Raw genomic sequence first — 72,089 nt, forward strand, 5'->3', positions numbered from 1 at the left:
CCCTCCACAACTCTGGCAAACTGAAATCCTAATTTGTGGTACAACATTTCCTCTTCCCCAAATGACCCCGTGGCCACAATCCCTAGGATCTCCACCTGTAGCATACACTTCTGTAAAGAATCTGGGATGCACAATGGCCTTAGACTTAACACTCTGACACCACATCACCACTGTGTACAGAAGCTGCCACTTCCACATGCTCATCCTTAGGTGAATCTTCCCCTGCCTCTCCTACCCACATTAAGTCTCTGCAATTCTTGCCATCATCCTCTTCCACTTAGACTGTGCCAACTCACTCTATCTAGGCTCCCCAGCGTACCATCTAAGGAAACTCCAATGAATCCAAAACTCCTCAGCCAGACCCCTCCTTGCCCTCTCAGCCAAGAAACGAAATGTTTGACACCATCATCGATACAGCGTTTTGTACTACCAGGAGAAAGTGTATGGTATTTTGCCTGTTATCTATATACATGGAGTGACAAAAATCAAGCTTTGTGCCTGTAATTGCAATTGAGTTTCTCATAGCAAAGTTCTCATTGGTCATAGCGTAAGATGGTAATTGGCCGTGCTTGTTATGGAGTTGACATGCTTGTCCATTGACAGAGGTGAGCCCAGAAATATGCCTAGCGCTTTTTCTTCTAGTTGTACAGGGGTCAACAATTCTTCAATGGTAATCTCATGGTACATAGTTAGAGCTTTAGGTATGTTGTAAGGTGTGGAGACCAGCAACAATTATGTGTTTTTCTGGTTCAACCTTAGCCAGCCAGTATTTATCCAGTCTTATATTTTGCAAGGTTTGCATTCCCTAGCTAAGCAAAAATTATGTCAATTTCATCCTCGTTATTTTGGAATGCTGCTCCCAGATTGATCAGGATATTTCTAAAAGTGAGATATACATGACCCTTTTGATGCCGTGCAGGTAATCACTTCTACTAAGGATGCAAAAGTTTCAATTTTTACAGTACAAGTTATATTTTCAAAGAATCAGGTAATCAACTTGACTGCATTCACTGACATTCCAGCTACCCTCCTGTGCACTGGAGCAGGCTGATGTGGTCAAGAGTGTAGAAGGCTGAAGAGAGATGTAGGAGCACAAGGACGAAAGTGTTTTTTGGATCCATTATTTGGAGGAAATGTTCTTTTATGTCTAAGGGTGAAAATTATGTTCCTTATTTGGGCGAAACCCATATGAACAGTCTCCAGCATTTTAGTCTATAACTAGAGTTGTTTAGTTGAAACACTAGACAGAATTTCTATGAGGAACGGTATGTTAGATATTGGAAAAAATTGTGCACACACTCTTTGGTCGAGGGAAAAGATTTTGATGAGTCAAACTTCTTTTGAATGCATATGGGAATAGGTGTACACAGTCGTTTTGTGGACTACCGTTTTTTGAGAGGATATTGAGTTGCACCTGTTCGAGCATTTTGACTAAAAAATATTTCTATTTGTATGTTGGTGGTGTAAGGGTATAGAAGTAAGGCTCCGACACAAGGGTGACATTGTTTTTGCTATGAACTTTATTAACCAGTAAAAGGGTTGGACAAACTGGCCTGCAGCCTGCTCCAAAGGCAATACCGGCTCTCTGTCCGCACAAGAAGAGAGGTCACATCCAAGCCTGCATTGCTGCAGGATCTGACAACTTGGCGAACTCTTTAAAATCTGCAAGGAACTAGCCAATCCTCCTGCAGTCTCTACCTCTCTTGTCCCTTTTCAGGCCCTCTGCACTGCCGTGGCTTCTCATTTCATCTCTAAAACTCAAGAGATCCTGTCCTCTCTCTCTTTCTCTCCCCCTCCTCCCTCTACTCCCTGCTCTGCCTCTGGCCCTTCTTTGGCCACCTCTCCTCCCTCCTTCTCTGTCTTTCCCCTGTTCTCCCCAGATGAGGTTTCTAGACAAGAACAATCTATGAAATTCTCGTCAAAACAGGTTCATGGACCACATTGACTCCCTTGCTCCTGCTCTGGCTAATGTCTGCAACCACTCCTTCACCACTGGAGTATTCCCATCCCCCTTGAAGCACTCCTTTGTGCACCCTCTTCTTAAGAAATCCTCTGCCGCCCTGCCCTGCCCGGCTAACTACGGCCCAATCTCAATCACTCCTTTTATGGGAAAACTCCTGGAAAAGCTGGCCATCTCCCAGCACAATCTCCATACTGAATCTGTTGGTTGTCTTCATGATCATCAGTCTGGCTTCAGTGGTGCCACAAGGATGGAAACAGCTCTCCTGAACATCTGTGAAAACCTGCCCTCCAACCTTGATTCCAACACCCCCAGTGTCCTCATCTTACTTGATCTCTCTTCTGCCTTTGACACGGTCAGCCATGCCATCCTGCTCAACCGTCTACGTGATAACCTGGGTATCAACGGTCAGGCCCTGGCGTGGCTAACTTCTTTCCTCTCTGATGTCCAACTTGGGTCATTCCTCTCCTCTATCTCTATCTCTACCTGTGGTGTTCCCCAGGGGTCTAACCTCTCTCCCTGACTGTTCAACCAAAACCTGGCACTTCTTGCCACCAAATTGCCGCTCTCTGCCCCAACTTCCAGTGCTATGCGGATGACACTCAGCTCATTTTCAGGCGACCTTCAGCCACCTCTTCTCCTTCACTCATCTCTGACTGTCTGTCTGCTATCCAGGAGTGGTGTGTCGCCAATGACCTCTGCCTTAATGCCAGTAAGACTGAGATTCTCCTCATTGGCACACCCTCCTTTCCTGTCAGTCTCTGGCCGACCTCTCTTGGCCCTCTTCCTGCTCCCAACTGTGATGATAAAAACCTCGGGGTCATCTTCAAATCCACACTCTCCTTCTCTCCTCACATCTCTGATGTCTCCAAGAAGTCACACTAACAGCTGCACCTCCTCAGAGGTATTTTTCCTTTCCTCTCCTTCCCTCAGAAGCTCACTGTCTCCAAAACTCTGGTTCACTCTCGGCTGGACTATTGCAACCTAGCCTCTTTCTAAATCTGCCTGCTTCTACTCTCTGCCCTCTGCAACTCATCCAGAACAGGACTCCAAGACTTGTACTTGGCCTCAAGCCCAGGGATCTTATCTCTCCAGGACTGAAAACTACTCTGCACTGGCTGCCTTTGGCTGCGAGGATTAAGTTCAAAACCCTGTGTATTGTCACAAGGCCTTCTGGGGCCTGGGGCCTCAATACCTTCAACTCTCTCTTCCTAAATATCTTCCTTCTCGAGCACTTCGCTCATCCGCCTCCAACTCCCTCAGGGTCAGTCGCTTCTCCAAGCAACGAGTTGGTGGTAGATCTTTTTCTTCGGCAGAGGCCTCCCTCTGGAACAGCCTCTGTGCCTCCCTGAAACTTGAGGAGAACCATTTCCGGTTCCGGAAGCAGCTCAAAATCTTCCTCTTTGCTTTTGCTTTCTCTCCTCCTCTCCCCTGCTGAATTCCTGGCAGAAACTGCGCTAGTTACCGGGCCACCCTCTGATTTCGGGCACAGGTCCCCTCCCCACCAGTTGCACACCTGCACTGCCTCTCTGGCAACACCCGCACTTGGGGACTGTTTTCTGTATCCCTACAGTCCCCTACCAGCACTTAAACTTGATGTTTGTACTTACCCTTGCACTTGCCACCAGCTGGCCATATTTTTTATTATTGTTTTATTTATTCTATGTATCCCATGTACTGCACTGTCCCCTCCCACTTCCCCACCGCACTTTTCACATTCCCCCTTCCCATGCACTTGTGCGATCTGAATGACACCTGGCCTTGTAAGATCGTTGTCTCTGTCTCCCTCAGTTCCCCTCCCTTGCCTCGTCGCGCCTTGAAACACTTGTGTATAGGCACGTTATAAATGCCATATTATATCATAACCTCTCTGTCCCTAAAGCTAAGCTAAGAGGGATTTCCCTGCCTCAAATAAATCTAAAGAAAATTTCAGGATATCAAATACATAGTTAGTCACTTTTGTGCCCATAAAACCCTGCTTCTGACTCAAACACTAATAACTTGCACGTATGTTATATTCACAACTAAAGTGATGATGACAGTTCTTGCCAATAGAAAGTTCCTAATGTCACAAGTTATCAACTAATACAATAAAGAGAGACTCTAGGGAAAGATACAAAGAAGCTTGTTCCTATAAATGAAAACATAATTCAAATATGGACCTTCTCGTATATGTTCACTAGTAATAGAAAAGTAGACATCTTTAATGAAATAAAACCTGTCTTAAATTTAGATAAGTACAAAAATGTATATATATAATAAATATTTAAAACAGAAAACGTCACCACATTGTGACAAATAATTGCATCACCACCACCAAACACGGCATAATCATACAAAGCCTTGCAATATGCCTCTTATCACTCAGTTTGATTATATGAGTCCAAAAATTCACTCTCTATAGATAGATTATATCAAATGCCTGTATAAAAACCGCTCAAATGTTTCATCCCTTCTTGTTAATTAACATGAATGACAAGGAATTCCTCAAGGGAATAATGGTTTGTGTAATAGTTCAAAAGATCTTGATAAAACCTTTAACTGGTGACACCACAACCTGCAGAGAAACAAATATGCATTTAAAATTAGTCAAGTTATGTTACTTCCGACATAAAGTTTGCTTAAGGCAAACATATTCAAAGGATTCATTTACTATCCTCTTTTATTTTTTTATTTTTTTATCTGTTTATTGGCATTGAAGGCAAGTCTCAGAACGCTCACACCAGAGAGAATAAAACTTGATAGGGAAGAAAGGTACAATTTGTTCTGGTAAGGATAACACGTTTAATCTCACATGCAGATGAGAGCAAAAGCAAAGAACTATGCTGCTAAGAACGTTATGCCAAAAAGTCGTACAAGCAGAATCTTATAAGGAAAAACATGATCATAAATGATGCAATACATATAATAAAATCTGGCATGGCTGGTTGGTGTGGCCTATACATAATCCGCCTGCCCCAGAAGAGATGCCAGGCCATTGGTTCCAGCTCAATCCGTCCGTCTTCCGTCACGTGGATGCTGCAGTGATCATCTTCTTCTCACATCGAAGGTCAAAGAACAAATTAATTATACTCCTATTGTTTGACTACTTTATCGCTCATACTGTGCACTTGGCAGGCCTTAAATCGGGCAGTAAGGAAGTTCTGGGGCACTCAACCTTCACACACACATTTCACTCACTCTGGCTCCAAGGTCTCCACCCTCATTTTGAACTATAATTTATCCATCCCAGCACCCCGCAATACAGATCACACGATTGTCGCTTTAATGATCTGCCCTGTCCATCCCCTTTGAACATTTCAGGACTTGGTACTTTGTGGTTGGTGGTCAAAGGGCACCTGGTGCCATGGAATTCGGGGGTATTATGTTTTTGTCACTTATATAGGCTATAACTCGTGGTCCAATACACTACACTTAGAGGTAGAGTGTAGTTAACAAGGAATCACAAGCGAACCCTCAATGAAAGGGGAATGACCCTTTAACTATTAAACAAAAATAAACTTGTGATTACAAGCTTGTTTTTGTATGTGGGGAAGACACTTCATGTAGTGCTCATATTTAAGAGCATTGTTGAAAAAAACATCATTTCAACAGATGGAAAAATACATATTTTAATTTTTAATTCACAATTAATAGAACAATACAGTGGTACAAATCCAAAGTGCTAAAATTCTCATCTGTTACTCATCATCTCAGTACCCATACTGGATTCTAAGTACTATTGTACAAAACACCTTCAATTCAGAATAAGCTCATTCCATAGCTTGATCTTTTAAAGTGGCTTGTGCTATGCAGATTCACACTGGGCATACCAATTTCTCCACTCATCCACTTCTAACACATTCATACCATTCCCATTCCCAATTATTCATTTTCATTCACAAAACATACATAAAACCAAAGGGTTAAAAAGCCCAACATGTTTCTTTCCTAATCGCATCTGCGTTTCATTCCACGGAAATTCATCAGGGGCGAAAGCAATAGTGGTTTTCATACAAAAGACAGGTATAGTACCATGTCAAGTCTCTTAATCGTATAACAACGTCAAATGTTGTATCAAGATTAAGGCATTCAAATCTTCAATCCTGAAGAGATGTAGCAGAGGCTACATAAGAAGCCTTCCCCTTCTAGTTGATGAAATTTTGTGATCTTGGTCATTCGGTTATACACTGCACCGTCAGTAGCCACGTCATAGACGCAGGGTTAATTTCCTCCAGTTGGGTCCTCAATGTTGAAGTAAGTTTTTCTCATACCATGCCTCATTAGATTCTAATGGGAGCTTGTCACAAAATGGTCCGGTGTAAAGGTTCACCAAACGTCATGCGATCCTCGTGAAGAGTTATACTCTAGGTTCTAAATCCAGTTTCATTAGCATATCGTGTCACGAAATAATATCGGATGCGAATTAATGGTGTTCAACAGGTACTTCAGAAAATAGAAAAACGATAACAGACGAGGTGTCTCTATACGTGGTCCCTTGTGGGTATCAGTTTGGTAAGTGTTGGGGTCACAGTGAGTGCCCTTTAGTTAATAGTTAGCACTCTCCCCTGCTCTCTACTGTCGTGAAGGGTTACCGGATGGTTGGAACTGCAGGCGTCTGTTAATCAGCTAGGTAGCCGCCTGCTACTCCATCCAAACACCTGGCTATGACTGTGAGCATGTTAGTTTTTGAGGCTGGCTCCTACAACTCGTGGTTGCCTGGGGATGGGCCAGGTCATGCTTTGGCCAGTGTGAGATAACATGCACACCAGGTGCCGGTCTGTGATCACGGCCTTGTAGGGTACATTCCTCTTGAACAACTTTGCAACACTATTAGAACAAGGAATAGGCATTGTGGTGGTTGGGGGGTGGGCTGTCCTCATGGGAGTTTTGGGCATGGCTGAAGATTTCCCTTATCCATCAATTTGGGCCTAGTGCATGCATCCTGCATTTGCCACGCAGTCCTTCCCTTCTACCTATGGTTACGAATATCTATGTAAAATAGCAATGCTGCTCACGCCCTACACTATACTATGTAGGTTGATTATACTTGATTACATTGACATGGGGTCCTTTTGTACTGGGAGATTTTCCTCTGTTCATCCTCCCTCCCCCCTGGCCTATCATAGTGATTCGAATGCATCTCGCCTCACTCTAAAGCACCTAGGGTTGTGGGGAGGGGCTGCCCCCTTCACAACAGCATGTAAGCATCACCACATTACAGGAGAAATATGAGGCAGTTGTAGTAAAAGATACAGATCAAACAGTAATAAAACAAACAAACAAATCCGGCATCAGTCTGGCAAATATAGTATTAGATTGGTGTCTGGAAAGCAAACCAGGGAACTTCAGGGGGCCACCTCCACCGAGCGGGTGCCAGAGGGACAGGTCAGGACTGCCCGGTGTATAGCAATCCTATCCAGCATATAAATCCTGGGTCAAACCCTAATCTGTGCAGCACCACATAAATCCATTCCCATAGACTGAGTCAAATGCTTTGATAGCATCAAGGGATATGATGGCGCAATTTGCCTCTTTTAGAGACACCCGATCCATAATGTACTGTAATCTGTGAAGGACCATGGAGATGTTCCTCCCGGGGACAAGCCACATCTGGTCCTAAAGGATCAGGAACCCTATGGCCTGGTTAAGGCAGCCAGCCAGCAGCGCCTTAAGTATGTTAAAATCCTGGGATAACATGGACAGGGGTCTGTAAGAGTCACATAACATGGGGTCCTTCCCCGTCTTAAGTACGGGAATCACCATTGATTCCCTTATGATGCACGGCAACTGGGACTGCTCGAACACCTCCTTAAACACCTCGCGCAGGACAGGGGCCAAAGTGTTGCCATACTCCTTATAGATCTCAGAGGGGATGTTAGGCAGAGTTTGTATGTAGTACACTCTGGGAACAATACACACAACTATGACTACAGGTGTATGAAAAACCAACCTTTGGTATAAGTGTGTACCACATAGTTTTTGGTAGCGAGCTGAGCAGCCAGGCTTATCTCAAGAGGAAATATGAACTGTAAGGGTGTTACACAGAGGTCTACAATCACAAATATTCAGATAGACACTTATACTAAAGGTTTCTTGGTAAAAGACTTCTTAATTTATTACAGAGACAGTTAGAAAACATTCACTAAAAGGAGACAATCAATATCACACAAAAACATACTACAGTACTTCACACCATCAGGTACTGAGGCATTTAAACTACTTTGAAGGAGGAGCAAAATGGCATTCAGTGCATTTGAAGTAGGAGCAAAAAGGCATAAAATAATAAAACAAATATTACATTTACTCTTAAACAGTGCAAATAGTTTGAGTTCACCAGAGGAGTTGATTTAATGCAATAGGTTGGCTAAAGTCAATGGGCTAGCGTCTTGTATAGGTAAAAACGGTTCTGGTAGTTAAACGGAAAAGTCTTTGCTGCGGTTCTCAGAAGTAGTTCATATGTTGGGTCACAAGCTGACTAGGCCTTCAAGTTTCCAAAGTTTCACGCACTTTCGCAGTGAGAGGTAAGTTCTCTTGGTCGGGTTTTGACAGTACCTTATTTTGAAGAAAAAGATGCAGCTGAAGACGTCTGTTGCTGACAGTTCCTGCAGATCTCGCTGTTCCTGAGCCTCAGTCGTGGAGACAAGAGGTAGGACATTGGGGGACTCCTGCAATGCACAGGGACTGGTCACAAAGCTGGCAAACTGGCAAATCTTCGATTATGGAAGCTGTAGTCAAGCGCACAAACTGGTGTCCTTCTCCCTGGTTATCCGGTTTCCTGCAGCACTCTGAGGAAAATATAACCAGCTCCGAGAATGGTGTCCAGGTGGCTTACGAGTTGATTGGTCCCACCAACTCAAAGGGAGAAGTCGTCCTTGATGGGCTTCTATGTCGAGATGAACTTGGTGATTTGGACCTGCAGCAGGGCTTAACCGGGCAAACCAACGGTCCAGGAGTTGCAGTAGCCATCCTCTTCCAGCTCGTCTTCAGTTCTTTCATTCCAGTGGTCGACTCTGCCTTTCAAGTCAAGAGACTCACCTTTTATCCAGTTTCCTCCCATTCATTCCAGTCTCGCTGCCACTCACCCAGCAGAGTGGCTGTCCTTGCCGGAAAGTCAGCCAGCCAATCACACCAGAATGTGTAAGTGATTTCAATCTGGCACATACCCAAGTCACGCCCAGCATGTAGTGCGCACAAGAAACCCTTATTTATTTTATCTATAAGTTCAATATTCTGAACAATATACCTCTCATATCATACCCTTCGCCTGAGACCTCCCGCCCTGGTCACAATGAACCAGGAAATCAGGCTGGTTTGCAAAGGTAAATATTTATTTATTTATTTCGAATTTAGATCACAATATATTTTAATAGGTAAACAACAATCACCAATGGGTGACAGAACACTGAATAATGTCTTTAATGCACTAGGAGTCAAATAATGAACACAAAAACAAATGCAGCACGAAAAGAATACTGTTGTGTTGGTTTGGAACAGATAGCACTATGGTTAGAGGTTCCCCCACAACACCCCTCAACCCCCCCAATAAGCAAATTAAATAGATGTGAAGAGAGAGCAGGTATTCAGGAATAACACAAATCAAACAGAATGTTACTCCCACCTTCCCCCTTCAAACACAAGAGAAAAACGGAATTGACTTTTCAACTGTCGGAATAACTCAGAAATTGTCTTTGAAATTGCCTGAGCAAATACACCAAATGTGGTCAAAAATACTTAAATTGTTATAAATTCCTATGGGAGCCACTTTGAACAGATGCAAACAATCCCAAGCAATGATGTAGTCAGAAGAAAACATTTAAAATCTCAAAGTCAAAGTAGGAAATCATTTAAAGCTACTTCACAAGTGTCAAATTTCTCAGAATGTCAAATCGCGGTAACTTTTCATTATGCGATATTCAATTTAACGGGCCAACCACACTTTTTCACACTGAAGTTTAGGCTTCTTTGGATAGCTAAGGTTGTTTGGTACAATTAGAAGTTGAAATTTCGCTTCTATCATAACAACTGAGGGAGTTATAGAAGTTTTAGTAAAAAGTTGTGCTTGAAAAATAGGCGATAGAATGGAAAACAGAAATTCGAATTTAGAAATGACAGATAGGTTTTCTTATACTATATCAAGGACTACAGAAAAGAGAATGACACACAGGAATCAGTCATTCACGGCCGCTCATAACAATTCATGTGTGATACTCTATTTTCCGTATGGTTTTGGGAATTACTTTTCTTAATCAGATCAATAAGAAGTTAGTAAATCTGCATTTAAGAAATACCTCAAAACTATTGACCAAAATTAATTAAGCACAATTCTTGCATCCAAAGTAATTGAAACACTGGTCAAATTAATGCATAGACTCAAAAATGAAGGAATGCTGCTCTGGGCACAGCCAATAACAATACAGTAAATGTTGGTGTAAGTGCACCATTGTTTAATGTGTCCTTTGCAAAAGTCTGAAATCTCGACCTCTTACACATCCTGGGCCCACTTTAGAGTTAAGTAAAAACTAAATCTTGTTCTGAGCACCTCTCTGGATTGCACTCTCTCTGGCTTTTCAACATTGGTGATGATAATGTTCCTATAGTCCATAGCCAGATCTCTATGAAAGACAGCCGACATCACAGGCATACCTGCTTTCCTGACTCAAATATCTCTACCACAAGAAGCCATGCTCATTCTTGGTAAAGGATTGGTCTGCTTTTAATCTTATTTTGGGGACCAAAAACCCCTCTCACCCCTACCACCACTGTAGGACCCATATCATGGGAACTGTCATTAATCTAAGAGACTTTGATATCCTTTATTGGTAATTATGGACATAAAGTTTTGGCAAGCTGTGTCCATCATCTTGACCTCTGGCTCTCTCAAATCACATCGACACGCTTTGTCACTCTTACTCGAGGGGGCTTGTGAGATGATCTCATCAAATGAATCCACCCAGTTACCAAAATCCTGATAAGATTTACGTTGGTTCAGAGCATGAATAATTTTATCTATGATGTAATACCAGTTCACACTTCCATTAGGCTCCTTATTTCTCGGGCATAAACGCACCATTGACTCACTAATCACAGCATCCATGCTTTTGGACGGAGAATGCACTACCTCCATTAAGGCCAAAGACATATGAGCAGAGTTCCCAAGTTGACTAGGACTAGATAATTCATCAAAAAGACCAACAAGATCCTTCTGAACGGTTGCTACTTCCAGCTCCACTAAGTTATTCCCTGGAACATCCACATCCACATCTGCGCCCTTCTCTTTCTTCCCTGAGTCACAACTCTTTTTACGCAGGCGCTGTCTTCTCATGACGCTCCTAGCCATAACCTCCCTCACGCGATTATTGCCCACAGCTATACAAGAAGGCAAGTCTAGCCTTTCAAGCATATTAGCTTGAGAGCCCTTTTGTTTTAACGAGCAGGGCTTCCTTTGTGAGGCAGGCGCTCTAGAAATGGGCATAGCGCCAATAATTGTGAATGTACACCACAACGGCAGACAGCAGCTGCAGGGAGCATCTGTCATAAATCTGAGCACAGCAGACAGAAAATACTAAACAGAACTGGTCTCCCACAGAATGCTCTTTGTTAGTGAGCGATTGCCCCTCCTTCTACACAATATTCCTATTGCCTTATTGCCATTACCAGACTCCTTGGCTAACTCTCCGGTAATGTTTTACGAGGAGTTGTGCAGATTAGCCGTGAGAACACAGTGCTGATGAAACGAAAACTGCAAAAGCACACCACGTGGTGAGCCGAGCCCGGGAAGTGAGTGGAATGAATGCTTCCACATTAGAGGAAGGGACCTGGAGGTGTGATGGCCATGTCTGAATCCTGCTGTCATGCTGCACTACAGCCTCAGACAAATGCAACTGTAGCTGCTTCCGACAGCGTTATGATATGATAGAAGTTTTATTTATATTGCGCTTATATACAAGTGTTTCAGGGAGCGACGAGGCAAGGGAAGGGTACAAGGGAGGAAAAAATAACGATCTTACAAGGCCCAGCGACATTGAGAACATGCAGGTGCATGGAAGATGAAGGGGGAAGTGCAAGGGGCAGGAAAGTATTGGCAAGTGCTCAACATGTGATCAAAACAAAACAAAAAACAGATGCAACCAGCAAGTGTCAAGTGCAATAATAAGGCGCAGACAAAGGATGTCTAATAAGTGCAGGAAGGGGCCTGTAGGGTTGCAGATAGAGACCCAAATTGCAAGGGTTGCCAGTAGGCAGTGCAGGTATGCAGCTGGGTTGGCAGGGATCTGGGCCTGAAATCAGTGGGCAGCCCGGTGCCCGGTGCAGAAAAAGACAGATCAGAACGGGAGAGGAAGAGAGAAGGCAGAACCAAAAAGGAAGGTTTTGCGGTGCTTCTAGGACTGAAGGTGGTTCTCCTTAAGTTTAAGAGAGGCAAGGAGGCTGTTCCAGAGGGAAGCCCCAGCTAAAGAAAGAGATCTACCACCAACTCGTTGCTTGGAGAAGTGACTGACCCCGAGAGAGTTGAAGGCGGAGGAGCGAAGAGCTCGAGTAGGAAGATATTTACAAAGAGAGAGTTGGAGGTATTGAGGCCACAGGCCCCAGAAGGCCTTTTGGACAATGCAGAGGGTCTTGAACATAAAACTCACAGCCACTGGGAGCCAGTACAGAGATCTCAGTGCTGGAGAGATACGATCCCTGGGCTTGAGGCCAAGGACAAGTCTCACAGTCCTGTTCTGGATGAGTTTCAGAGGTCAGAGATTAGAAGCAGGCAGATTTAGAAAGAGGCTGTTGCAGTAGTCTGGTCTCGAGAGAACCAGGGCTCTGGAGACAATGAGCGTCTGGGGGAAGGAGAGGAAAGGAAGAATACCTCTGAGGAGGTGCTGTTAGTAGTGTGACTTCTTAGAGACATCAGAGATGTGAGGAGAAAATGAGAGTGTGGAGTGGAAGAGGGCCCTGAGGTTCTTAGCCTCAATGGTGGGAGCAGGGAGAGGGCCAAGGGAGGCTGGCCAGAGAGAGAGAGACAGGAAAGGAAGGTGCAGAGGTGCAGAAGAGGAGGATTTATGTCTTACTGGCATTTAGGCAGAGGGCGTTGGTGACACACCACTCCTGGATTGCAGACAGGCAGTCAGAGATGAGAGAGGGAGACGAGGGGGCAGAGGCAGGCTGGAAAAGGAGCTGAGTGTCATCCGCATAGCACTGAAAATTGGAGCAGAAAGCGGAATGCGGTGGGCAAGGGGTGCAAGGGATTGGTTGAAGAGCCAGGGAGAGAGGTTAGACCGCTGGGGAAAACCACAAGTGGAGAGTGAGATAGAGGAAAGGAAGGACCCGATTTGGACCTGGGAGGGTCGGTTGGAGAGGAAGGAGGTCAGCCAGGTTTCGTCCTGATCAGTGATACCCAGGTTATCACGGAGGCGGTTGAACAGGATGGCATGGTTGACCATGTCAAAGGCAGAAGAGAGATCAAGTAGGATGAATACAGGGGAGATTAGAATCGAGGTTGGAGAGCAGGTTTCCAGGGATGTTCAGGAGAGCAGTTTCCAAGCTTCTGGCTGCTCTGAAGCCAGATTGATGGGCATGGAGACAACCAACAGAATCAGTGTGAGGATTAAGCTGAGAGATGACCAGCTTTTCAAGGTGTTTGCCCAGGAAAGGAGTGATAGAGATCAGGATATAGTTGGCCGGGCAGCAGGGATCGGCTGTGGGTTTCTTGAGAAGAGGGTGCACAAGAGAGTGCTTCAGTGGGGAAGGTAGGCTCCAGAGGTGAAGAAGGGGTTACAAAAGTCAGCATGAGCAGGAGCGAGGGTGTCAATATGGCCCTTGATGGTTTTGGACGAACAGGGAAGAACCTGTTTTGACAAGACTTTCATAGATCAGACTTATCTGGAAATCGGGTCAGCGGAGAACAGAGGAAAGGAAGAGGAAGAGGGAGGAGAGGCAGCTACAGGGTGGCCGGTGGTAGTGGAGTTGAGAATCATCATTACAACAAGCTTCATGCCCGGTGATGGAACAAACATGGCATGAATGTTCTCCTTCCGCAGTTGATGGTTGGAATGACAAAGGATTCTGGCCTTTTCACACAATCCAACTGCCTTCTTTACCCCACCCAATCTGGATTCAGACCCCTCTGAGGAACAGAATTTTCTCTTGTGTACATTTGTGATGATTTAAAAAGAACAGCAGACTCAGAAGACTGTGATGCACTTATCCTCCTTCATCTATCTGCTGCCTTTAACACCATTGACCACGGCATACTCACAGGCAGACTCCAGCCCCTAGGCATTAGGAACTCTACTCAAAGGTGGATCTAAGGTGGATCTCCTCCTTCATTTCTGGTACTGCTTGCAAATCATGCTCCTTCGCCCTTTCTCCCCCATTCCCAAAGCGGTTTCCCAGAGAGCCTCCATGTTCCTACTCCTCTTCAATCTCTACCTTAATCCCCTACCAGCACTTATCCGCTCTTATAGCATTTTAGCAGGTGAAGTTGTAACTATGCACCCAGATAATTTTCAAGATCCCCAAATCGCTGGCCTCACCCCGCCCCTACCTCACCTTGTGCCTTGCAGAAATTGACCTCTAGATGACGGCCAACCATTCCCTCCACAACTCTGGCAAACTGAAATCCTAATTTGTGGTACAACATTTCCTCTTCCCCAAATGACCCCGTGGCCACAATCCCTAGGATCTCTACCTGTGGCATACACTTCTGTAAAGAATCTGGGATGCACAATGGCCTTAGACTTAACACTCTGTCACCACATCACCACTGTGTACGGAACCTGCCACTTCCACATGCTCATCCTTAGGTGAATCTTCCCCTGCCTCTCCTACCCACATTAAGTCTCTGCAATTCTTGCCATCATCCTCTTCCATTTAGACTGTGCCAACTCACTCTATCTAGGCTCCCCAGCGTACCAGCTCAGGAAACTCCAATGAATCCAAAACTCCTCAGCCAGACCCCTCCTTGCCCTCTCAGCCAAGAAACGAAATGTTTGACACCATCATCGATACAGCGTTTTGTACTACCTGGAGAAAGTGTATGGTATTTTGCCTGTTATCTATATACATGGAGTGACAAAAATCAAGCTTTGTGCCTGTAATAGCAATTGAGTTTCTCATAGCAAAGTTCTCATTGGTCATAGCGTAAGATGGTAATTGGCCGTGCTTGTTATGGAGTTGACATGCTTGTCCATTGAAAGAGGTGAGCCCAGAAATATGCCTAGCGCTTTTTCTTCTAGTTGTACAGGGGTCAACAATTCTTCAATGGTAATCTCATGGTACATAGTTTAGGTATGGTGTAAGGTGTGGAGACCAGCAACAATTATGTGTTTTTCTGGTTCAACCTTAGCCAGTCAGTATTTATCCAGTCTTATATTTTGCAAGGTTTGCATTCCCTAGCTAAGCAAAAATGATGTCAATTTCATCCTCGTTATTTTGGAATGCTGCTCCCAGATTGATCAGGATATTTCTAAAAGTGAGATATACATGACCCTTTTGATGCCGTGCAGGTAATCACTTCTACTAAGGATGCAAAAAATTCAATTTTTACAGTACAAGTTATATTTTCAAAGAATCAGGTAATCAACTTGACTGCATTCACTGACATTCCAGCCACCCTCCTGTGCACTGGAGCAGGCTGACGTGGTCAAAGGTGTCGAAGGCTGAAGAGAGATGTAGGAGCACAAGGACGAAAGTGTTTTTTGGATCCATTATTTGGAGGAAATGTTCTTTTATGTGTAAGGGTGAAAATGATGTTCCTTATTTGGGCGAAACCCATATGAACAGTCTCCAGCATTTTAGTCTAGAACTAGAGTTGTTTAGTTGAAACACTAGACAGAATTTCTATGAGGAACGGTATGTTAGATATTGGAATAAATTGTGCACACACTCTTTGGTCGAGGGAAAAGATTTTGATGAGTCAAACTTGTTTTGAATACATATGGGAATAGGTGTACACAGTCGTTTTGTGGACTACCGTTTTTGAGAGGATATTTAGTTGCACCTGTTTGAGCATTTTGACTAAAAAATATTTCTATTTGTATGTTGGTGGTGTAAGGGTGTAGAAGTAAGGCTCCGACACAAGGGTGACATTGTTTTTGCAATAAACTTTATTAACCAGTAAAAGGGTTGGACAAACTGGCCTGCAGCCTGCTCCAAAGGCAATACCGGCTCTCTGTCCGCAACAAGAAGAGAGGTCACATCCAAGCCTGCATTGCTGCAGGATCTGACAACTTGGCGAACTCTTTAAAATCTGCAAGGAACTAGCCAATCCTCCTGCAGTCTTTACCTCTCTTGTCCCTTTTCAGGCCCTCTGCACTGCCGTGGCTTCTCATTTCATCTCTAAAACTCAAGAGATCCTGTCCTCTCTCTCTTTCTCTCCCCCTCCTCCCTCTACTCCCTGCTCTGCCTCTGGCCCTTCTTTGGCCACCTCTCCTCCCTCCTTCTCTGTCTTTCCCCTGTTCTCCCCAGATGAGGTTTCTAGACAATTCCAATCTATGAAAGTCTCGTCAAAACAGGTTCATGGACCACATTGACTCCCTTGCTCCTGCTCTGGCTAACTTCTGCAACCACTCCTTCACCACTGGAGTATTCCCATCACCCCTGAAGTACTCCTTTGTGCACCCTCTTCTTACGAAATCCTCTGCCGACCTGCCCTGCCAGGGTAACTATGGCCCAATCTCAAATACTCCTTTTATGGGAAAATTCCTGGAAAAGCTGGCCATCTCCCAGCACAATCTCCATACTGAATCTGTTGGTTGTCTTCATGATCATCAGTCTGGCTTCAGTGGTGCCACAAGGATGGAAACAGCTCTCCTGAACATCCGTGAAAACCTGCCCTCCAACCTTGATTCCAACACACCCAGTGTCCTCATCTTACTTGATCTCTCTTCTGCCTTTGACACGGTCAGCCATGCCATCCTACTCAACCGTCTACTTGATAACCTGGGTATCAACGGTCAGGCCCTGGCGTGGCTAACTTCTTTCCTCTCTGATCGACCCTCCGAGGTCCAACTTGGGTCATTCCTCTCCTCTATCTCTATCTCTACCTGTGGTGTTCCCCAGGGGTCTAACCTCTCTCCCTGACTGTTCAACCAATACCTGGCACTTCTTGCCACTGAATTGCTGCTCTCTGCCCCAACTTCCAGTGCTATGCGGATGACACTCAGCTCATTTTCAGGCGACCTTCAGCCACCTCTTTTCCTTCACTCATCTCTGACTGTCTGTCTGCTATCCAGGAGTGATGTGTCGCCAATGACCTCTGCCTTAATGCCAGTAAGACTGAGATTCTCCTCATTGGCACACCCGCGACCTCCTTTCCTGTCAGTCTCTGGCCGGCCTCTCTTGGCCCTCTTCCTGCTCCCAACTGTGATGCTAAAAAACTCGGGGTCATCTTCAAATCCACACTCTCCTTCTCTCCTCACATCTCTGATGTCTCCAAGAAGTCACACTAACAGCTGCACCTCCTCAGAGGTATTTTTCCTTTCCTCTCCTTCCCTCAGAAGCTCACTGTCTCCAAAACTCTTGTTCACTCTCGGCTGGACTATTGCAACAGCCTCTTTCTAAATCTGCCTGCTTCTGCTCTCTGCCCTCTGCAACTCATCCAGAACAGGACTGCAAGACTTGTACTTGGCCTCAAGCCCAGGGATCCTATCTCTCCAGGACTGAAAACTACTCTGCACTGGCTGCCTTTGGCTGCGAGGATTAAGTTCAAAACCCTGTGCATTGTCACAAGGCCTTCTGGGGCCTGGGGCCTCAATACCTTCAACTCTCTCTTCCTAAACATCTTCCTTCTCGAGCACTTCGCTCATCCGCCTCCAACTCCCTCAGGGTCAGTCGCTTCTCCAAGCAACGAGTTGGTGGTAGATCTTTTTCTTCGGCAGAGGCCTCCCTCTGGAACAGCCTCTGTGCCTCCCTGAAACTTGAGGAGAACCATTTCCAGTTCCGGAAGTAGCTCAAAATCTTCCTCTTTGCTTTTGCTTTCTCTCCTCCTCTCCCCTGCTGAATTCCTGGCAGAAAGTGCACTAGTTACCGGGCCACCCTCTGATTTCGGGCACAGGTCCCCTCCCCACCAGTTGCACTGCCTCTCTGGCAACACCCGCACTTGGGGACTGTTTTCTGTATCCCTACAGTCCCCTACCAGCACTTAAACTTGATGATTGTACTTACCCTTGCACTTGCCACCAGCTGGCCATATTTTTTATTATTGTTTTATTTATTCTATGTTTCCCATGTACTGCACTGTCCCCTCCCACTTCCCCACCGCACTTTTCACATTCCCCCTTCCCATGCACTTGTGCGATCTGAATGACACCTGGCCTTGTAAGATCGTTGTCTCTGTCTCCCTCAGTTCCCCTCCCTTGCCTCGTCGCGCCTTGAAACACTTGTGTATAGGCACGTTATAAATGCCATATCATATCATAACCTCTCTGTCCCTAAAGCTAAGCTAAGAGGGATTTCCCTGCCTCAAATAAATCTAAAGAAAATTTCAGGATATCAAATACATAGTTAGTCACTTTTGTGCCCATAAAACCCTGCTTCTGACCCAAACACTAATAACTTGCACGTATGTTATATTCACAACTAAAGTGATGATGACAGTTCTTGCCAATAGAAAGTTCCTAATGTCACAAGTTATCAACTAATACAATAAAGAGAGACTCTAGGGAAAGATACAAAGAAGCTTGTTCCTATAAATGAAAACATAATTCAAATATGGACCTTCTCGTATATGTTCACTAGTAATAGAAAAGTAGACATCTTTAATGAAATAAAACCTGTCTAAAATTTAGATAAGTACAAAAATGTATATATATAATAAATATTTAAAACAGAAAACGTCACCACATTGTGACAAATAATTGCATCACCACCACCAAACACGGCATAATCATACAAAGCCTTGCAATATGCCTCTTATCACTCAGTTTGATTATATGAGTCCAAAAATTCACTCTCTATAGATAGATTATATCAAATGCGTGTATAAAAACCGCTCATATGTTTCATGGTTTGTGTAATAGTTCAATAGATCTTGATAAAACCTTTAACTGGTGACACCACAACCTGCAGAGAAACAAATATGCATTTAAAATTAGTCAAGTTATGTTACTTCCGACATAAAGTTTGCTTAAGGCAAACATATTCAAAGGATTCAATTACTATCCTCTTTTATTTTTTTATTTTTTTATCTGTTTATTGGCATTGAAGGCAAGTCTCAGAACGCTCACACCAGAGAGAATAAAACTTGATAGGGAAGAAAGGTACAATTTGTTCTGGTAAGGATAACACGTTTAATCTCACATGCAGATGAGAGCAAAAGCAAAGAACTATGCTGCTAAGAACGTTATGCCAAAAAGTCGTACAAGCAGAATCTTATAAGGAAAAACATGATCATAAATGATGCAATACATATAATAAAATCTGGCATGGCTGGTTGGTGTGGCCTATACATAATCCGCCTGCCCCAGAGGAGATGCCAGGCCATTGGTTCCAGCTCAATCCGTCCGTCTTCCATCACGTGGATGCTGCAGTGATCATCTTCTTCTCACATCGAAGGTCAAAGAACAAATTAATTATACTCCTATTGTATGACTACTTTATCGCTCATACCGTGCAGTTGGCAGGCCTTAAATCTGGCAGTAAGGAAGTTCTGGGGCACTCAACCTTCACACACACATTTCACTCACTCTGGCTCCAAGGTCTCCACCCTCATTTTGAACTATAATTTATCCATCCCAGCACCCCGCAATACAGATCACACGATTGTCGCTTTAATGATCTGCCCTGTCCATCCCCTTTGAACATTTCAGGACTTGGTACTTTGTGGTTGGTGGTCAAAGGGCACCTGGTGCCATGGAATTCGGGGTCTTATGTTTTTGTCACTTATATAGGCTATAACTTGTGGTCCAATACACTACACTTAGAGGTAGAGTGTAGTTGTCGAGGAATCACAAGCGAACCCTCAATGAAAGGGGAATGACCCTTTAACTAATAAACAAAAATAAACTTGTGATTACAAGCTTGTTGTTGTATGTGGGGAAGACACTTCATGTAGTGCTCATATTTAAGAGCATTGTTGAAAAAAACATCATTTCAACAGATGGAAAAATACATATTTTAATTTTTAATTCACAATTAATAGAACAATACAGTGGTACAAATCCAAAGTGCTAAAATTCTCATCTGTTACTCATCATCTCAGTACCCATACTGGATTCTAAGTACTATTGTACAAACACCTTCAATTCAGAATAAGCTCATTCCATAGCTTGATCTTTTAAAGTGGCTTGTGCTATGCAGATTCACACTTGGCATACCAATTTCTCCACTCATCCACTTCTAACACATTCATACCATTCCCATTCCCAATTATTCATTTTCATTCACAAAACATACATAAAATCAAAGGGTTAAAGAGCCCAACATGTTTCTTTCCTAATCGCATCTGCGTTTCATTCCACGGAAATTCATCAGGGGCGAAAGCAATAGTGGTTTTCATACAAAAGACAGGTATAGTACCATGTCAAGTCTCTTAATCGTATAACAACGTCAAATGTTGTATCAAGATTAAGGCATTCAAATCTTCAATCCCGAAGAGATGTAGCAGAAGCTACATAATAAGTCTTCCCCTTCTAGTTGATGAATTTTTGTGATCTTGGTCATTCGGTTATACACTGCACCGTCAGTAGCCACGTCATAGACGCAGGGTTAATTTCCTCCAGTTGGGTCCTCAATGTTGAAGTAAGTTTTTCTTCATACCATGCCTCATTATATTCTAATGGGAGCTTGTCACAAAATGGTCCGGTGTAATGGTTCACCAAACGTCATGCCATCCTCGTGAAGAGTTATACTCTAGGTTCTAAATCCAGTTTCATTAGCATATCGTGTCACGAAATAATATCGGATGCGAATTAATGGTGTTCAACAGGTACTTCAGAAAATAGAAAAACAATAACAGACGAGGTGTCTCTATACGTGGTCCCTTGTGGGTATCCGTTTGGTAAGTGTTGGGGTCACAGTGAGTACCCTTTGTTAATAGTTAGCACTCTCCCCTGCTCTCTACTGTCGTGAAGGGTTACCGGATGGTTGGAACTGCAGGCGTCTGTTAATCAGCTAGGTAGCCGCCTGCTACTCCATGCAAACACCTGGCTATGACTGTGAGCATGTTAGTTTTTGAGGCTGGCTCCTACAACTCGTGGTTGCCTGGGGATGGGCCAGGTCATGCTTTGGCCAGTGTGAGATAACATGCACACCAGGTGCCGGTCTGTGATCACGGCCTTGTAGGGTACATTCCTCTTAAACAACTTTGCAACACTATTAGAATAAGGAATAGGCATTGTGGTGGTTGGGGGGTGGGTTGTCCTCATGGGAGTTTTGGGCATGGCTGAAGATTTCCCTTATCCATCAATTTGGGCCTAGTGCATGCATCCTGCATTTGCCACGCAGTCCTTCCCTTCTACCTATGGTTACGAATATCTATGTAAAATAGCAATGCTGCTCACGCCCTACACTATACTATGTAGGTTGATTATACTTGATTACATTGACATGGGGTCCTTTTGTACTGGGAGATTTTCCTCTGTTCATCCTCCCTCCCCCCTGGCCTATCATAGTGATTCGAATGCATCTCGCCTCACTCTAAAGCACCTAGGGTGGTGGGGAGGGGCTGCCCCCTTCACAACAGCATGTAAGCATCACCACATTACAGGAGAAATATGAGGCAGTTGTAGTACATAGATACAGATCAAACAGTAATAGAACAAACAAACAAATCCGGCATCAGTCTGGCAAATATAGTATTAGATTGGTGTCTGGAAAGCAAACCAGGGAACTTCAGGGGGCCACCTCCACCGAGCGGGTGCCAGAGGGACAGGTCAGGACTGCCCGGTGTATAGCAACCCTATCCAGCATATAAATCCTTGGTCAAACCCTAATCTGTGCAGCACCACATAAATCCATTCCCATAGACTGAGTCAAATGCTTTGATAGCATCAAGGGATATGATGGCGCAATTTGCCTCTTTTAGAGACACCCGATCCATAATGTACTGTAGTCTGTGAAGGATCATGGAGATGTTCCTCCCGGGGACAAGCCACATCTGGTCCTAAAGGATCAGGAACCCTATGGCCTGGTTAAGGCAGCCAGCCAGCAGCGCCTTAATTATGTTAAAATCCTGGGATAACATGGACAGGGGTCTGTAAGAGCCACATAACATGGGGTCCTTCCCCGTCTTAAGTACGGGAATCACCATTGATTCTCTTATGATGCACGGCAACTGGGACTGCTCGAACACCTCCTTAAACACCTCGTGCAGGACAGGGGCCAAAGTGTTGCCATACTCCTTATAGATCTCAGAGGGGATGTTAGGCAGAGTTTGTATGTAGTACACTCTGTGAACAATACACACACCTATGACTACAGGTGTATGTAAAACCGACCTTTGGTATAAGTGTGTACCACATAGTTTTTGGTAGCGAGCTGAGCAGCCAGGCTTATCTCAAGAGGAAATATGAGCTGTAAGGGTGTTACACAGAGGTCTACAATCACAAATATTCAGATAGACACTTATACTCAAGGTTTCTTGCTAAAAGACTTCTTAATTTATTACAGAGACAGTTAGAAAACATTCACTAAAAGGAGACAATCAATATCACACAAAAACATACTACAGTACTTCACACCATCAGGTACTGAGGCATTTAAACTACTTTGAAGGAGGAGCAAAATGGCATTCAGTGCATTTGAAGTAGGAGCAAAAAGGCATAAGATAATAAAACAAATATTACATTTACTCTTAAACAGTGCAAATAGTTTGAGTTCACCAGAGGAGTTGATTTAATGCAATAGGTTGGCTAAAGTCAATAGGCTAGCGTCTTGTATAGGTAAAAACGGTTCTGGCAGTTAAACGGAAAAGTCTTTGCTGCGGTTCTCAGAAGTAGTTCATATGTTGGGTCACAAGCTGACTAGGCCTTCAAGTTGCCAAAGTTTCACGCACTTTCGCAGTGAGAGGTAAGTTCTCTTGGTCGGGTTTTGACAGTACCTTATTTTGAAGAAAAAGATGCAGCTGAAGACGTCTGTTGCTGACAGTTCCTGCAGATCTCGCTGTTCCTGAGCCTCAGTCGTGGAGACAAGAGGTAGGACATTGGGGACTCCTGCAATGCACAGGGACTGGTCACAAAGCTGGCAAACTGGCAAATCTTCGATTATGGAAGATGTAGTCAAGCGCACAAACTGGTGTCCTTCTCCCTGGTTATTCGGTTTCCTGCAGCACTCTGAGGAAAATATAACCAGCTCCGAGAATGGTGTCCAGGTGGCTTACGAGTTGATTGGTCCCACCAACTCAAAGGGAGAAGTCGTCCTTGAAGGGCTTCTATGTCGAGATGAACTTGGTGATTTGGACCTGCAGCAGGGCTTAACCGGGCAAACCAACGGTCCAGGAGTTGCAGTAGCCATCCTCTTCCAGCTCGTCTTCAGTTCTTTCATTCCAGTGGTCGACTCTGCCTTTCAAGTCAAGAGACTCACCTTTTATCCAGTTTCCTCCCATTCATTCCAGTCTCGCTGCCACTCACCCAGCAGGGTGGCTGTCCTTGCCGGACAGTCAGCCAGCCAATCACACCAGAATGTGTAAGTGATTTCAATCTGGCACATACCCAAGTCACGCCCAGCATGTAGTGCGCACATGAAACCCTTATTTATTTTATCTATAAGTTCCATATTCTGAACGATATACCACTCATATCATACCCTTCTCCTGAGACCCCTCGCCCCGGTCACAATGAACCAGGAAATCAGGCTGGTTTGCAAAGGTAAATATTTATTTATTTTGAATTTAGATCACAATATATTTTAATAGGTAAACAACAATCACCAATGGGTGACAGAACACTGAATAATGTCTTTAATGCACTAGGAGTCAAATAATGAACACAAAAACAAATGCAGCACGAAAAGAATACTGCTGTGTTGGTTTGGAACAGATAGCACTATGGTTAGAGGTTCCCCCACAACACCCCTCAACCCCCCCAATAGGCAAATTAAATAGATGTGAAGAGAGAGCAGGTATTCAGGAATAACACAAATCAAACAGAATGTTACTCCCACCTTCCCCCTTCAAACACAAGAGAAAAACGGAATTGACTTTTCAACTGTCGGAATAACTCAGAAATTGTCTTTGGAATTGCCTGAGAAAATACACCAAATGTGGTCAAAAATACTTAAATTGTTATAAATTCCTATGGGAGCCACTTTGAACAGATGCAAACAATCCCAAGCAATGATGTAGTCAGAAGAAAACATTTCAAATCTCAAAGTCAAAGTAGGAAATCATTTAAAGCTACTTCACAAGTGTCAAATTTCTCAGAATGTCAAATCGCGGTAACTTTTCATTATGCGATATTCAATTTAACGGGCCAACCGCACTTTTTCACACTGAAGTTTAGGCTACTTTGGATAGCTAAGGATGTTTGGTACAATTAGAAGTTGAAATTTCGCTTCTATCATAACAACTGAGGGAGTTATAGAAGTTTTAGTAAAAAGCTGTGCTTGAAAAATAGGCGATAGAATGGAAAACAGAAATTCGGATTTAGAAATGACAGATAGGTTTTCTTATACTATATCAAGGACTACAGAAAAGAGAATGACACACAGGAATCAGTCATTCACGGCCGCTCATAACAATTCATGTGTGATACTCTATTTTCTGTATGGTTTTGGTAATTAATTTTCTTAATCAGATCAAGAAGAAGTTAGGGTTTAGTAACACAGATGAGAGAAATGTCAGCGCAAAGATAGTTCTAGCAATACTATGGTTCTGAATAAAAGATGGGATGGGTTTGTGATTGGGATCATACAATGCAGATATATTATGGGTCACAGTTCTTCCAATGAATACTTACAGAATAAGTTATTAAATTGGACCGTCAGTTCTGGTCATGGATTAGGTCTTTCAAGGAAGGACAGCACATCAAGCACGGGACTGGATCAGCTAGGCTGGTCACTGAATTTACATAAGATCTGCCCTTCTTTTTTGTGGGTATTTCAAATCAGCTAGAAAGTGAGTTCCTCAAGCCAGCCTTGTGGTAGCAAGCCAGATAGTTTCAGGATACTAGCTCAGAAGGCCTTCTCACACGACAGCGCTACACTGGGTTGTGAGAATAAGTTTGAGGATTTAGGCCCTGATGAAAGTCACTAGTTCTCTCCTGCTTGGCAAGAGTCTTGGCATCTGGATCTGGAAGGATGCTAAAGCTGGATGTAGAATGCTGGATGAGAGTGCTTCGCCAGAATCAGGAAAGTGAGTGAATCAGTGAGTCCCTAAGTGGTGTCAGCTCTCTCTATTTATCCTTTCAAATGACATCACAAAATGGGTGTATGGGCCCGCTTAACTAAGCTTGCCCCTTTGAGCTGGGATTGGATCAAGACCTCATCTATACCTTGCATTTCAGTGATTGGATCAAGGCTGGATGATGTCACATTTATGGTTTAGCTTTACAATCCTTAGAAACCTCCCCTAAGCTGCTAATGCCAAAATCATGTTTTATTCGAAATACATATTTCTACATTGGTCACCTCTACACAAATCACACACAAAGATTCCATATTTTATGTAGCATCTGCTCATCAAAATTCCGCAACTGTGGGATCTTGTTTCACCTTTCTACAGAATTTTGTCCTTTTCGCCATGAACACATTTTCCAAATGTTCTGCAAATTACCACAAATGTGTGGTTTTACATAGGGAAGTGTGTGTAGAATTTCACAATTCTAGCATTAACACAGTTCACATAAAACCACAAATATTGCCATTCCTGTCCAGAATATGTTACACCGTTCTACCACTACTTAAAATGTGCAGCCAAAAATTAAACTAACAGATCTGTTCCTTGTATATTTTTCACCACTTTGAATCACAAGTTGTGAGTCTCTAAAAATTGTTCATTGTTCATTCTTAACAGCAAATGGTCCGCCCATTTGTCTCTCCCTGGAGTCCAGGAACAGACCCTCCTTTGGGGAAGTCCTTCCAGGAGCAGTTTACGACCCTTTCACACCTCTGTTTCCTGGGCTGAAGGATCTGCCATTGTTCATTCTCTTTCTGTAGACAAGAGTCTGGCCTAACCCACAATTATCATCTATCAGTGAGTTTCTGCTGAGAGAATTTCCCTCCCCTTGGGAGAAACCTGTTTTTCCACTTTTTGCAGCTCAGCCAGGCTAATTTATTCTTAACTTCTTAATCCAGAAAAAAACAAACTTGTTGCATCAAACATAAATACATTACATTCTTAGCTTTACATCTATGGGATCAAAAACACAACTGAGATCTGTGTTCCTTTTAGCAACAATCCTTTTATGTTTGCTAACCCTACAGACTTTTAGTTTAGATACTTTGAATTTTCATCAGGAGCTCATCTGACAGCTGTCATCCACAGATAGCCCAGTGTACTGCACACATATTTTGACAGGAGCTGTCAGTTTACAGACAATCCAGTTTGTCTGAGGAAATGTTTTGCTCTTTACACTTTAAAACTTTGTACATTCTCCATGCTTCATTAGATTACATGAATGTTAGCGCCAAGCAAGATTTTGAATGTTGAGAAGTGTTGTGTATAGGCATTTTGGAGTTTTTAGCAACAAAGCAAATGCCATTTATAGGCACATTTCGGAAAATTCATGTGCAAAGAGCTGCTTCTCTTTCTGCAGTCTGTTTGCTGGTCATGGAGCCCACTGGCACATTTTCGGCAGTGTGTGCTCTATCCCACCATGGGTGGCAGGTTGCACCATGGGTGGCAGGTTGTGCATCCATCTTTTTGTGCGTATTAACACCATACTATCAGAGTGATGCCGCATAAGATACCGAAGTGGGTTAATACATCCCACAAGTGCATTTGGGTCTCCTAGAATACTAAGCACAGGGAGTTTTCGGCACCTCCCTCACTTGCTGCAAACCCCAGACCCTCGGGCGCCAGAGGCGGTATTCAGTCCTGAAGCCAGCCAAAGGCGTAGGAACAAACGGACCAAACCTGGTTTGACGCACAGAGATAAACTCTAGAAGGACCTTTCCAAAAATAAATGGCAAAAAAAGCAGCCCAGTTCTGTTTAAACAAGGAGGGCTCAGACGCCATCTTGAAAAACATAGCTCCTGTGATTTTTAGCTCCCGGTTTTCACGGTCAGGAAAAATCATGGTAGTTCATTGTAAAACCACTGCCACCAATTATTTTGATAGGAAAGGGTAGCATCTGACTGCTACATGAGTTTCTTGACATAGGGGATACTAGGTAAACTCCCCAGCACTCTATTGCAAGATCAGGTGTGCTGGGTCTACGAATTTGGAATGACTAGTAAAGTCAATTTCACTTTACTTTCTCTGAGAAACACTAGTTTATGCCAGAGAAGGGATTTAAGCCTTGGGACATCCTACAAGGCTTCCCTGTGTCACTGCATCGAGGCTGCTGTGTAACACAAATAAAATAAATGATGCCTATGGACTGGGTTAGTCTCCATAACCAAAAGAAATAAACCCAGAAAACATATTGAAATGAAAAGTTCAAAGTCCCAAAGTGTAGCAAAAGAGCTGGAGGGCTTTAAGGTATTTGGAATTAGCACATTTATGAGAATTCTCCCTAATAGGGGACACCATCTTCCGGACTCCAGGGACCATATAACACCCTGGATATCCTCCACAGTTATCCACTCATTTTAAGGGCAGCAACTTGTTCGTTAGCAAGCCTATGCAGCATAATCTGGGACAACGTTTACTCAACCACCTCCATGTCAGTACTCTTACCTCTCCCATACAAGATGCGAAAAATTGCACTAAAGGTGTTGTTGATCTATGCCTGTGATTGCCAAGTCTCTCCGCATTTGTCCATGACCGCAGTAATCGGAGGTTGGGGGGTTTAATTTGTGTACATTCATGCTCCCACCACTCCACTGTATCTCCTTCTGCATGCAGCTTGGAGGTATAAGGGCCAAAATAAAATTTACTGAGCCTCTCCCATGCAGAGGTGCACTGAAGATGCAGGGTCAGCAATTCTGTCTCTGTCTCTGTGTCCAGGGCACCACCACTTCCAAGTATGTGCAAACAGTCTTCCAGGCTTTCTAGCTCCCTTCTTAGGGTTTTTCTGATTCCACCCACTTTAGAAATGATTTTCCCGGACTATTACTTTGAGCATCTCCCACACAGACTCCCACCAGGTGACATTGCCCACGTTACTCTCCAAGTATTCTGTCAGAGCGCCATCTACGTGGTTCCTGAAGGCTTCATCGAGGAGAGCCCCGCAGGAATACAATATGTCGGCACTGGAGGACGTACTGCAGCACAGACACAGTGGACACTGAGTGGGGAGTGGTCAGATATTGTACATATATATTATGTAGCATCTACAAACTCAGGGACATGTCCCTCCCAACAAAGTTGTAGTCAATTCTGGTGTATAGCCTATGCCGTGCAGAGTAATATGAATAGTTCTGATCATCCTCATTGGACTCCTTCATACATCTGCCAGGGAGAGGTCCTCTAACACAGCATTCACTGCCATCGAGGCAGGGTATAATCTAGAATGCAAGGTGCCAGATCTGTCCATTGCAGGATCTAGGATACAATTAAAGTCCCCCCATAAAAACAGAGCACACCTTATACCAGCCAGACTCCCCTCAATGAGCGAAGGAATGTGGCCGTGGCATGGTTGGGTGCATAGGAATGCACTCTGTACACTTCCCTGTGTTCAGTAAAGCCATCCACTTTAATAAATATGTCCTCCTTATCTTTTTCAGTGCCTATCAGTTGAAAGGGGACAGAGCCCGCAATCCACACCAGGACCCCTCTAGTCTATCTTGAGTAAGTGGAATCATATCCCACACCACTGCACCTGGCTGCAACCTTCTCTTGCTCAGCTGGCATCAGGTGGGTCTCCTGTAATAGTGCTATGGAAACATTCTTTCTGTGCAGATACAATCCGATTCTGTTCCGTCTCATATAAGAGTGACTGACTGGCCTACCCGGTCACCCAAGGTTGGCCACGCCCTGTTACCAGCCATGAACGTGTAATCCCCAAAAGACACCTAGCATTTCCAACCTCTCCCAATAAGATGCCCATGAACAAGAAAAGCAACAAGAAAAACCAAAACAAGGCTCAAGAAATACACACGTCAGGAACATTGTCATGACACTTACTGGGTCTGGGGGGCAGGGTCCTCGGCTCTGCCGGGTCCCTTCCTGGAGGCTCTATACTCACTGGTGCTTCGGGCAGGTTCCTCCAGTCCGGGTTCCCGGCTCCTTGGGCACTGCCATAGTTGCGGGCCTGCACATGCACGGTTGTCTGCGCATGGTGCTCCATGCATGCACATTCTGATTGGAACCTCGCTTTGGTTCCTGGCCTATTTATGGGTCCTGATTGCAGGGAATCGCTGTGTCTCAACGCGGTCAGGTCTCCTGATTTTGTCTCTCGCTCCTGGTCAGTCTAGCCTGCCTTGCCTTGCTATTCTAGCCCCTTTTCCTTGTTCTTGTCCTGTACCTTGTTGGCTTCTACTTTCTGCTCTGTCTGCTCCTCCTTAGGCCCTGATATCTCAGTCCCTGGTGCTTGCGTTGGTAGGGGGTCCTAGCCTTGGTTCACAACTCTCTTGGGAGTTCTTATTCCTCTCCTTGGAGTCTATTCTCCTCTTGCTCTCTGGCTTCCCTGTGGTCTCCTTTTCAGTCTATTTTCATTGCCCTGCCTTATGCCCTGCTGGTACCCAGCTCCCTGGATAATCACCATCTGCACCGAACCTCGATGGGATATCCGGAAGACCACCATTGTTATCAGACATCACCTGGCCTTCTCTGTCAGTGCTTGCACTGTCCTGACGCCATGCTTATCACAGATGTGCCATCCCATGGTGTTGGGAGCCAGTCCAATCCCGTCATGTTGGAGACTGTCAGGAGGGTGTTGGGTTTGTACCCCCGTTGCTTGTTCTACACTTGAAGGATTTGTCAGCAGACTGGCAGCCTCACTTCCTTGCTCTCCAGGGAAACGGGTAACCAGCAGTCACGATACGCATCGTTTAACAAGCATCCTGATGACACATAGGTCCAACAGCACAGTGTTGTTCACGCCAACCTGCCATCTTCCCCCAGACGACTATGCTGGGGAGGCAGGCAGCGGGTGCCAAAGGTACGGGACCCGCCAAAAGAAGGTAGCGTTTGGGGAAAGAAACCAGTCACACACTGCAAAGGTCAGCATAGCCTCTTCCTGGTATCAGTTGGGGTATCGAAGAAGAGGGTCTTCCCCTTATAAAGCACTTTCAATTTAGCCAGGAAAATCAACATGTATTTAAGACCATGGAGCCTCAGCCTCTCCTTCATCGGCACAAACATGTTATGCATCTTCTGTACTAGTAAAGTGTAATCAGAGAACAGGGCAAGCTTCAGGTTGCCCCAACAGATGGAACAACCATCTTTGGAATATTGCAATAAAGCTTCTCTGTCCCTGAAATTGAGAACCTGTGTAATTATAGGTCTTGGGTTAGCTCCTAGTGGGGTCTCTGCTGGTCGAGCGATGTGCCCTCTCAATTGTAAATCCCTGAGACCATTTACCTGAGCCAATCTCCTGCAGGAGGAGGTTTTCGATAAACATGGTGGTATTGTTGCCTTCCTCTCCAAGCGGGAGGCTCAGCACATGGATGTTGTTGCGTCTGCATCTCCCCTCCGCATCCTCCGCACGAAGCTCCAGGGCAGTGTTACGCACCTCCAGGTCCTGCACAGCAGCCTCTAGGTTCACGGGATCTCAAGTGTCGGTAGCACCGACGGGTTATCGCCAAACTCATAATGAGGCCCACTGTCCTTTGTAAAGAATAGCTTGGGCTGAGACTTTGAAAAATTGTATATCAACATTCATGTTAAGGGGCCACTGATTACAACGACTTCTCTTATGCCCCTGGTTCCTTTGATGGAAAAGGCATCAAAGCTCCTTCTTCTCCCTTGTAAGGGAGGTATTAGAGCCAGGTTTGGAATGGGAAGTACAATTGGTACAAGAAGGAGAAATAGGTTCAGATTATCCCTTTTCTGACTTAACTTCTGTTTGATCACAATCTGCCATATACAGAGTGGATTCCCAATTTGTATCAGCTGACTCCAATCCCAACCCTGAATCCATAGGTGAGGGATCAGAAATGTGAGGCAGACAACTTTTGGATGATTTGTCAAAATACGCCATTTTATTAAATCATAACTGTTATCAAATGAATCACTATCCCTATTCTGCCTATCAAAATTAAAGCAAAACAGTCTAACATAGGATATCTGGCCCTCACAGTTAAACATCAAATACATAAAGAAAAATATGGCAATTCGTAGTAACATCAACAATGATTTTCACAGTGTCTCTTGGTAACATAGGTGAACTCCCCTCCCCGGATTTCGAGGTAATTCAGTTCAATGTTAAACAACTAGGAAACAAGGAAATCTGTTTTTGTAATACAGTATTAGTTCAGTTCTTGGCTCCTCTTCCTCTGCCAATGGTGTCTTGTTGTGTGTCTCCCTGTTTTCTGTGTCAGCGTCTCTCAGGTTTACTCCTCAGAGGATGCCTCTCTCCATGCTGGCTTTCCTTGGTTATTTTATATTGCCTTTGACCAATCATGTGCCGTGAGGGACTTGAACATTCACTCCAATTCTCTGAAGTGATCTTCATACTACTGGTCATTTTCTTCATCACAGTACTTGCATTGAAACTATACGGAAAGCAAATTGTGTTCTCTGGTCCCCTAGCCAGGTCTAACATATTAGGTTGGCTGACCTTATTATAAACGATATTGGCACCAGTTGTAAAGAAGGGAGGAGAGTTTGTTTTTTGGAACAGAGGGAGGGTGCAGTAAAGCAGAGGTATACCTTGTTCTCAGGGGATAGTTGTCCCTAATCCCATAAATGGCTTCCTCTCCCATGTGATCCTTCCTTGTGCACCACCAGCAGCTGGGCTATTGTACTGTGGGCACACCGTCCTGGCCACATGGACACGTTCTCCCCTAGGGGAGTAGGGACTACATCTACAGATTTTTCACACTGTTTATACGGGGGGGTTATACAGTATGGGCAGGGTTTATTGAAGGGTGATTTAGTTGGGCATGGGGAACCCCATTAAATAAAGGAAAAAAGGTTGAACTACCCGCAACAGGTTGAACAATATTTCTACTCTCAAACTGTGATCGATGAAACTACATAGAACTGGGACTTTGGCACCTCTGAAACAGGCGTTAATTAGGTCTGTGACTAAAGCACTCATAGGTTCCACTAATTTTTTAAACAACACTGGACAGGGGCACAGGTTACCGGGACAGTTGATGGGCTCAAGACTTTTGATGATTTCCTTAGGTCGGGACGATAGCTCAGGTGCATCGTGCTTGTCTTGGAAGCAGAAGGTGTCTAAATGCTGCTTGCTTAGAGGCTGGATTCCGGCATAAAGCATGTTACAAGAAACCGATTTAATTTTTTTGTTTCTATACATGTAATGGCTGTAAAGTCAAAGTAGACAATGGTCTGCAACAGAAAAATCATCCATGCTTCTGAATTCTATTAGCAATGAAGTGTTACGTCCTATGTCTGCTGAACTTCTACATATGTGAACATTGATATTTAAACATATCGTTTAATGTTATTCATGAAAGAAAGACTAGATTTGGTTACACCAACTAATTGATGGTTGAATGTTACTAGATAGTGCCATATTTTCCAGCCTATTCCAAATGTTTTCATGCTGGTCACGGACGAAGGTTTGACGTCTGGTCATGAAAGCCTCCTGCACATTACTAGTGCTGTATCCATGCAAACACGTAGCAAAGCACACACAGAGTCAACACACAGAGGGCTGTGTCTATTTTGCGAGTAGCTGCGTATGTCGCATCCTACTGCTCCTTGGAGAACAGGATGAGGATGAAAGGAACCATGTTTGACTGAAATGAGGGCACAACAGATAAAGTTGGATCCCACTTGATCCCCTGAACACCCTGTAAATTCGAATCAAGACATCTCAATAGAATCAAGGGATGGTCAAGCTAACGGTTAGGGTTCTTGTATAGTCATTTGACAGGCACTGAATGTATAGGCCAACTCCACTGACTAACTGTTGCAGTGCTGTAATACCATAATTCTGCAGGTGTTTCCATGACTTACCCAGATTTTCACATGCTATGAAACAGAAGACGGCTGGTGTGGCTATCACACAACAGGCATTGGCATCACTTAAAATGGTACTAAAGTCATTGCCAGTTATTGCGATCCAAATCCATATCTTTCTAGCACCACATTTACAAACAGCTTATGCCCAAATCCTGGCACAAGTTAGCAGTGCCTGGCAAATTGGTATACAAAAGCCAGAACTCTTGGCTTTGCCAATGCTTGCTTTGGCTGTTTCACAGAAGCTCGCACAAACCTTCAAACGCTTCAACGTTACAACCCCATTTGTTTCTTTTTTAAAAAAAAGCTTTCTTCATTAAAGCATTTGGCGTCATATGTCACACAATACTGTATTGCTAAGAAAGCAGCAGCCAGCATCATTGCCATCTATGCAACCTTTATATACAGAGGCAAATTCCTAGTCTGGATGAAAGGGCGACTGGGCATTAATGTGTGCGTCAGTCCTTTAATTCACACTCAGCACTACAATGCTTCAGTTTTCAGAAAGAGAGAACGATTGGCCATCTTTGAAGATGTCAACAAAGCCTGCAGTGGGAATTAGAGAACATGAAAGACGTATAACTTAATCAGTGCTTGGGGTTAACATAAAAGGCGCTCCACCTTAAGGCGCACTGTGGGATGTTGAGAACACTGCAGCATAGACACGCAGATTAAAGTGAGCCGCCATCTGACTCAGAAGGAACTACAAAGGCCGTGCGTTACTCGCACTAGAGTTCGTTTGTTCTCTTGACAGCGAAGTGACCCTTCCCTGAAGTCCGCACTCTACAGCACGAAGAGGACTCAATTAATGGCAAGTGTAGCGTATATAGGTTGTGTTAAGGGCAGTAAAACGAAATTCAGTTGACAGCTCCTAGAAGAGGCGTTTTCCTTCAGTGAGATTCCCTTTCTAATTCAAATATGGTGTCATTATTTTCGAATAGCTATTACAAAAATCCCCCAACAGCTTCAACATCGATGATTGCGTGGAAAATCTGCTAATTGCTTCAACTTATGAAAAAGCAATTTGCAAGTATAAAGATGAATCTGAAAAATGCAATGACCTATGGGCTCTGTTTTTAGACACTTATGGTGAATTTAGTCACTTTAATCACTTGCTGCATGAATCATGCAGTGCTTCTATGATGCCCCATTATATCAACTGAATATTCTAATTACATTGCTGTTTTTACTTATGTACACTGATGGATGGATATTTGATGCAGTATTGTTAGAATATGTTTTTCAGGGTTGAAAATGTGTGTTTTTTGTTGTTTTTTCCCTCCTCCTTATCTTTCTTTTTTCGTACTTTTCACTAATACCGCTGTACATATATAATTGACATATTAAGTTTGCCAGATTTTGTGTTCAATTTGTTTTGTTTGTACTGTTTTACACAATTATGTATAATCTTTGATGGTGATAAAATAAAAAGATTTAATTCACACAAAAATAAAATGTAAATCATGACAATGGATGCGAGAATATTTGTGGGGGAAAAAGGGGATCCGATATGCATATGGCCATTCTTGCTTGTGATGCTTCAAACAAACCTCACGGTAGCAGGTTTTAACCTCAACATGGTGGAGTTATAAAATAAAAGTCCCATAATTTACAGGATAAAATAATGTTATAAAGAGCCATGGCAGATATGCAAATGTAATATAATCTGCAAATCCTCACATCATTGCCTTCTACATGAGAGGTGCTGATTAGTTGGCCACCTGACCCAAAGGTACCTTTGCCAAACATTCTTTGTTGCCCTGTTTGAAAACCACCGCCAAGGACTATACATGCTCTTCGCACAAGGTTCATCCCCTGACAAGCCAGGGGCGCATCCCCACTCCAAACCACCTCCAGGCTCAGAAGCCCGTCCTTGTCCAGATGTCTGTCCTTGGCCCCAATGCCCGTCCGAGCCATGAGGCGCGCCTTTGAAGGTCCATCCCTGCTCCTAGGCCCAGTCCCATTTCAAAGAACCAAGTTTCAACCCCCCCCCCTCTGAAGGCAATCCCAAAATTGAGGCCTACTCCTGCACTTGACTAGGTTCAGAACTTGGGAACTATGTAACATACTGGTTCATATAAACTTCCCATAGTAATTCATTCCCACCAAATTGCTATTTTAAATCATCACATCAGAATATGTGTACACGTATTGCTTTTTATAGATCCCAAATGTACGTTTGAAGGATTTTAACTGTCACCTCATAGTTCTGCTCCTGTATGAATCACTCATCCACCTCATGCTTAGATAGCACAGATATCCTCTGTAAATTGCAATATCAAGTCAAGCCAAAAAGGCTTTATTCGACAAGTTAGTCATTTGCCATAAATACACATATTTGGAGCATGAATATACACTGTTTTTAAAGCATATACAAACATAATTCATGAAAACCAACGTGTAAATAGCAAGTATAAAAACTTTTTTTACCCATAGATATGTTCTAAATTCATGTGCTCAGTGCAATCTACCTCAGATCAATCATTTTTGGCATGTGGATTATCAACCTCCTGAGATACTGGCAGGATAGGAAATACTTTGGTATCATATCGACGAATTTCCATTTATTATCCTTTTCGCCCTTAACTTGCTACACAGTACACCACTTTCATTTCGTCACCAGTTTTAAAAAGTTTGAGTGCGAGACTTGTGCGATGTATACCATACGTGTTACATAATGTTTTAAAAAATGTACAATGCGCTTGACTACAGTCCTGGCAAAAAAAAGAAGAAATGGAGTAGAATTTCTTTAGCAGAACCACAGACTGGACATGTGTCCGTTCCATCAGGGGACCACATTTTTGTTCGATATGCCACGTTCAATGGTGTAAATCGGAACCTGAGATAGAGGCTGTGTGCCAATGGGGGCCTGACATGGACAACATATTTTTCAAACCCTGTAGATGGTTTATGGGACAGATAAGCAATACCTGATGTTACACTCATGCAGTCATTGATCAGCTCAGCCGCAATCATTCTTGGGAAATGTTTTTTACCTTAGATATGTCACCTTGTTTGATTTCCTTGGGATTCTGCCAGAGATCTCCCAATTCCATTCATGCCAGCATGTTTTTGACATGCCGGCACCATGGCAACGATCTACCACCCTCTACCTCCAAGATGGGAGCCGTGGATTCCTGATATATATGTAATTCAGGGACCGACCACAGTCTCACCAGAGGAGGACTGGTTTGAAAGGGGCCTCTTTCTGGATTGGTTTTAGGCCGCATTCAACTTAAATGGGGTGGTCAGCATTGATTTGGGCAATCCAAAGAATTTTTTCAAGTAGGATCTTTAGGCCAACCCCACTTTATTGGTATCTGAATTGCCCCAAATTTCAGCCCCATACATTGTAGGGGACTTAGCTTGGACTGAATACATTTTGATAGCATGAGAAATGGGGCCATGGCCGTGGGAATAAAAAAATCTCAATATGCCACCCCCATATTTTCCCAGGGACAAAATGTATTTGGACATCTGGGAAGGCCAGTTGCCCTGATCGTTAAATCTCACCCCTAGATAGTCATATTGTTGCACCTGCACAAGGATAGTATTATTGATTGCAAATCTAAATTCTACATGTTTACTGAATCTGGGATGAAAAAGGAGTGACTTGCTTTTTGCCATGTTGATGTCAAGTTGAAGTTCCAGGCATTTTACTGCAAAGGCCTCCAACGTAGTCGTGAGGCCCTTGACAGATGTTGACAAAGGACTGCATCGTCTGCAAAAAGGAGGATTGGACATGCCTCTTGACCTAATTTCGGACAGTCTTGGCATTTCGACTTCACATGCCAGACCACCTCATCAATATAAATCGAAAAGAGGAGAGGGGCCAGGCTACATCCTTGCCACACGCCTTACCTTAAATACTTTAAATTGATCTGTTAATTCCTCCCCAACCCCAAACGTACTGAGGCAGTATTATTGGAGTAGAGTTGGGTGATTATCTGTAGGAGTCCCCTTTTTCTCTAATATTGTTCACAGTAATGCCCTTCACACGCTATCAAAGCGGTCCTGAGATCGACAAAAACAGTGTATACCATAATCTTTTTCAGGACTGCGTATTTCTACGTAATTAGCTGGAGACGAAAAAACCTGTTCTAAGGTGTCTATCTTTGGCAAAAACCCAGCTTGCAAATGGTCTATCACATTCATCTCACAGACCCACTCTTGCAAATGCACATGTATGGATCTTTGCAAAGACTTTCCCTACTCCATCAAGAGTAGGGAAATGGGCCTGCGATCGGCTGGGTCATCTCTCCCTCCCTTCCTATATATCGGGAGGATTGTTACCTTTTGCCAGGAAGGAGGGAACCTGTTCAATGTTGAAGAGGAGCCATAGTGTGGGAGTCCATACCAATGATTTGTCTTTAATCAGGTCAATGGACATTACTTCACAGCCCTGGGAAGAAATGCCATTACATATCTCCCAAAGCTCTAGTTTTATTGGCTCAATGATATCCCCATCATCCTGCATTTGATGGATAGTGCAGCAGATCTCTCGTTCCATAAAGCTCTTGAAAATGTTATTTTTCCAGGAACTGGGGGTTATCTCTGTCACCACTCCCCTATCATGCCCTGGTGAGTTCCCACTTGCTATCCTCCAGAACGTGCAGGAATCTCCAGATGGGGAGGCTTCCTGCATTTTAACCCATTCTTGCTGTATAATAGACCTCTTTTTTTTTACTTTGACCAAGTTCTTGTAATATGCTCTATATGCTCTCAGCTATGTAACTTGCAATAACCTTATAATGTCCGGGTGAGGAGGTTTATTCTGTAGAATATGATTTATCAGATATTTTTGGTAAGTTATTTCTTCCAACACATTTCATAACATTCCCACATCTGAAGAGGCAATTGTGAATAATTATGTACATAGATCCCTAATTTAGGGGAATGATGTGTGATACTAAAAGGCTGCTTAAAGATATATGGGATTACATATCGATTCCCAGGCATTATACGGATATTGCAAGTGAATCTACGTGAAATGACTTAGTTTAAAAGTCCGACCACCAAAAGTCTGAATTTCTTTTTTTCCCCATTTGTTCGCATATATATATATGTGTGGTGTGAGACTACCATGTTCTTTATAATGAATTATGTGCCCACAACTGTAAATTGCAAGGATTTCAAAAATGATTGCTAGGTTCTTGACAAGAAAAACTACAGGATCCCTCTCTGAGGTTTTCCTATTGGTACAACACACGCTAAAATCCTTGATTAAATAAAGTAATAGTTGATATTCTCTTACGCAAACCTTTCGATCCTGTCTGCCTAAGACTTTGAGCAGTTATGTGACACCTTGCCCGACATTATAGTAAGGACATCATATCAGCAACAAGGACATATTCTGGATCAGAAGGGCAATGACAAGATCATCCCTATGGACCTAAGCCAACTACATATACTACCAATAAAATTGAGAATACAAGAAAGACAAATCTTCCAGGGTCAGTGATTTACAGGCTGAACCAAGGAGTGCCCGTCGGGGAGATACAAGAGGCCTCCAAACCCTGTTGAACTGGAATTTTCATGTTTTGTTTTTGGGAACAACTTTGATTCGTAACCCCCCCACTCCTAAGAATGTTGTGGACATCTACAACCTGCAGAGGTAACTTGGACCATGAGTGTGTTCTGGTAATATGGACTGTCCATTTTACATCAGCTGCACAGCACATACCGGGGTCGTTGAATTCGTGTGCATTTGACATATTGTCCCTTTCAGTGTAAAAAGCATAGGTTTGACCCCTAAATACATTACATGGAATACGACAGAATTGATCTGGCACCCACGAGCGTTCATGTATTTCATATGCATTTAGTCAATGTATGAAGTGTTTTAGTGTCCTTGCAATAAGGACTGCATTACTTGCACACAATAAAATCAATATGTTTCTTATTTTTGAGACTATCAGGGTACACAAAAGAAGAATGCATATACAAATGAAATGAATGGTGTGTTTAGATGCAACCCGTATGACGCCCTATAATTTATAAAAAAGGTATGTTGTGTATGCATGATGATTCGTAACTAACAATAGTAGTTGTGCATTGGTGCATAGTGCTGGTCTATTACCTCGGCATATCATTCGAACTAGTAGTTCTGCAAAATGTATAAGTATTGTTTCAATCAGTTTCAGTGAATATTTAGATGGCAGAATCGAAAGATCAGCTTCCATCATAATGGGTTTTTTTCAGAGAGGGAAATATCAACAAATATACCATACTTTGTACTAAAATGACTTTCAAGATCTTCTTTTGTAAATCACAAAATACTTTGGGGGTCATTACAGTTTTGCCGGTCTGGAAAAATTGCTGGTAAATCCGGGACCAGCAATTTTACCAGACCGGCAAAACACAAGTTTGACGGTGGGGTCACCGATTTACAACTCCATCACCGAGTTGTCTGTAAATCAGGCCTGCACTAGCAAATAAATGTTGCAATTACCTCCATCATTCATTTCCTTATATATGTATTTATTTATTTATTTAAACCTTTCTAAAGCGCATCTACACCAACATGGGCATCATGGTGCTACTGGCAAGCGGAGGAGGGGGCAGGGCAGAGCATCAATCAATAGTACACAAAAACTAGGTTTTAAAAACAAAGAGAAAAGTCTTCAAAGCCCGCTGGAAGGTAAGTGCTCCTTGGACATGTGGACTGCCAGCGAAGGGAGTTCCATAATCTGGCAGCCACCATTGAGAAGACAAAACCCCCAGATCTAGAACGATAAAGAGGAGGGCCTGAACCATAAGGAAAGCAGCTGAATGAAGGGAGCGAGAAGGGACATACAGCAGGAATTTCCCCTGCAAGTACACTGGGCCAAGCCCGTAATAAGCCAACTGCACTAGGCAGAGTGATTTAAACTCTACCCACCTAGCCACAGGCAGCCAGTGCAAGGAGGCGAAGAGGGGAGACGCAGAAACGTGAAAGGGGGCCCCCGTGGCCAACCTTGCAGTGCTATTTTGCAGGACCTGCAGCAGGCGATGGAGCAGGTAAAGCGGTTGAGCGAGATACAGCGCATTGCAGTAATCCAGACTGCCAGCTACCATGGCATATATGACCACTGAGTGGAGGTCAGAAGGAAGGTAGGGCAGCGCTTTGTGGAGCACCTTAAGTTTAAGATAGACCACCTGACACACTGCACTGAACTGCGCCTCAAAGGACAGTGAGGACGAGAGTTTGACACCCAGGTTTTTGAAGCCTATGACCATTATTTTGGTTTTATTACAGTTCAAAAGGAGCCGACTGTTGCTCATCCAGGTGTTGACCGCCAACAGGCAGTCCTGGCAGAGGGCAGCCTATTGTTGCTGAAGTAAATCAAGGCAAAAAAGTATTTTGATGTCATATGCATGAGAGTAACACCTAAACCGAAAGAGTGAGTAAGAAAAACAAGAGGTTAGATGTAGATATTGAACATGAGAGGGGAGAAGGCAGAGCCGTGTGGAACCCCACAAAAGACCGGTGAGGGTGAAGAGCGGACTGGAGAAAGGAGAAGAGACTATGTACTGCCTGAAAGAAAGCAACTGAACCAGGTGAACACCGAGCCCGAGATGCCCTGTCCAGCAGCAAGGCAGGATTGATGGTGTCAAAGCTGCTGATAGATTCATAAAAATAGCACCCCTATGGGGATTTTACAGTGTTTCTGCCACCTGGAATATCACAGTAATACTGGGATATCAGGCAGCAGAAATGTTAGGGTCAGTTTCCCTGTATCCCACCAGAATTACTGGCGGGGTACCAGCAAACTCATAATGACCCTATATGTTTCATATTACCCTTCCTAAACCCTCACAATCCTCATCAATGTTCCCTTTTAATGTTTTGGGAATAGTTGCTTTAAGCATCCTTATTTACTAGCCCCAGTTTCATTATTTAGATTTGATCAATGGTATTCTTTTCCAGGAGTTTTTGAAGCAACAATGGAGAGCTTAACTGGGCCCCATCAGAAGGTGTACAGTGTACTTTATAATCTATTGCAAAATCAGTCAAATCTTTGTTGTGTCTGTTATCAAAGCTTATATTGCAGGAGCATCTATCTATCTATCTATCTATCTATCTATCTATCTATCTATCTATCTATCTATCTATCTATCTATCTATCTGTCTCTCTCAAGGTTGCAGCACTATAGTTAAGGTTGAGTATAGCATTTCATAGGAAAACTGAAACATGAATTGTTAATAACCTCTGACTTGTATGACGAATTTGGCTGAAATTTTGTAAACAAAATTGTCCTCATGCACCCACCTCCCCACATCCCCATGTACACCAACCACCCCAGACTGGACATTTTGGGAAAGATCCATTAAAAAATAAAAATGTTATTAAGAAAGTTAAAAAACTTTGTTTCGGCCTAGTGCCCATTCATTTTCCCATAGAGAAAAAGTCATACTTTTGCTAAAGCGCACAGCCAAAACCGCTGGATGGAATTGGAGCAGGTATGAAACAACTTGGGCACAACGTGTTGACTCGATTACTGGAGAGACCTGGAGTTATTGCATCCAGCAGTTTTTAAAATATTTGAAGAAGAAGGGGGTGCCCCCTTTTCCCAAAATGATAGCTATATCTCACATGGTATATTGCTGCAGAGAGGCTGACAGGATTTTCAGAAATGAAAAATCAGCCATTTTCCCCAACAAATTCTATTGCTAATAATTTTTGACTTGCTGGACGGATTTAGATGAATTTTGCAAAACAAAACGTTTGTCAAGTTTCTCCCCAAAAAGTTATTAAGAAAACAAAACACCAGAGGGTCACAGTTTTCAAAACATTCCCAATCCCAGTTTTTCCATAGAGAAAAAGTGCAGTTTTTGAACAGGTATAGTGCAATGTCCGCTGGGCAGATATAGACGAAATCAGAAACACCTTGGGCATAAAGCACTGACTAACATTTCTTGACTGGTTTGGGGTGAATCCATCCAGTAATTATTTTAATATTCTTTAGAAATGGAAAATGGTATTAAGAAGACATAAAAATGCTGTTTTCAGACTACTCTGATTCATTTTCCCAAAGAGAAAAAGTTCTGTCGTTTTTTAAGTATTCAACATAGAACGGGGTGCCCACTGCACCTCTAACCTTGCTGGATGGATTTGTATGCAATTTTCTAAACCATTCGATCATCAAGCGCCCCCTTCAAACTGGACATTTTAGGATCAATTTGCAGGAAAATTAAAAAGGTATTAGGAATGGTGTGAATAGTGGAGAGAGGCCATGGCATGTATAGTGGCCACGGCAGAAGGGAACTAGTGGGTGTAAAAGAAACATATTGCAGGAACACATACAGTGGACACGGCCGAAGGGCGGGCCACTGGCCATGGCTGGAGGCAGTAGGCTAGTGGGCAGTAAAAAAAACTATGGTATTACAAAGTCCTTGACATTCACTGCAAAAACTCAAGTTAAAGTGCAATTCAGTTGACCAGATTTAACGCACCAAAATACTTGAAATTCAGTGGATGCGGAAGTCATGCCCAACTTAACTTGGCGTGTTCCCGTTGCAAAGCCCATGAGCACATACATATTTTAAGTGAAGGGTTCCCAATGACATACAAAATGGTATTATGGGGACATCAACGGGAGTGCGCTGGGTTAAACTGTTCATGAGTTCCCACATCTGATGAATTTCAAGGGTTTTGTCACCTTGAATCTGGACAACTTAACTGCACTTTAACTAAGGTATTTCAGTGAATATATATATATATATATATATGAATATATATATATATATATATATATATATATATATATATATATATATATCTTGTTGTAACTGACGTTTCCGCAAGTAGGTGGAGGAGCACTCCTAAATTCACAGTGCAGTCGCTTATCAAAGCACACCAACCATAGAGTAAATTTCTTCAATCTTTATTTCCAACTAGTTAAAAGAATCCTGGCATATCCATGTGGAAAAAATGCGAAATTCAACATCAGCCACGCACGTTGTGGCTCTCCCAAGAGTGAATGGCATAAAAAGTCTACGCGTTTCGCAGTCCACTGACCGCTTGTTCACAACTATATATATATATGACTGTCTTTCTCTCTGTTTAGCTATCTATCTCTCTATCTCTCTATTGCTCAAACTATCTCTATCTATCTATCTATCTATCTATCTATCTATCTATCTATCTATCTATCTATGGTTATTTGCAAATCACCCATGGCCAGAAAGGCATCTAAGCACTAAAACGCTTTCTCAGGAAGGGATTGAGGCAGAGGAGTTGCAGCTTTTCAACTTTAATTATCTTGGCCTCTAGATCCCAATCAGCTTTTTATAATGATATCTATAGTGCTTAATTGTGACTGCAAATGTCTCTTGTTGTTCTGGATGGGTTTTTGAAAGGCTAGCCTTTCTCATAACCAGAGTAAGTAACAGTAGTGATCCAATGCAGTCTAACAATCAGGCAGCACAACAATGATAATAACATAATGCAACAATCAGTTGGACAATCAGGTCACAGCGTGTCTGACTAGCTTAGCTGGCCACCCAGATTCTGACTCCACAGTACCTGATTCTAAGACCAAAGGGTTCATGTGGCGAAAACAGTCACAAACAAATCACTTGAACCGACAATAGAATAAAAGGCACGTTACCACGTGCTTAGGAGACTTGATGTAACAATATATTTGATTTGCTCATTTTTGGGGTTAGTGTTTCCGTCATTTGTGGCAGCACTTAAGGGCACGTTCAAATGGGATTTAGCATTGCTTAGTTTCACCAAATTTTAGAGAGCCCTAGGCTGCCAGGCACTTGATGGAATGATGGTCAGCATAGATATTGATATTAGTCTCCATGAGCATAATGGCCTATTGCTCCTTTGGCCGGAGTCCTGCCATTATGCACTAGGCCCCGTTAGAGGAGATTTCTGTCACTCTGGGCACTAGCCTGCAGTTTTGAGCTTCTTTCTCTACATTTAATGAAACCTTACTGCTTTCCTTGTGAGTGTTCAGCATATCAAGGTTCTTGGAAGGAGGGTGAGGAGTAGCACACATATTAGGTATTGTTGCAGGGCTTAGCTGGTCTCAGGAGCTTTTAGTGAAATGTAAAATAACAGTTTGTGTTCTTGCAATTGTTGTGAAGGCCATATTTTGGTATGAACAGAGCCTCGGGTGAAGGCATTGCCAAAGTGTCAAAACTAGATGGTGGTTATATTACCCCCTAAGGACAGGTGGGATAACTAGGTCTGCATTAGATTAGAATGGCTTGGTAGCACAAATAAACATGAGAAATGAATTTCCAAGGAGTTGAGCTTCAGTTACAATGTTTATGAAGCCACCTGGTTCCCAAGAGATAGCCAGAAGAATGTGTGTTAGGGACAGGTGCATCTTGCAAAACGGTATAAAGTGGGAGAAGATGTTACTGTGTCTAATTTGTTGACCTCGCTGTTCACACTAACTTCATGATTAGTTTGTTTCGGTGGGATTGCACATCAGAAGTTACATGAAGTTGTCTTGACCAATGTGGGTATGCCATTTTAGTGAAGGATACATGTATACATTTCGCCAATCATGATGAAGCATTGTCAGCTGACTGCACAATTAGTTCATTCATAGGGGGCTGCACTTAGAATGCTCTTGGGGTAATGTACTAATCAATGGGTGGTACAGAAGTGGGTACTCCTGGACTTCTTAGACCGCCTATCTGCTATCCAGTCCTGGTGCACTTCTAACAATCTCTGCCTTATTGCCAGCAAGAATGAGATCCTTCCTGTTGGGACTCCTGCTCCCTCTTTCTTCCCCTCAATCTGGCCACCCTCTATGGGCTCTTCCCCCTTCTCCTACATCTGAAGCCAGAAACCTTAGAGTCATCTCCAACTCCTCTCTCTCTCCTTCCTCCCTCAGATCCGGACATTGCCAAGAAGTCCAACTTTCAACTCTTCCTTCTCAAAGGAATTCTCCCTTTTCTCAATTTCCCTCAGAAGTTCAACGTTACCAGAGCACTGGTTCTCTCTAGGCTTGACTACTGTGACAGCTGACTCCTGAATCTACACTCTTCCTCTCTACGACCCCTAAAGCTAATCCACAATAGGGCAGCAATATTAAGCCTTGGCCTCAAGCCCATGGACCGTATCTCTCCTGCCCTAACACTCTTCACTGGCTCTTGGTTGCTGCGCAGATTAAATTAAAATCCCTCTGCATCATCCGCAAGGCTGTCTGGGGCCATTGAACATGCTATCTCCAACTTGCTATCACTAAATATTCTCCCTCTAGACCTCTACGTTCCCCTGTTACCAACTCTGGGCCTCATTACGACCCTGGCGTTGGACCATGGTGCTAATAGCACCGTGGTCCATGCCGGTAACTTACCGACTCCGCCATGGCGGAATGGGGAATTACCGCCCCATTCCGAGGTTGGCGGGGCGGTAATTCCCCATGCCGCCATGGCCCTTCCCCATTCCCATTTTTGCCCCATAGGGCTCAATGGGAATGGGGAAGGCGCTAAGTACGGTGCCGCAAATTGCGGCACCGTACTTAGCACCTAGGTCCCTTTGCGGGTTGGTTTTTAACGCCTGCAAAAAGCAGCCGTTAAAGTCTCCAACCCGCAAAGGGACCTCGTAATCAGGCGCTAAGGGATTACCGGTACGGGTACCCTTACCGGTACCGGTAATCCCTTAGCGCCAGGGTCGTAATGAGGCCCAGAGGGTTTTGCTAAACAGAGGGCCGGTGGCTGATCTCTTGCTTCAGCTGGCTCACTCTTGTGGAACAGCCCCCCCTTCCTCTTCGTTATTAGCCTGACCTCCTCAAATTCCTGAAACTCCTTAAGACTTTCCTTTTCACTTCCTCCTTCCCTTCTTCCCTCCTCTGCTAGCCTCACCGTCGCTATGATTGGTGACCAAGGCCCATATGTGTCCTCGGGGCCCTGGCCTCCCACACCCAATCGCCTCAGCTTCTGCCTACACACAGCACTTGCTTCGGCACCCACTGGTCTACCCTAGTGTAGGCCTGCACTTACCCACTTATTGCACTTTTAGCACTTACTATACTTAGCAATTACATCTGCTGCTAACCCACGAGCACGGACATTCCATCACTTACTCCCACTTCCTCCTCCCCCTCTTCTCTCTCTGCACTTGCTGAATACTCACAAGGCCTAGTAGGTTAGTCTTTATCCTCCAGTGTATACATTGTTCCCTCCCTGTTGCCATGTGGGCACTTTGAAACATAATGTACTTGTTGTATAAGCACCTAACAAATGCACAATAAATAAATAAATACTAATGTGCACTGTGTTTCAATTTCTCTATAGATGGGAGCCAATGGGGAACGTGGGATTAACATGTACTTAGTATTTGTAATCCATTCAAATCTTGCAGTTTTTATCTTTAAAAATTGTACCTCAATGTGGGCGGATGACTGACACTCCAGCCGTAATTTGCTTGCTTTTAAAACAGTTTTTCTTGGCAATTGTGCACTCTATTGTTTCTTCCTTAGATTGATTTTTCCGATCGGTTTTTTGGCCTACAGTACAACATCCATCCACAAATGGGCAGAAACTGCTTTCCCTAGGTTTATCTGGGTGTCACACCCTTTGCTCAGAACAATGCATCAACCAGTGGTTAGTCAGTGTGGAGGCAGAGCTATGCCTGGTCCAGCCAATGATTGTGCATGTGGAAGTTGCTGGGAGATGGAGTCCCGGAACTGTTGGTGCATGCAGGGTCCCACCGTCCCCCCCCTTCAGATGTCAGTTATGCCCTTCATTGTTTTTCAAAGAATGTGATGCTGGTTTATCCCATCGCCTCATGTGATGCCAATAAGTACATCATCTGCATTCAAAATGTAAAAAGTAAATTTAGGGATGTAGACTACATAGTGTAGGCATTAGTATTTAGGCCACTGACTGAGTGGGTAATATGAGAACCTTCAAGGTCATTAGGATGTGGACTCTCAAGGGCACGTTCAAATGCTTGCTCAACTTCTTCTGGAAATCATTTCCCTTTCCAAAGATAATGAGATAAACCAACCAAATCCGAGTTCAATTGATGACATAGGCATGGTGCATTATGTATGTTTCATAGAGTAACTTGCAAACATGATTTTATCCAAAGCAAAAGGTCATTACCAGCTTGATTAGTTCGTTAATCTTTTCATAAGGTGCTAGACAAACGCGCTGCCCCTGAGCTGTCCTTCTGACCCACTTAATTCAGTACTCTTGGCCAGCCAACACTGTCCATCATCGGCCACATTTGTTCTAAGGAAAATAACTATAGAAGGGTACCTGAGGGGAGGAAAGGGAGGTGGTGATGGGAGAACTGAGTTTCCTTTACAAATGTAGTCTAAAAGCCATCAGTACTAAACAGGTGAAAGTAATTCCCAAGCCTGTGGTTTTGCATCACAAATTGTAAGGTGATGCTGCTTAATATATGACTTCAATTACGTGAAGAAATCCATGCAGGCTTGCAATGATTTTGTCAAATGAAACTACCCACACGTTGAAACAAAACGTACGTGACATTTGCATGAGCTTTCATTTTTACTTGTTAAGCCCTGAACCTGTTTGTTTAATTAATTCACTTCTTCATAGAGGCTTGCACATACATTGAAGAAATACAATTCAGAAATGTGTGTATGTTTACTGTGAGCCCACTTAAGGAAGTGAAATAAAAGAAAACATCCCAGAAACATGCTTCTCGGTTTCCAGAATCACCTTACGAGGCTTAAGGAAACCTATTTCTAAAATAGCTTTCTTTATTTTCAAACTTTGAAAATGACTTCAAGCCTCTTGCAGCGAACAAGAGATTCCTTCATTATGGCAGACTTTCCTTTGTCTCAATGTTTAGTTTGGGTATTAGGTGTCGCTTGTGCCACCCATAAGCCAAAACTATTGCATTAGATTGCAGATAAGAAGTAATGGTATATGAGGATGGACACACAGCCTGCCCCGCTCTGCGCCAAAACATCTACTCATGGGAACTCTTTGAGCTATCTTTAATCAAGCCTCAGCAGCAGACTTTGCACTGGAGGTGCCTGGCAGTATTTTTTCAAAGCAGTCTTCTGACAGTTAATGACTTAATTGGAGTTGTAAACTTGCTACCAGTGTAATAAAAATGTCTTAACCAGGTCTGCCTTCAGTCATTTGATGTATAAGCACTTTGTGTTCCCTTCACTGAAGCACTGTTAAAAACGAGCTATGTCAAAGCCAACAGTTTTGGCTGGTGTATAAGGATTAGGCATTTGCCAGGTATACTGCTCTTAGATGCCCAGGTTCTCGCACCATTTAGGACAGGCTACCATCAATGGCCAGTTAATGCCACTATGGCAGTGCTTGGCAAGTGTCTTTCCCCTGCCTACACAAAAGTCCAAACTTGTGGCATTGTGAATGCTTGTTTGAAATGCCTTTCTGGTGTCCTGAAAAATAAAAACATGCCTACAGCCCAACTGGATGAGTCCTCCTATCCAGCAGGTTGGAAATCATTTTAGAAGTGTTGGTTACTATTTAATGTAAGTGCTGTTCAAACACAAACACATAATATGTATTTTATTTCATTGAACAAAACAAACATTGGAAAGAAATATTAACCAGGACTTCTAAAATGATTGTAATCCTCCTGCAAGAGATACAATGCCTCCTTCGGATTTAGGCATCTTTTTCTTTCCCCTGTGAGAGCCAGACATTTGAAGCTGCATTTGGCATATATCAGCTGTAAGTATGCAGCTATAATTTGAATATGGTGACATACCAGGCATAGGATAGCATTAATCGTGAATTTGATGATGCAGTTGTCATAGTGGCACCATATGCAGGCCTGTACCTTGTATATCATGACTACTCTGGCTTAAGAATGCATTTTTGCCTGCACTTAACATATGATGGGAACCTTGCAAATGTGGAGTTATTCCCAAACACATGGTGAAAATGTTGGTGCATCTATGACAGCCGCAACCTATTGGTCTTGCCTTAGCATGTTGGTATTTGGTATGCAAGTTAAGATATATTCATAGTGATCTCAATATGTCATCTTTTGAAGATGTTTCTATTAATATCAGTTGTTTGCATGGCAGAAAGATGTGCATATATTGTCATAACTATGTACCTCACACATGTGGCCAAACATTACGAAGGCATTCATTAACAAATTCAATAGGTCTGTCTCTGTAAATGTGGGGAGTACATGTTTTCTAAAGTTCCACAGGACAGGAAATGTGTATGCTCTCACCTGCAAAGCAAGACTTATTGGCTGAGCCAAAGCTTGCAACTGTAAATGTGCTTTTGTAGAGAATATTGTGAGGGAAAAGTCTGGAATTAAAAATTGTATCTACCCTCTATGAATACTGCTGCATTATAATATCAAGAAGGTACTGCAAGCTGGCATGTTTAAACAACTGTTTCTTGCTTGGTCAAGGTTTTAGTCTTTACTGCACATGTCTTTGCAATGTAGGCTCATACTTAGTGTGTAGCTATGCTCGCCTCCACATCTCTCACTTCTGATGTGTTTCTTTTTTGGCACATGGAATCATGTTTTAGGCTCCCGCTTTCCTAGGAAAAGCATATTTAGTAGATGGAAGTCATCATACTATAAGCATGCTCGCCTGCCTCACACAACGTCCTACGTGTAAGAACGCAGCTGGTATCAAAGACCTGGATAGATGGGCTCTGTTCCTTGTTTGTAACATTGTTTCAGTATGATTCCTGGCCCTGTCTGGACCTCCGCTTCTATTGAAATGCATGTGTTCTTTGGGGTATAAGAGAATGGTGCTTGGAGGAGGGGGGTTCTCACTTGCGCCTAAGGGCCTCATTACGACACTGGCGCTAAGTGTTTAACAGCGCTGTAAAAGGCTGCAGCGCCGTTAAACACTTAGCGCCTGATTACGAGGTCCCTTTGCGGGACTCGACCTTAACGGCTGGTTTTACCAGCCGTTAAAGTAGGGACCCGCAAAGGGACCTTGGTGCTAAGTACAGTACCGCAATTTGTGGTACCGTACTTAGCGCCTTCCCCATTCCCATTGAGCCCTATGGGGCAAAAATGGGAATGGGGAAGGGCCATGGAGGAAGGGGGAATTACCACCCCACCAACCTTGTAATGGGGTAGTAATTCCCCCTTTCTCCATGGCGGAGTTGGTAAGTTACCGGCATGGACCATGGTGCTACTAGCACCATGGTCCTCCGCCTGGGTCGTAATGAGGCCCTAAGTCTCATACTGTTGTTGGATTGATTTGTTTTGCTATCTTCTTACTTTCTAAAAAAAAAATTCACCAATCCACCAGAATAGTTCGTAGTAATTTTTCCATGGCAATAGTCAATACTTCTAAATTATTTAACTTCTGCCAGAATGCAAAGCTCATCATTTGCACTGTGACCTTATTCTTGGTTTTAATTCTTCTGATTAGCACCTATCATGAATGTTCCACAAACCAGCAAGAGCACATGTTCATACAAATGTTTGAATTAGACACTGCTGCCTGCTTCCTCTCAAGCAATATTACAAGTTGATTAAAAAAAGAATGCACATGGAGGTCCGCACTCCGCCACTAACTTTGTAAAACAGTTGTACTATCTTGCAATAAACAGTAAAATGTAAAGAGAAATGTTCTTCTATGACAGAGGTAGGCAGTTGGCTTCTCTCTGTATGTTTTGCAGTATATCTCTTGAGATCTCTAACCAATGACTATACTGGCTAGGGTTGATGGGAATCGTAGGCCAAAACATCTGTAGAGCCACAGGTTACCCACCTGTGATGATATAATGCATTCATGTATTCACTGTTGTGTATGGCTATTACTTCCATTGCATGCCGAAACTAAAACCCGCCACACACTATGAAAATGACCAGTGAGTAGAAACTTTTTGATTGAGTGGGCACATGCACACACGTAAACATGGCATTGTCATGTTTGCCCGGGTGGATAGCTCACGAGTAAAATACTGGTTATTGACATTGAAATGGCCTGCATTGTGCACGACTTAGTCATGTAGAAAACCCAACGTAGCCAGACCTCTTCAGTGGTTGATAAATCAAGTACCATTAAATCAATGAGTTTAAAATAGCACCTGTTGTTACAGCATTCAGAAGCTGGAGGTCTCCATCATCAAGTGCTAAATAAGTACAGAGATTTAGGTTATTACTGCCATTCCAAGGCTGGGCCGGAGAGCACACAATATTAATTTAGATGGAATGAGCCAATGAAAGACGCTCTCTGCATCATGGAGCGAAATGCCCATCATGCATTGGGCGCCAGATTTCTATATCACCAGCAAAACCATTGAGAAATTAAAGTCAACGTTCTAAAAGCTAAATAAGAGAACAAAAACACCAGCAGAGGGATGTCACATCATCTCTTTTGTGTTCTATATATAGATGATTCCTCTAGGATCCAAGACCCTCTTCAAACGTACATGGAATTAATCAGAAACATTTGCGGGTTACACTTTTGGCAACCCTCAATGAAAAGTGTGAACACAGAAGATTGTTTTTTGCACTGCCTGTATGTGCCTGCCTGTTTACGGTCTAAATGCCACTCGATTTCATGTGCAGACAATGCCCCCATGGATGCTGGCAGAGTTCTCTACTTGGTACACTCAGGATGGTTCCGTTTTACGAACGTTTTTGTGTTAGACCAATCCTGGGATAGGTGTCCTGGGGCATACAAAGCATATTTCGATGGGATTTTCCCACTGAAAAACGCTTTTGTAAATCAGGCCCCTAGTGTGTCAATATAACATCATTTGTTTGACCACAAAGTGTATGCCAGCTTTTGGCCAATCATCATAGAGTATCCGGCTCCATTAACAAAGACATAAGAAGAATAGATCCAAATGCAAAACATAGGTGCTATGCATAGCAATGCAATAGGCTGCGTAATCAAAGGAGCACTCGCATGCAGCATTCTACAATTCACACTCAACTCAAACGTGACTCGGGCACCTACAAGCTGGACACCCCTATAACAGAGTTTGCACTAAAATGCAGTCATCAGCCATGCTGTCAACTTTCATGGAGATTGCATGTTTCCCTTTTAAACTGCAACACATGTCCTAGCTTGGGGTAAAAGGGGAGGAATGTTGCATTTCTTTTCCTATCCGAATCACGTGTCAGTGGTGGTAAATCACAGATTATGGTGCAGACTGGTTCCTTTACAAGTAAATAAGGGTAACTAAAAATGAAGAACATACAGTTGGTGTGAACAGTGACAATGTACTGAGCAGTGTAGTCAAATTAAACACTTGCAGGCAACATTCTACAATTCTCCCCAAAATTTAGAGAGTAGCCCTGGATTGTACCAGATTGACAATCTTGCACTCGCCAAACGTTTTGCTAATTTCTAAGGAGATTACATATGTGTCCTCTGTGTTGTATGGCTCTCTCTTTTTTACTTTAGCAGACCGTCTAGCTTGGAGTGAAGATAGGGGAATATCAAAATATGTTCTACCAAAATAGAATTTGTGTGGATCTGTTTCTGACAAAACTCTCAGTCCCTCAGGCAAAGCCCACCCCTGCACTGCCACCTACCTTTGCGGTCATTCGGCCCATGAAGCGCATGTCAATTCATGCCTTTGCCTCTACTTTCTCTGCTCCGCTTACTCCTGCGGCTGACTCACACTCTGACACAGCCCTCTCTAATCTGCATCTCTGTATCTCCAACATTCTGGACATCCTTGCCCCTGCCATGAGAATCCGGCTGAAGCCTACCTCCAAGTGCAACTCTTGGTATGACTCTGACCTCGCTATACTGAAACGCAAGTGCAGTGTGGCTGAGAGGAAGTGGAGGGCTTTGGGCACAACCTTTGACAAACTGGCCTGCCACCTGCTCCAAAGGCAATACAGACTCTCTGTCCTGTCGAAGAATAGAGCCCACATTCATGCCTGTGTCGCTGTAGCCTCTAACAACACAGCCAAACTCTTTGAAATCTGCAAGCAAGGAACTGGTCAATCATGCTTCAGTCTCCACCTCTTAAGTTCCCTGCCAGGCCCTCTGTATGGCTCTGACCTCTCACTTCCTCACTAAAACTCAGGAAATCCTGTCCTCTATCTCCTATTCCTCTAGTTCTCCTTCTCCCTCTCTAGACCCCCCTTTGGCCAACTCTCCCTCTCCTCCTCCTTTCTCCTCTTTCCCTCTGAATACACCTAATGAGATTTCTAGCTAAGTCTGATCTATGAAAGTGTCATCCTAACAGGTGCTCCCCTGCTCCTCCAGAACCAACAAGGACCATATTGACACCCTTGTTCTAGCCTTGGCCAATTTCGGTAATCACTCTTTTACCACTGGAACTTTCCCCTCTTTCCTCAAGCACTCCCTTGTGCCCCCTCCCTAAGAAGCCGTCTGCCAATCCTACCTGTCTGGCAAACTATCGCCCGATCTCTATTACCCCATTCCTGGGCAAACTCCTGGGAAAGCTAGATCTCCCAGCTTACTCTCCACACTGAATCTGTTGGTTGTCTCCATGATCATCAGTCTGGCTTCAGAGCTGCCAGAGGCACCAGCACTGCTCTCCTGAACACCTGTGAAGATCTGCTCTCTAACTTTGTTTTCAGCATTCCTTCTGTCCTCATCCTGCTTGACCTATCCTCCGCTTTTGACTTTGCAAACCACATCATCCTGATCAATTGATCGACTCTGTGAGAACCTGGGCATCACAGATCAGGCCCTGGAGTGGCTTACCTCCTTCCTCCTGGAACGTCCCTCCCAGGCCCATGTGTGATGCTCCCAGGGCTCTATCCTCTCACCCTGGTTCTTCAATCTCTACTTGGCACCTTTGACCCATTTGCTCTCTACCATCTCCTGTAACTTTCAGTGTTATGCAGATGACAGTCAGCTCTCCTTCAGGCTCCCATCAGCCTCCTTACTTCTCTTGCTCATAACTGTCTATCTGCGATTTAGGATTGGTGCACCTCGAACAATCTGTACCTTAATGCCAGTAAGATAGAGATCCCTCTCATTGGGACCCCTGCTCCTGCTTTCCCTCTAACACTCTGGATGCCCTCCTTGGGCCATCTTCCTTTGCCTTCCTGTGAGGCAATCTTGGTGTCATATTTGACTCCACTCTCTCCTTCTCTCCTCACATCTCGGACCTCGCCAATAAGTCCGACTATCATCTACACCTCCTCAAAGGTACTCTCCCCTTTCTCACCTTGCCCCAGAAGCTCACTGTCTTCAGAGCACGGGTTCTCTCTCAGCTAGATTACTGTGACAGCCTCTTTCTAACACTTCCTCAATCTTCCTTCCACTCCCTCTGGAATGGCCTCCCTGACCCTCCCAAACTTGAACCGTATAACATGAGGTTCCGGAAGCAGCTCAAAACTGTCCTCTTCTCCTCTGTTTAATCCCTCTCCTCCCCTCCTCTGCTGACCTACCTGACATACCTTTCTACTGCACCAACTGTTTGCTTGGCTACCCCGGGTACCAGGCTGATTAATGATCAGTCACCAATGCACTGCCTCCAGACCTACCAGGCACATAGGGGCTGTAACTGTAACCTCTACAGTACAGTGCCTCCTTGTACTTACCTGGAGCCATGCTGCCCTGGCTGCACTTACTCAGAGCAATGGTGCCCTGTTTCTCCTTTCCCCTCTCCCTGGCACTTCCCCTTCCCCTCACACTTCTCGTTTCCACACTTGCACGATCAGAAGGAGGCAAGGCCTAGTAAGATTGTTTGTATTTGTCCTCCCTCAGTCTTCTCTCCCTTGCCTTGTCACACCTAGAAACAGTTCTTTACAAGCACATTATAAACGAGTTATCATATCATATCATATCAGAATGTCTCTGAGACTGGCGCTCAGGTAACACTTCAGAATTTCTGGGCCCTCTTGGGGAAAACAGGGATCTAGACAGGCACCTCAATCATGTATAGCCACCAACATTCATCTCTCTATTTGGCTCTCCTTGCAAAGAACCCAGCATTTGTCTCTGTTTCCCTGACTTCCTTCAGCACTTTCATCAGCAATTCCACCCCAGGTAGTGTCAGGCAACTTCCAGGATAGGTTAAATTCTGCAACTCTCTTTCAGTATTCACCCAAATGATTTTAGACAGCTCTACTCGTCTCTGGCTTGTGCATCCAGTTTTTCACCTCCAAACCACACCTCTGAAAAATTTCAATTAAGAGTTTTACCAGCTTTTTAGTGACACTTGAACCATTATTGTGCAACTTACATTTCTTGACAAAATGAACAAACTATGATCATCCATTTAAACACATGGGAATCTTCAAACATATATGGAGATCCTGACTTCCATTTCACAGTTAAGTTTTATTTCTCCTCAGAGCATCTGCTCCAGTCTCTGCTGCTCTGTTGTTGACTTGGGCTTGCAAGTAACACATCAGCCGTTGTTCTCTCAGGGCTTTTGGTCATTGTGTTGCTTATCTCAGAGAACAGGACCCAATTAAATTCCTTCATGGTCACTGCTTGAGTGTTCTGAATAGAATCTGAGCCATTCTCAGGAAATATAAACTTAAAGTCATGCCTCTGGAAACAGACGCTTTTGTGAAGGTTACATTTCCTTGGGCACATGAGGCCTTACGTTTGTTTGTAATATATTTGTGTCTTGCTAACACTTTTAATTTTTCCATCTGTTTATTGTTTTTAAGATGCACATGTACTCCTTTCCACGATAGCAATTTCTGTATTTGAAAATCATCACTTCAGGCATCAATCACCTTGAATGAATAGTAGGCCTCTGTTTTTTTTTTAGCTTTGACAATTGCATTAAAGTCCCACTTAATAAGTGTATTTCTCTTTCTTTGAAAAAAGCATTTTTGATGGAGCGGCTGAAAATGAAATGCTGACTTTTTGTCTGTCAGCTCACAATGTGCCTTTCCAATTGCCATCTTCATCCTGGTTTCATTTTTCAAAAATTCCTTGCTTCAAATGCACAAGTACATGCATTTGAATTCACTAGGCACATTAGTAGTGTTGAACTTTTTGATGCTGGCTTTTCAATCTACCTATGTGCCTTCCTATGACAAAAAGGTATTTCTGCACATTTCAGGCCTAACATGGCTTTTAATTACCACAGAAGCCCCCCTGCTTGTTTGTCATGATTACTCCTGGGAAAGAGCAGGGGGGAGAGTGTTTTTTTTCACAATTCAAATGTTTCAGTTGAGCACATCCTGCTTGTTTTCCACACTCAGGGAGTGGGCGCTCTGGTCTCCACCTCCTTTTTTCTGCTTGCCAGAACCCCTCCCTCTTTTATTCCTTGGATCCTTTCCAGGGTCCCTCTGGTATTCCCCGGACTCCATTTCTGCTGTTCCCCAGGCTGGAAGGAAGGATGTTAATAATTCTAGAGAGAGGATAAAAAGAGATGTTAAGTATTTTTGGTGAGACTTGATTTCCCCAGGTAATATTATATATACATTGAGATACAACATTGCATATACATTAAAATACACTTATCTAATTTCACTTTAGCATTTGCTAGACCATCCTTCTTTGTATTTCTGATGAATATTAATTACATCACTCACCTGTTATGTATATTTTAGTTTTCATCCGAGATTGCTCTCTTACCTTCATTTCACAGATGGTTACTCTGCTCTAACTTGAGTGGGCTCCTGAGTCTCACTTAAAACCAGTCTGGGCAGTGTAGACAAATTAAACACTTGCAGGCAACATTCTACAATTCTCCCCACAATTTAGAGAGTAGCCCTGGATTGTACCAGATTGACAATCTTGCACTCGCCAAACGTTTTGCTAATTTCTAAGGAGATTACATATGTGTCCTCTGTGTTGTATGGCTCTCTCTTTTTTACTTTAGCAGACCGTCTAGCTTGGAGTGAAGATAGGGGAATATCAAAATATGTTCTACCAAAATAGAATTTGTGTGGATCTGTTTCTGACAAAACTCTCAGTCCCTCAGGCAAATCCCACCCCTGCACTACCACCTACCTTTGCGGTCATTCGGCCCATGAAGCGCATGTCAATTGATGCCTTTGCCTCTACTTTCTCTGCTCCGCTTACTCCTGCGGCTGACTCACACTCTGACACAGCCCTCTCTAATCTGCATCTCTGTATCTCCAACATTCTGGACATCCTTGCCCCTGCCATGAGAATCCGGCTGAAGCCTACCTCCAAGTGCAACTCTTGGTATGACTCTGACCTCGCTATACTGAAACGCAAGTGCAGTGTGGCTGAGAGGAAGTGGAGGGCTTTGGGCACAACCTTTGACAAACTGGCCTGCCACCTGCTCCAAAGGCAATACAGACTCTCTGTCCTGTCGAAGAATAGAGCCCACATTCATGCCTGTGTCGCTGTAGCCTCTAACAACACAGCCAAACTCTTTGAAATCTGCAAGCAAGGAACTGGTCAATCATGCTTCAGTCTCCACCTCTCAAGTTCCCTGCCAGGCCCTCTGTATGGCTCTGACCTCTCACTTCCTCACTAAAACTCAGGAAATCCTGTCCTCTATCTCCTATTCCTCTAGTTCTCCTTCTCCCTCTCTAGACCCCCCTTTGGCCAACTCTCCCTCTCCTCCTCCTTTCTCCTCTTTCTCTCTGAATACACCTAATGAGATTTCTAGCTAAGTCTGATCTATGAAAGTGTCATCCTAACAGGTGCTCCCCTGCTCCTCCAGAACCAACAAGGACCATATTGACACCCCTGTTCTAGCCTTGGCCAATTTCGGTAATCACTCTTTTACCACTGGAACTTTCCCCTCTTTCCTCAAGCACTCCCTTGTGCCCCCTCCCTAAGAAGCCGTCTGCCAATCCTACCTGTCTGCAAACTATCGCCCGATCTCTATTACCCCTTTCCTGGGCAAACTCCTGGGAAAGCTAGATCTCCCAGCTTACTCTCCACACTGAATCTGTTGGTTGTCTCCATGAACATCAGTCTGGCTTCAGAGCTGCCAGAGGCACCAGCACTGCTCTCCTGAACACCTGTGAAGATCTGCTCTCTAACTTTGTTTTCAGCATTCCTTCTGTCCTCATCCTGCTTGACCTATCCTCCGCTTTTGAATTTGCAAACCACATCATCCTGATCAATTGATCGACTCTGTGAGAACCTGGGCATCACAGATCAGGCCCTGGAGTGGCTTACCTCCTTCCTCCTGGAACGTCCCTCCCAGGCCCATGTGTGATGCTCCCAGGGCTCTATCCTCTCACCCTGGTTCTTCAATCTCTACTTGGCACCTTTGACCCATTTGCTCTCTACCATCTCCTGTAACTTTCAGTGTTTTGCAGATGACAGTCAGCTCTCCTTCAGGCTCCCATCAGCCTCCTTACTTCTCTTGCTCATAACTGTCTATCTGCGATTTAGGATTGGTGCACCTCGAACAATCTGTACCTTAATGCCAGTATGATGGAGATCCCTCTCATTGGGACCCCTGCTCCTGCTTTCCCTCTATCACTCTGGATGCCCTCCTTGGGCCATCGTCCTTTGCCTTCCTGTGAGGCAATCTTGGTGTCATATTTGACTCCACTCTCTCCTTCTCTCCTCACATCTCGGACCTCGCCAATAAGTCCGACTATCATCTACACCTCCTCAAAGGTACTCTCCCCTTTCTCACCTTGCCCCAGAAGCTCACTGTCTTCAGAGCACGGGTTCTCTCTCAGCTAGATTACTGTGACAGCCTCTTTCTAACGCTTCCTCAATCTTCCTTCCACTCCCTCTGGAATGGCCTCCCTGGCCCTCCCAAACTTGAACCGTATAACATGAGGTTCCGGAAGCAGCTCAAAACTGTCCTCTTCTCCTCTGTTTAATCCCTCTCCTCCCCTCCTCTGCTGACCTACCTGACATACCTTTCTACTGCACCAACTGGTTGCTTGGCTACCCCGGGTACCAGGCTGATTAATGATCAGTCACCAATGCACTGCCTCCAGACCTACCAGGCACATAGGGGCTGTAACTGTAACCTCTACAGTACCGTGCCTCCTTGTACTTACCTGGAGCCATGCTGCCCTGGCTGCACTTACTCAGAGCAATGGTGCCCTGTTTCTCCTTTCCCCTCTCCCTGGCACTTCCCCTTCCCCTCACACTTCTCGTTTCCACACTTGCACGATCAGAAGGAGGCAAGGCCTAGTAAGATTGTTTGTATTTGTCCTCCCTCAGTCTTCTCTCCCTTGCCTTGTCACACCTAGAAACAGTTCTTTACAAGCACATTATAAACGAGTTATCATATCATATCATATCAGAATGTCTCTGAGACTGGCGCTCAGGTAACACTTCAGAATTTCCGGGCCCTCTTGAGGAAAACAGGGATCTAGACAGGCACCTCAATCATGTATAGCCACCAACATTCATCTCTCTATTTGGCTCTCCTTGCAAAGAACCCAGCATTTGTCTCTGTTTCCCTGACTTCCTTCAGCACTTTCATCAGCAATTCCACCCCAGGTAGTGTCAGGCAACTTCCAGGCAAGGTTAAATTCTGCAACTCTCTTTCAGTATTCACCCAAATGATTTTAGACAGCTCTACTCGTCTCTGGCTTGTGCATCCAGTTTTTCACCTCCAAACCACACCTCTGAAAAATTTCAATTAAGAGTTTTACCAGCTTTTTAGTGACACTTGAACCATTATTGTGCAACTTACATTTCTTGACAAAATGAACAAACTATGATCATCTATTTAAACACATGGGAATCTTCAAACATATATGGAGATCCTGACTTCCATTTCACAGTTAAGTTTTATTTCTCCTCAGAGCATCTGCTCCAGTCTCTGCTGCTCTGTTGTTGACTTGGGCTTGCAAGTAACACATCAGCCGTTGTTCTCTCAGGGCTTTTGGTCATTGTGTTGCTTATCTCAGAGAACAGGACCCAATTAAATTCCTTCATGGTCACTGCTTGAGTGTTCTGAATAGAATCTGAGCCATTCTCAGGAAATATAAACTTAAAGTCATGCCTCTGGAAACAGACGCTTTTGTGAAGGTTACATTTCCTTGGGCACATGAGGCCTTACGTTTGTTTGTAATATATTTGTGTCTTGCTAACACTTTTAATTTTTCCATCTGTTTATTGTTTTTAAGATGCACATGTACTCCTTTCCACGATAGCAATTTCTGTATTTGAAAATCATCACTTCAGGCATCAATCACCTTGAATGAATAGTAGGCCTCTGTTTTTTTTTTAGCTTTGACAATTGCATTAAAGGCCCACTTAATAAGTGTATTTCTCTTTCTTTGAAAAAAGCATTTTTGATGGAGCGGCTGAAAATGAAATGCTGACTTTTTGTCTGTCAGCTTACAATGTGCCTTTCCAATTGCCATCTTCATCCTGGTTTCATTTTTCAAAAATTCCTTGCTTCAACTGCACAAGTACATGCATTTGAATTCACTAGGCACATTAGTAGTGTTGAACTTTTTGATGCTGGCTTTTCAATATACCTATGTGCCTTCCTATGACAAAAAGGTATTTCTGCACATTTCAGGCCTAACATGGCTTTTAATTACCACAGAAGCCCCCCTGCTTGTTTGTCATGATTACTCCTGGGAAAGAGCAGGGGGGAGAGTGTTTTTTTTCACAATTCAAATGTTTCAGTTGAGCACATCCTGCTTGTTTTCCACACTCAGGGAGTGGGCGCTCTGGTCTCCACCTCCTTTTTTCTGCTTGCCAGAACCCCTCCCTCTTTTATTCCTTGGATCCTTTCCAGGGTCCCTCTGGTATTCCCCGGACTCCATTTCTGCTGTTCCCCAGGCTGGAAGGAAGGATGTTAATAATTCTAGAGAGAGGATAAAAAGAGATGTTAAGTATTTTTGGTGAGACTTGATTTCCCCAGGTAATATTATATATACATTGAGATACAACATTGCATATACATTAAAATACACTTATCTAATTTCACTTTAGCATTTGCTAGACCATCCTTCTTTGTATTTCTGATGAATATTAATTACATCACTCACCTGTTATGTATATTTTAGTTTTCATCCGAGATTGCTCTCTTACCTTCATTTCACAGATGGTGTCTCTGCTCTAACTTGAGTGGGCTCCTGAGTCTCACTTAAAACCAGTCTGGGCAGTGTAGACAAATTAAACACTTGCAGGCAACATTCTACAATTCTCCCCACAATTGAGAGAGTATCCCTGGATTGTACCAGATTGACAATCTTGCACTCGCCAAACGTTTTGCTAATTTCTAAGGAGATTACATATGTGTCCTCTGTGTTGTATGGCTCTCTCTTTTTTACTTTAGCAGACCGTCTAGCTTGGAGTGAAGATAGGGGAATATCAAAATATGTTCTACCAAAATAGAATTTGTGTGGATCTGTTTCTGACAAAACTCTCAGTCCCTCAGGCAAATCCCACCCCTGCACTGCCACCTACCTTTGCGGTCATTCGGCCCATGAAGCGCATGTCAATTGATGCCTTTGCCTCTACTTTCTCTGCTCCGCTTACTCCTGCGGCTGACTCACACTCTGACACAGCCCTCTCTAATCTGCATCTCTGTATCTCCAACATTCTGGACATCCTTGCCCCTGCCATGAGAATCCGGCTGAAGCCTACCTCCAAGTGCAACTCTTGGTATGACTCTGACCTCGCTATACTGAAACGCAAGTGCAGTGTGGCTGAGAGGAAGTGGAGGGCTTTGGGCACAACCTTTGACAAACTGGCCTGCCACCTGCTCCAAAGGCAATACAGACTCTCTGTCCTGTCGAAGAATAGAGCCCACATTCATGCCTGTGTCGCTGTAGCCTCTAACAACACAGCCAAACTCTTTGAAATCTGCAAGCAAGGAACTGGTCAATCATGCTTCAGTCTCCACCTCTCAAGTTCCCTGCCAGGCCCTCTGTATGGCTCTGACCTCTCACTTCCTCACTAAAACTCAGGAAATCCTGTCCTCTATCTCCTATTCCTCTAGTTCTCCTTCTCCCTCTCTAGACCCCCCTTTGGCCAACTCTCCCTCTCCTCCTCCTTTCTCCTCTTTCTCTCTGAATACACCTAATGAGATTTCTAGCTAAGTCTGATCTATGAAAGTGTCATCCTAACAGGTGCTCCCCTGCTCCTCCAGAACCAACAAGGACCATATTGACACCCTTGTTCCAGCCTTGGCCAATTTCGGTAATCACTCTTTTACCACTGGAACCTTCCCCTCTTTCCTCAAGCACTCCCTTGTGCCCCCTCCCTAAGAAGCCGTCTGCCAATCCTACCTGTCTGGCAAACTATCGCCCGATCTCTATTACCCCTTTCCTGGGCAAACTCCTGGGAAAGCTAGATCTCCCAGCTTACTCTCCACACTGAATCTGTTGGTTGTCTCCATGATCATCAGTCTGGCTTCAGAGCTGCCAGAGGCACCAGCACTGCTCTCCTGAACACCTGTGAAGATCTGCTCTCTAACTTTGTTTTCAGCATTCCTTCTGTCCTCATCCTGCTTGACCTATCCTCCGCTTTTGACTTTGCAAACCACATCATCCTGATCAATTGATCGACTCTGTGAGAACCTGGACATCACACATCAGGCCCTGGAGTGGCTTACCTCCTTCCTCCTGGAAGGTCCCTCCCAGGCCCATGTGTGATGCTCCCAGGGCTCTATCCTCTCACCCTGGTTCTTCAATCTCTACTTGGCACCTTTGACCCATTTGATCTCTACCATCTCCTGTAACTTTCAGTGTTATGCAGATGACAGTCAGCTCTCCTTCAGGCTCCCATCAGCCTCCTTACTTCTCTTGCTCATAACTGTCTATCTGCGATTTAGGATTGGTGCACCTCGAACAATCTGTACCTTAATGCCAGTAAGATGGAGATCCCTCTCATTGGGACCCCTGCTCCTGCTTTCCCTCTATCACTCTGGATGCCCTCCTTGGGCCATCTTCCTTTGCCTTCCTGTGAGGCAATCTTGGTGTCATATTTGACTCCACTCTCTCCTTCTCTCCTCACATCTCGGACCTCGCCAATAAGTCCGACTATCATCTACACCTCCTCAAAGGTACTCTCCCCTTTCTCACCTTGCCCCAGAAGCTCACTGTCTTCAGAGCACGGGTTCTCTCTCAGCTAGATTACTGTGACAGCCTCTTTCTAACGCTTCCTCAATCTTCCTTCCACTCCCTCTGGAATGGCCTCCCTGGCCCTCCCAAACTTGAACCGTATAACATGAGGTTCCGGAAGCAGCTCAAAACTGTCCTCTTCTCCTCTGTTTAATCCCTCTCCTCCCCTCCTCTGCTGACCTACCTGACATACCTTTCTACTGCACCAACTGGTTGCTTGGCTACCCCGGGTACCAGGCTGATTAATGATCAGTCACCAATGCACTGCCTCCAGACCTACCAGGCACATAGGGGCTGTAACTGTAACCTCTACAGTACCGTGCCTCCTTGTACTTACCTGGAGCCATGCTGCCCTGGCTGCACTTACTCAGAGCAATGGTGCCCTGTTTCTCCTTTCCCCTCTCCCTGGCACTTCCCCTTCCCCTCACACTTCTCGTTTCCACACTTGCACGATCAGAAGGAGGCAAGGCCTAGTAAGATTGTTTGTATTTGTCCTCCCTCAGTCTTCTCTCCCTTGCCTTGTCACACCTAGAAACAGTTCTTTACAAGCACATTATAAACGAGTTATCATATCATATCATATCAGAATGTCTCTGAGACTGGCGCTCAGGTAACACTTCATAATTTCTGGGCCCTCTTGAGGAAAACAGGGATCTAGACAGGCACCTCAATCATGTATAGCCACCAACATTCATCTCTCTATTTGGCTCTCCTTGCAAAGAACCCAGCATTTGTCTCTGTTTCCCTGACTTCCTTCAGCACTTTCATCAGCAATTCCACCCCAGGTAGTGTCAGGCAACTTCCAGGCAAGGTTAAATTCTGCAACTCTCTTTCAGTATTCACCCAAATGATTTTAGACAGCTCTACTCGTCTCTGGCTTGTGCATCCAGTTTTTCACCTCCAAACCACACCTCTGAAAAATTTCAATTAAGAGTTTTACCAGCTTTTTAGTGACACTTGAACCATTATTGTGCAACTTACATTTCTTGACAAAATGAACAAACTATGATCATCCATTTAAACACATGGGAATCTTCAAACATATATGGAGATCCTGACTTCCATTTCACAGTTAAGTTTTATTTCTCCTCAGAGCATCTGCTCCAGTCTCTGCTGCTCTGTTGTTGACTTGGGCTTGCAAGTAACACATCAGCCGTTGTTCTCTCAGGGCTTTTGGTCATTGTGTTGCTTATCTCAGAGAACAGGACCCAATTAAATTCCTTCATGGTCACTGCTTGAGTGTTCTGAATAGAATCTGAGCCATTCTCAGGAAATATAAACTTAAAGTCATGCCTCTGGAAACAGACGCTTTTGTGAAGGTTACATTTCCTTGGGCACATGAGGCCTTACGTTTGTTTGTAATATATTTGTGTCTTGCTAACACTTTTAATTTTTCCATCTGTTTATTGTTTTTAAGATGCACATGTACTCCTTTCCACGATAGCAATTTCTGTATTTGAAAATCATCACTTCAGGCATCAATCACCTTGAATGAATAGTAGGCCTCTGTTTTTTTTTTAGCTTTGACAATTGCATTAAAGGCCCACTTAATAAGTGTATTTCTCTTTCTTTGAAAAAAGCATTTTTGATGGAGCGGCTGAAAATGAAATGCTGACTTTTTGTCTGTCAGCTCACAATGTGCCTTTCCAATTGCCATCTTCATCCTGGTTTCATTTTTCAAAAATTCCTTGCTTCAACTGCACAAGTACATGCATTTGAATTCACTAGGCACATTAGTAGTGTTGAACTTTTTGATGCTGGCTTTTCAATCTACCTATGTGCCTTCCTATGACAAAAAGGTATTTCTGCACATTTCAGGCCTAACATGGCTTTTAATTACCACAGAAGCCCCCCTGCTTGTTTGTCATGATTACTCCTGGGAAAGAGCAGGGGGAGAGTGTTTTTTTTCACAATTCAAATGTTTCAGTTGAGCACATCCTGCTTGTTTTCCACACTCAGGGAGTGGGCGCTCTGGTCTCCACCTCCTTTTTTCTGCTTGCCAGAACCCCTCCCTCTTTTATTCCTTGGATCCTTTCCAGGGTCCCCCTGGTATTCCCCGGACTCCATTTCTGCTGTTCCCCAGGCTGGAAGGAAGGATGTTAATAATTCTAGAGAGAGGATAAAAAGAGATGTTAAGTATTTTTGGTGAGACTTGATTTCCCCAGGTAATATTATATATACATTGAGATACAACATTGCATATACATTAAAATACACTTATCTAATTTCACTTTAGCATTTGCTAGACCATCCTTCTTTGTATTTCTGATGAATATTAATTACATCACTCACCTGTTATGTATATTTTAGTTTTCATCCGAGATTGCTCTCTTACCTTCATTTCACAGATGGTTACTCTGCTCTAACTTGAGTGGGCTCCTGAGTCTCACTTAAAACCAGTCTGGGCAGTGTAGACAAATTAAACACTTGCAGGCAACATTCTACAATTCTCCCCACAATTTAGAGAGTAGCCCTGGATTGTACCAGATTGACAATCTTGCACTCGCCAAACGTTTTGCTAATTTCTAAGGAGATTACATATGTGTCCTCTGTGTTGTATGGCTCTCTCTTTTTTACTTTAGCAGACCGTCTAGCTTGGAGTGAAGATAGGGGAATATCAAAATATGTTCTACCAAAATAGAATTTGTGTGGATCTGTTTCTGACAAAACTCTCAGTCCCTCAGGCAAATCCCACCCCTGCACTGCCACCTACCTTTGCGGTCATTCGGCCCATGAAGCGCATGTCAATTGATGCCTTTGCCTCTACTTTCTCTGCTCCGCTTACTCCTGCGGCTGACTCACACTCTGACACAGCCCTCTCTAATCTGCATCTCTGTATCTCCAACATTCTGGACATCCTTGCCCCTGCCATGAGAATCCGGCTGAAGCCTACCTCCAAGTGCAACTCTTGGTATGACTCTGACCTCGCTATACTGAAACGCAAGTGCAGTGTGGCTGAGAGGAAGTGGAGGGCTTTGGGCACAACCTTTGACAAACTGGCCTGCCACCTGCTCCAAAGGCAATACAGACTCTCTGTCCTGTCGAAGAATAGAGCCCACATTCATGCCTGTGTCGCTGTAGCCTCTAACAACACAGCCAAACTCTTTGAAATCTGCAAGCAAGGAACTGGTCAATCATGCTTCAGTCTCCACCTCTCAAGTTCCCTGCCAGGCCCTCTGTATGGCTCTGACCTCTCACTTCCTCACTAAAACTCAGGAAATCCTGTCCTCTATCTCCTATTCCTCTAGTTCTCCTTCTCCCTCTCTAGACCCCCCTTTGGCCAACTCTCCCTCTCCTCCTCCTTTCTCCTCTTTCTCTCTGAATACACCTAATGAGATTTCTAGCTAAGTCTGATCTATGAAAGTGTCATCCTAACAGGTGCTCCCCTGCTCCTCCAGAACCAACAAGGACCATATTGACACCCTTGTTCCAGCCTTGGCCAATTTCGGTAATCACTCTTTTACCACTGGAACCTTCCCCTCTTTCCTCAAGCACTCCCTTGTGCCCCCTCCCTAAGAAGCCGTCTGCCAATCCTACCTGTCTGGCAAACTATCGCCCGATCTCTATTACCCCTTTCCTGGGCAAACTCCTGGGAAAGCTAGATCTCCCAGCTTACTCTCCACACTGAATCTGTTGGTTGTCTCCATGATCATCAGTCTGGCTTCAGAGCTGCCAGAGGCACCAGCACTGCTCTCCTGAACACCTGTGAAGATCTGCTCTCTAACTTTGTTTTCAGCATTCCTTCTGTCCTCATCCTGCTTGACCTATCCTCCGCTTTTGACTTTGCAAACCACATCATCCTGATCAATTGATCGACTCTGTGAGAACCTGGACATCACACATCAGGCCCTGGAGTGGCTTACCTCCTTCCTCCTGGAAGGTCCCTCCCAGGCCCATGTGTGATGCTCCCAGGGCTCTATCCTCTCACCCTGGTTCTTCAATCTCTACTTGGCACCTTTGACCCATTTGATCTCTACCATCTCCTGTAACTTTCAGTGTTATGCAGATGACAGTCAGCTCTCCTTCAGGCTCCCATCAGCCTCCTTACTTCTCTTGCTCATAACTGTCTATCTGCGATTTAGGATTGGTGCACCTCGAACAATCTGTACCTTAATGCCAGTAAGATGGAGATCCCTCTCATTGGGACCCCTGCTCCTGCTTTCCCTCTATCACTCTGGATGCCCTCCTTGGGCCATCTTCCTTTGCCTTCCTGTGAGGCAATCTTGGTGTCATATTTGACTCCACTCTCTCCTTCTCTCCTCACATCTCGGACCTCGCCAATAAGTCTGACTATCATCTACACCTCCTCAAAGGTACTCTCCCCTTTCTCACCTTGCCCCAGAAGCTCACTGTCTTCAGAGCACGGGTTCTCTCTCAGCTAGATTACTGTGACAGCCTCTTTCTAACGCTTCCTCAATCTTCCTTCCACTCCCTCTGGAATGGCCTCCCTGGCCCTCCCAAACTTGAACCGTATAACATGAGGTTCCGGAAGCAGCTCAAAACTGTCCTCTTCTCCTCTGTTTAATCCCTCTCCTCCCCTCCTCTGCTGACCTACCTGACATACCTTTCTACTGCACCAACTGGTTGCTTGGCTACCCCGGGTACCAGGCTGATTAATGATCAGTCACCAATGCACTGCCTCCAGACCTACCAGGCACATAGGGGCTGTAACTGTAACCTCTACAGTACCGTGCCTCCTTGTACTTACCTGGAGCCATGCTGCCCTGGCTGCACTTACTCAGAGCAATGGTGCCCTGTTTCTCCTTTCCCCTCTCCCTGGCACTTCCCCTTCCCCTCACACTTCTCGTTTCCACACTTGCACGATCAGAAGGAGGCAAGGCCTAGTAAGATTGTTTGTATTTGTCCTCCCTCAGTCTTCTCTCCCTTGCCTTGTCACACCTAGAAACAGTTCTTTACAAGCACATTATAAACGAGTTATCATATCATATCATATCAGAATGTCTCTGAGACTGGCGCTCAGGTAACACTTCATAATTTCTGGGCCCTCTTGAGGAAAACAGGGATCTAGACAGGCACCTCAATCATGTATAGCCACCAACATTCATCTCGCTATTTGGCTCTCCTTGCAAAGAACCCAGCATTTGTCTCTGTTTCCCTGACTTCCTTCAGCACTTTCATCAGCAATTCCACCCCAGGTAGTGTCAGGCAACTTCCAGGCAAGGTTAAATTCTGCAACTCTCTTTCAGTATTCACCCAAATGATTTTAGACAGCTCTACTCGTCTCTGGCTTGTGCATCCAGTTTTTCACCTCCAAACCACACCTCTGAAAAATTTCAATTAAGAGTTTTACCAGCTTTTTAGTGACACTTGAACCATTATTGTGCAACTTACATTTCTTGACAAAATGAACAAACTATGATCATCCATTTAAACACATGGGAATCTTCAAACATATATGGAGATCCTGACTTCCATTTCACAGTTAAGTTTTATTTCTCCTCAGAGCATCTGCTCCAGTCTCTGCTGCTCTGTTGTTGACTTGGGCTTGCAAGTAACACATCAGCCGTTGTTCTCTCAGGGCTTTTGGTCATTGTGTTGCTTATCTCAGAGAACAGGACCCAATTAAATTCCTTCATGGTCACTGCTTGAGTGTTCTGAATAGAATCTGAGCCATTCTCAGGAAATATAAACTTAAAGTCATGCCTCTGGAAACAGACGCTTTTGTGAAGGTTACATTTCCTTGGGCACATGAGGCCTTACGTTTGTTTGTAATATATTTGTGTCTTGCTAACACTTTTAATTTTTCCATCTGTTTATTGTTTTTAAGATGCACATGTACTCCTTTCCACGATAGCAATTTCTGTATTTGAAAATCATCACTTCAGGCATCAATCACCTTGAATGAATAGTAGGCCTCTGTTTTTCTTTTAGCTTTGACAATTGCATTAAAGGCCCACTTAATAAGTGTATTTCTCTTTCTTTGAAAAAAGCATTTTTGATGGAGCGGCTGAAAATGAAATGCTGACTTTTTGTCTGTCAGCTCACAATGTGCCTTTCCAATTGCCATCTTCATACTGGTTTCATTTTTCAAAAATTCCTTGCTTCAACTGCACAAGTACATGCATTTGAATTCACTAGGCACATTAGTAGTGTTGAACTTTTTGATGCTGGCTTTTCAATCTACCTATGTGCCTTCCTATGACAAAAAGGTATTTCTGCACATTTCAGGCCTAACATGGCTTTTAATTACCACAGAAGCCCCCCTGCTTGTTTGTCATGATTACTCCTGGGAAAGAGCAGGGGGGAGAGTGTTTTTTTTCACAATTCAAATGTTTCAGTTGAGCACATCCTGCTTGTTTTCCACACTCAGGGAGTGGGCGCTCTGGTCTCCACCTCCTTTTTTCTGCTTGCCAGAACCCCTCCCTCTTTTATTCCTTGGATCCTTTCCAGGGTCCCCCTGGTATTCCCCGGACTCCATTTCTGCTGTTCCCCAGGCTGGAAGGAAGGATGTTAATAATTCTAGAGAGAGGATAAAAAGAGATGTTAAGTATTTTTGGTGAGACTTGATTTCCCCAGGTAATATTATATATACATTGAGATACAACATTGCATATACATTAAAATACACTTATCTAATTTCACTTTAGCATTTGCTAGACCATCCTTCTTTGTATTTCTGATGAATATTAATTACATCACTCACCTGTTATGTATATTTTAGTTTTCATCCGAGATTGCTCTCTTACCTTCATTTCACAGATGGTTACTCTGCTCTAACTTGAGTGGGCTCCTGAGTCTCACTTAAAACCAGTCTGGGCAGTGTAGACAAATTAAACACTTGCAGGCAACATTCTCCAATTCTCCCCACAATTTAGAGAGTAGCCCTGGATTGTACCAGATTGACAATCTTGCACTCGCCAAACGTTTTGCTAATTTCTAAGGAGATTACATATGTGTCCTCTGTGTTGTATGGCTCTCTCTTTTTTACTTTAGCAGACCGTCTAGCTTGGAGTGAAGATAGGGGAATATCAAAATATGTTCTACCAAAATAGAATTTGTGTGGATCTGTTTCTGACAAAACTCTCAGTCCCTCAGGCAAATCCCACCCCTGCACTGCCACCTACCTTTGCGGTCATTCGGCCCATGAAGCGCATGTCAATTGATGCCTTTGCCTCTACTTTCTCTGCTCCGCTTACTCCTGCGGCTGACTCACACTCTGACACAGCCCTCTCTAATCTGCATCTCTGTATCTCCAACATTCTGGACATCCTTGCCCCTGCCATGAGAATCCGGCTGAAGCCTACCTCCAAGTGCAACTCTTGGTATGACTCTGACCTCGCTATACTGAAACGCAAGTGCAGTGTGGCTGAGAGGAAGTGGAGGGCTTTGGGCACAACCTTTGACAAACTGGCCTGCCACCTGCTCCAAAGGCAATAAAGACTCTCTGTCCTGTCGAAGAATAGAGCCCACACTCATGCCTGTGTCGCTGTAGCCTCTAACAACACAGCCAAACTCTTTGAAATCTGCAAGCAAGGAACTGGTCAATCATGCTTCAGTCTCCACCTCTCAAGTTCCCTGCCAGGCCCTCTGTATGGCTCTGACCTCTCACTTCCTCACTAAAACTCAGGAAATCCTGTCCTCTATCTCCTATTCCTCTAGTTCTCCTTCTCCCTCTCTAGACCCCCCTTTGGCCAACTCTCCCTCTCCTCCTCCTTTCTCCTCTTTCTCTCTGAATACACCTAATGAGATTTCTAGCTAAGTCTGATCTATGAAAGTGTCATCCTAACAGGTGCTCCCCTGCTCCTCCAGAACCAACAAGGACCATATTGACACCCTTGTTCCAGCCTTGGCCAATTTCGGTAATCACCCTTTTACCACTGGAACCTTCCCCTCTTTCCTCAAGCACTCCCTTGTGCCCCCTCCCTAAGAAGCCGTCTGCCAATCCTACCTGTCTGGCAAACTATCGCCCGATCTCTATTACCCCTTTCCTGGGCAAACTCCTGGGAAAGCTAGATCTCCCAGCTTACTCTCCACACTGAATCTGTTGGTTGTCTCCATGATCATCAGTCTGGCTTCAGAGCTGCCAGAGGCACCAGCACTGCTCTCCTGAACACCTGTGAAGATCTGCTCTCTAACTTTGTTTTCAGCATTCCTTCTGTCCTCACCCTGCTTGACCTATCCTCCGCTTTTGACTTTGCAAACCACATCATCCTGATCAATTGATCGACTCTGTGAGAACCTGGACATCACAGATCAGGCCCTGGAGTGGCTTACCTCCTTCCTCCTGGAAGGTCCCTCCCAGGCCCATGTGTGATGCTCCCAGGGCTCTATCCTCTCACCCTGGTTCTTCAATCTCTACTTGGCACCTTTGACCCATTTGATCTCTACCATCTCCTGTAACTTTCAGTGTTATGCAGATGACAGTCAGCTCTCCTTCAGGCTCCCATCAGCCTCCTTACTTCTCTTGCTCATAACTGTCTATCTGCGATTTAGGATTGGTGCACCTCGAACAATCTGTACCTTAATGCCAGTAAGATGGAGATCCCTCTCATTGGGACCCCTGCTCCTGCTTTCCCTCTATCACTCTGGATGCCCTCCTTGGGCCATCTTCCTTTGCCTTCCTGTGAGGCAATCTTGGTGTCATATTTGACTCCACTCTCTCCTTCTCTCCTCACATCTCGGACCTCGCCAATAAGTCTGACTATCATCTGCACCTCCTCAAAGGTACTCTCCACTTTCTCACCTTGCCCCAGAAGCTCACTGTCTTCAGAGCGCTGGTTCTCTCTCAGCTAGATTACTGTGACAGCCTCTTTCTAACGCTTCCTCAATCTTCCTTCCACTCCCTCTGGAATGGCCTCCCTGACCCTCCCAAACTTGAACCGGATAACATGAGGTTCCGGAAGCAGCTCAAAACTGTCCTCTTCTCCTCTGTTTAATCTCTCTCCTCCCCTCCCCTGCTGACCTACCTGACATACCTTTCTACTGCATCAACTGGTTGCTTGGCTACCCCGGGTACCAGGCTGATTAATGATCAGTCACCAATGCACTGCCTCCAGACCTACCAGGCACATAGGGGCTGTAACTGTAACCTCTACAGTCCCGTGCCTCCTTGTACTTACCTGGAGCCATGCTGCCCTGGCTGCACTTACTCAGAGCAATGGTGCCCTGTTTCTCCTTTCCCCTCTCCCTGGCATTTCCCCCTTCCCCTCACACTTCTCGTTTC

This window comes from Ambystoma mexicanum, chromosome 12, assembly GCF_040938575.1.
Source record: "Ambystoma mexicanum isolate Mex_15411 chromosome 12, UKY_AmexF1_1, whole genome shotgun sequence".
Classification (NCBI taxonomy): Eukaryota; Metazoa; Chordata; class Amphibia; order Caudata; family Ambystomatidae; genus Ambystoma; species Ambystoma mexicanum.